Source organism: Patella vulgata, chromosome 5 (genome assembly GCF_932274485.2).
Source record: "Patella vulgata chromosome 5, xgPatVulg1.2, whole genome shotgun sequence".
Lineage (NCBI taxonomy): Eukaryota > Metazoa > Mollusca > Gastropoda > Patellidae > Patella > Patella vulgata.
Genome location: NC_065883.2, coordinates 21391826 through 21463914, shown reverse-complemented (window position 1 = coordinate 21463914; position 72089 = coordinate 21391826). Strand labels below are relative to the sequence as shown.

The 72089-nt window shown below is 34.0% G+C and overlaps 4 protein-coding genes across 5 annotated transcripts in view; 2 read left to right on the top strand and 2 right to left on the bottom strand.

Annotated features, from left to right (window-relative positions):
- Positions 1 to 4803, bottom strand: part of LOC126821494 (mucin-5B) — a 6897-nt gene extending 2094 nt beyond the window's left edge. The window contains exons 1-7 of the mRNA XM_050549936.1: positions 4698 to 4803; positions 3707 to 3988; positions 3101 to 3385; positions 2043 to 2327; positions 1562 to 1840; positions 1084 to 1371; positions 310 to 591 (exon numbers count right to left, since the gene is read on the bottom strand). Coding sequence (XP_050405893.1) covers positions 310 to 591; positions 1084 to 1371; positions 1562 to 1840; positions 2043 to 2327; positions 3101 to 3385; positions 3707 to 3988; positions 4698 to 4764 — 1768 coding nt within the window. The 5' untranslated portion in view covers positions 4765 to 4803. The remainder of the gene's footprint in view (positions 1 to 309; positions 592 to 1083; positions 1372 to 1561; positions 1841 to 2042; positions 2328 to 3100; positions 3386 to 3706; positions 3989 to 4697) is intronic.
- A 16806-nt stretch (positions 4804 to 21609) lies between these two features.
- On the bottom strand, positions 21610 to 35438 carry LOC126821550 (GTP-binding protein 2). Its single transcript, XM_056100948.1, has 11 exons — positions 35220 to 35438; positions 32609 to 32635; positions 31800 to 31984; positions 30854 to 30965; positions 30058 to 30255; positions 29476 to 29650; positions 28258 to 28474; positions 27903 to 28038; positions 27326 to 27384; positions 25255 to 25284; positions 21610 to 21616 (listed from the first exon to the last, which is right to left on the bottom strand). Exons 1-11 carry the CDS (start codon positions 35274 to 35276, stop codon positions 21610 to 21612), a joined length of 1203 nt encoding a protein of 400 aa, XP_055956923.1. The 5' UTR covers positions 35277 to 35438.
- An 8975-nt stretch (positions 35439 to 44413) lies between these two features.
- Positions 44414 to 47108, top strand: LOC126821286 (uncharacterized). 2 transcript variants are annotated; one of them, XM_050549691.2, is made up of 2 exons: positions 44414 to 44506; positions 45225 to 47108. In XM_050549691.2, exon 2 carries the CDS (start codon positions 45321 to 45323, stop codon positions 46818 to 46820), a length of 1500 nt encoding a protein of 499 aa, XP_050405648.1. In that variant the 5' UTR covers positions 44414 to 44506; positions 45225 to 45320; the 3' UTR covers positions 46821 to 47108. The 2 variants fall into 2 exon arrangements, with proteins under 2 accessions (XP_050405648.1, XP_050405647.1); XM_050549690.2 differs by having other exon boundaries at positions 44418 to 44550.
- Positions 47109 to 62943: 15835 nt separating this feature from the next.
- On the top strand, positions 62944 to 70915 carry LOC126821425 (mucin-5B). Its single transcript, XM_050549846.2, has 11 exons — positions 62944 to 63099; positions 63867 to 64148; positions 64470 to 64754; positions 65528 to 65812; positions 66015 to 66293; positions 66485 to 66772; positions 67245 to 67526; positions 68055 to 68333; positions 68580 to 68861; positions 69597 to 69703; positions 70198 to 70915. Exons 1-11 carry the CDS (start codon positions 63033 to 63035, stop codon positions 70522 to 70524), a joined length of 2763 nt encoding a protein of 920 aa, XP_050405803.1. The 5' UTR covers positions 62944 to 63032; the 3' UTR covers positions 70525 to 70915.
- The last annotated feature ends 1174 nt before the right edge of the window (positions 70916 to 72089 follow it).

The following is a 72089-nucleotide window of genomic DNA, read 5'->3' as shown; positions in this document are numbered from 1 at the left end:
AGTAATAAATCTAATGCTGGGCAAATGAAATCTTTACCAACTTCAAATTCTGTACTTATCCGATATTAATAAATACGAATATTTTGGAAATAACGTTACCATGATGGGTGATAAATCTAATGCTGAGACCAATCAAAATGTTTAATTTATATTTACACAATCAGTTTTAGTATTTAACTATTTTACAGTGTATTACTGAGAACTGGATTAGGTGCAGGTTTGAAAAATTTGGTTGTGTTTATATCTGCTTTGTGTTGATTCAACAATAGGGGAGATAACTCTTATAAATTACCAAAGTGTTCAACTCACCACCGAAGCAACAGAATCGCACTTTATAGTCGTTACATTTCTTATCTGGTTGATCCGAATTTTTGCAGATGAGACCAACTGTGGGTGAAATAGTTAGTATATCTCCACCATCTGTGTAGGGGGTACCATTAGTAAGCTGGGCATCGATGGCAGATGGTGAAGGACAAATTTTTCCTGGATTTTCCTTCTGTAGATCAGCCAAAGCTTCGTAGTCATAACCACCAGAAGGATCATCTCTATCAAACCAATCAGTCCATGCATTATCTGGACAAACAGGTTCCTCTGTTGGTGAAAAATAAATATTAAAACCATGTTTATTTCAAATCCATCGGTCAGACTCTTACATATGATATATATATATATATATATATATATATATATATATATATATATATATATATTATTTCATTGTTGTTATGTAATGAAACACATTAGCGAATACAAAAAATACCTTGTAAGGTCATGCAGATGAATTTTTGTTATTTTATTATTTGAGACACATAAAGATGGCGGAGTGAAATCAATAAATAACATTGAGAATTTTAAATGACCGTAACTCTTTTGCGTTTGATAGGGCACACTCTGTGACACTATATTTAACATTTATCCTGACAGTATGGGGTTTAACCGACTTTCGTTCACTGTCTAGCTTTGTGAAATTATCAAACGCATAGCTGAAGTCTTTGAAATAAAAAAAAATTTAATTTCGTTTTTGACAATACCCAACATAAGTTAGTTTTCAATTTGAAAACAAAATATTACGATTATACATACCAGGTTCACAACAAAATCTAACTTTGTAATCGTTGCATTTTCCATCCGGTTGGAGTTTATTAAAACACAACAACCCAATCGTAGCACCAACAGTAACAACATCACCGCCGGAAGTGTGAGGATCTCCATTAAGAAGTTGAGCTTCCACAGCCGATGGAACAGCACAGATCTTCCCTGGGTTCTCAACCTGTAAGTTAGATAGTGCTTCATAATCAGCTTGTCCACTAGGATTATCTCGATCAAACCATTGGGTCCAGTGTTCTTCTTTACATGCCGGAGGTTCTGATACTGAAATTAAGAGCATATTTGATGACTTTACTAAACAGCTTAGTAGCCGGAGGATCTGATACTGACGTAAAGAGGATATTTGAAGAACTTTACTACATAGCTTCAATGCTTCTTTATTAAATCCGTATTGGGCAATGATCTATTTAAACATTCACGAAAGAGTGTGACAAGGCTTAGTAATTAATTTTACCTTTTGAACAGCAGAATCGAACTTTGTAATCATTACAACGTTTGTCCTTTTGATCATCATTTTTACAGGTGAGTCCATGAGTAGGTCCAATAACTACATCGTCGCCTCCATCAGTATAGGGGTTGCCATTTATTAATTGAGCATCAACAGCCGTTGGGTTGCTGCAGACTCTACCAGGATTCTCCTGTTGAATGGATGCTAATCCTTCCCAGTCATAGTATCCACTTGGATTATCACGATCAAACCATGGTGTCCAATCTTCCTTACGGCATGTTGATTCTATGAAAAAAGAGCAATTATGTTATTTTGGCCCTGCCCTATATGTGGGATATTAAAATATAGTTTATAACGGACCTGTAATCGGGTAACCAATAAATATAAGTAAACCAGACTTATTAGTCTCTATTTCAAACATAACAATGTATAAAATTGTCGTCATTGTATTATCAATAGTGACAGAAGGGAAATAACTTAGACTTACCTCCGAAGCAGCAGAATCTCACTTTATAATCATTACATTTCTTATCTGATTGGCCAGAATTTAAACAAACGAGACCATTAGACGGAGAAATACTTAAAACGTCGCCGCCATTTGTGTATGAGTCACCATTTAGAAGTTGGGCATCAATGGCTGAAGGTGAAGGACAGATCTTTCCGGGATTCTCTTGTTGCAGAACAGACAGAACCTCGTGATCACCAGTTCCAGAAGGGTTATCTCTATCAAACCAGGCTGTCCAAGCGTTGTCGGGGCATTGAAATATTGGTTCTGTAAGAAAACGGTTGAATCATGTGTAAGATTGCGTTTATGTCCATAAACAGGTCTTGGCCACTTTTATTTCCAATGTTTCCCTAGATTTTATTTATTTTGGATGGCAACCCACTAAAATACCAGAACATACACGAATTACGAATTACATAGATCGCCAAGAAACCTGCCAGTATCATAACGTTTGACACGGAAACCCGGGTCCTCACGATTATTGATTAACAAATAGAAAAGACAATGATAAAAGTAAGCAATAACAACCACCTGTTCGTTATATAACAGGTGGATACGATATGTTATATGATTGGTTTTCTAATTAAAAAGATATAGTGATGAGAGAGGTTTGAATATTAAATCAGTTTTGTCCAAACAGGATACAAACTGTACAGACATCATCGTCAAGCATGGGCGTGGTGATCACTGCTTTTACATAATGAACAAGACAGAACAATTACATCGCCTATGGGAGCGGGGAAATGTTGGGCTATGTGGAATATGTTCTCAGGGGTTGCTGTAAAATTGACGGACAATGTATATCTATACTCGACAATTTTAGTTACGGGCCTGGTTCGCTTTGTAGCATATTCCATTGGTTCGAATCTATTAGTCGCGAATCTCATCTTTTACTAAAACAATACGTGTTTTGTTAGTATAGAAAATACTAACGAAATTGATGATTAAAAATATTCATTTCCAATTAAGTTCTCGTAGTTTAAGTGTAAATTTAATGTGACATGACAAAGTGTAAAAGAATAACTGAAACTAATGTTTACCTTTTGGGCAGCAGAATCGAACTTTGTAGTCTTCACATTTTTTATCACTTTGATCAGAATTTTTACAGATAAGACCAATAGACGGGCCTACTGATACAACGTCTCCTCCTACTGAATAATGATCACCATTTAAAAGACGAGCGTCAACACCGGTTGGCTTTGCACACACTTTTCCTGGATTTTCTTTCTGGATGTCCGAGAGACTTTCGTAGTCGTAACCACCAGATGGATTGTCTCGGTCGAAAAACGGTGTCCAATAACCATTATTGCATTCTGGTTCAACAACTATAAACAGAAAATGGAAAAAGGTACTTAGATTTTGTAAATGTTAAAACTAAATCTAATCGCTATAAAATTATATAGAAGCTTTAAACATGGGTCAAATCATAATTTTGTTTAAATCATTGTTGGGTTATGATGTTTATCATTTTTATTCAGATTCCTTCTAGCGTGTATTTAGTTTGGAGTAGTAAAATTGTATTGTTGGTTGTCTGATTTACACTTTTAAGCGTATTTGTTAAGTCGATGAATCAAATTTTACGTCCACAACATAATTCATTTTACCTAAATACGAATTTAAATAAGACAAAATAAAGAAATACTTACTTTCTTTTGGACAACAGAATCGAACTTTGTAATCTTCGCATTTCCGGTCTTCCTGGTCCTCATTTTTACATATAAGCCCAAGATTGGGATTAACGGAAACAATCTCCCCAGATGTAGAATAGTGATTCCCGTTCAGCAGACGAGCATCTACACCGATGGGAGAAGCACAAACTTTCCCAGGGTTTTCATTCTGTATGGCTGATAACGCTTCATAATCATAGTCCCCAGATGGATTGTCTCGATCAAAGAAAGGGGTCCAGTAGCCATTGTTGCAGCTCGGTTCTTCAAATAAAAAAAAAATAATACTAATAATCATATTGAGAACTTTATAAATTACGAAACGTATTTTACGACATATTAATGCCGCTGATAGAAATGAAATGTTGTTTAATGGCACGTCAGTTTCAACCGGGTTTTACTGTGCCGAATTAAACAAATTAAACAATTAATTATATTATATACATAGATAAAAACAAATATCACAAACTAGTTAATAAGTAAAAACAAATATCACAGACTAGTTAATAAAGTAATATTAAAAATATCACAGACTAATTAATAAAGTAAAAACAAGTATCACAGACTAGTTAATAAAATAAAAACAAGTATCATATTATATCCTTATGCTTATAAATATTTAAAAAATTTAACACAAAAACAAATACAAAATTGTTATACAAATTTGGATTTTTTAAACAATGCTCAACATACTGCAACTATTACAATAATAGATATAGGTCCTTTAAAACTAGAGAAAATTGTCAAAAAGAATTTAATTGATAATGCGCTGTATTGGTACTGAATTAACTTTGTTAAAACTCAATCAAATAAAAATTATGTCAATGATAAAATGTACAACAATTTATTACTATCTAAAAAAAACAAGAAAAAAAACAATGCTTATAAACAAACATAAGAAAAATATATAAAAATTGTGTCGCTGAAATAATTTTTTTAAAATAAAATAATCTTAATAAATATCATAACATACCCCGAATAGAAGCTGCAGAAGTAAGAGCGATTAGCGACGCTAGAAATGTTATAGTTTTTGCTAACATTTTGAAATGTTACCGAAACTAAACTGATGTCAATGGACAACTTCTTGACTTTTATACCTTATGTTTTGTATTGTGTTTGACCTGATTTTTTTATGAATATCTATTTATATCAACAACAAATACAAGAAAGGATGTTAACCTATATGTTTATTCATTTCGTTCATTGATACAAAACATGGATACGGTTGACAGGTCAACAGCATATCCGGGCAACTGTTAGCCAATCAAACTGGTTTGCTTTGTATATATCAACCAAACGATTACCATATCCTGCAGAATTAATGTGGCCAATCCTTCCCATACCTTTTGGTTTATTTTGTTTTCAATTTTATGTCTTATTTCTTTCACCGTTTAGATAAACTTTCAAAATGGAGGGAGGGGGGCAAGAAGATTGTTTTGAGAAGATCTTAAAAATGATAATATATTATGCAAAAAGCTAAATTCTTTTTATGTTTAATTTTAGAAAACTCCTAAGCAAATATAAGAATATTTTACAAAACAATCGCCGTCATCAAAATTAGGAATCGGCTTTTATACTTTTATACAAGAATTATACTTTTTAATAAGCTGGGGATCACGTGGCTAAGTGGGTAAGGCACTGGCTCGCTAGCCTGGAGGTCGGGTGTTCGATCCCTGCATTGGCCGAGAAAGTTCATCTCGATTTTCCGGCGTGATTTCCCCTTGTCAGTGATGCAGAACGGAGGGCCTGACAAGGACAGCTGCCTAGTCGTTCGGATGGGACGAAAAACCGAGGTCCCGTGTACACATTGGCGTGCACGTAAAAGATCCCTTGGCAGTTGGAATTCGATATAAGAGTAGGCCGTAGCGCCGCTGTCCGGGCAAAATTTCCCTCATAGCACACTGTATGGCGTATGCCCGTCTTCAATTAGCCCAGGTTAGGTGCAGAAGAGTAGGACGTTAAACCACATTTCATTTCATTTTTAATAAGCTAACTGGGCAATGCTACAGGGTCATGCGATTAAAACAAAAACATAAGTTAGATACGATTAGGGCATCGATGTTCGTTGTCGTCAACAACATGAATCACCTTTTCTGAAGATACCTGAGAGAATTATAATGTTTAATTAGCTATATTAAATTCTCGAAAAAATTGTTTTATTTTTATCTTGCAAATATGTTCACGTTAATTAAAACCAATGGCTTTCGTCAGGGCGTTTTTACCCTTAACAATTTTAGAAACAAATTTTAAAGAAACGCAATCAAAAGTGAAATGAAATGGGGTTTTAACGTCTGGCGTTTCTAAACCGACTGGGATACGCCATGAATTGTATTCCGGGGGAAATGTTGCCCGTAAAGCGGTGCTATAGCCTGTCTTAAATAGAATTTCAAATGTCAATGGTTATTTTATGTGTACGCCAACGTGTTCACATGACCTCCGTTCTTCGTCCTATCCGAACGACTATACTCCGTTTCTTTGCCCGGTCGTCCGTCCCGCATCATAGCCATCGGGAAACACGGTTGAAAATCTCGAGGAATTTGCTCAGTCAACATTTGGCGCGAACCCGAGGCTTCCTGTTTAGCGAGTTAGTGTTTTACTCTCTGGGCCACCGTGACTCCCAGATTTTAGAGGAACAACTGTTGTTCAGGCCCCTAACCAAAGGGGGGGGGGCAGGGCAAAAGATTTCGCCCCCTTCCCTCTGTGAAAAAATTGTTGACCATAAAAAAACAATAGATATACATTGTCCGTCAACTTTACAGCCCCCCCCCCCTTTGAACACTTCCCGTCCCCCTCGTTGCTCTGAGCTACTTACGACCCTGGTTGTTCTAAATTGGGTCTATAACTTTTGATACACTTAAAAAAAACCCACATCAGATTTGAAATCGGATTTGATTTAGTTTAAAGGTGTTGTATAGCTATCTTAAATTGATAATGCGACCTGATAAGACGATTAAAACAAACGACGCGGGTTTCATACCATTAGGGCATCGATGTTCGTTGACAGCAAAGAGTTATCATTCTGAAGTCAACAGACAGCTTCACAAAATTTATAGAATGTAATGTCAATGTTATGTGAATGTAATGACCCTCACGTTCATTAATTGTTAGTGAGTTTTATATCGATATACGTTTTGATAAAACAACAATATTGCGTGAAACTCTACCGATAGTTACTGTTATTCTTGAATCGTCATTATGATTTTTATAATGCATCTGTCTTTCGATAAATATTTCTGTACTGGTATTATCTCTTACTTTTATGTTCATCTTGTAAATATAATTATACAATGGTAAAAAAATGACAATAAACTAAATAGGTCAAAAAATATGTGCTCATCCCGCCGATGTACAAAACAGGGCTATATTATTTTGTCAAAAACCACCCCCATGCCAGACAAAACTACACTGATAATATCTATTTCAAATATTTATTTCTTAATAAACGTGATGAATCCGAGTATGCATTACTTTATACAATTTTTGTCAACTTTTATTATAGGCCGAACAGTGCTTGAATAATATTCATGTGTCTTTAACAGTTTGATACAAATATGCCAACATAAAGGTGTATGGCTCTATTCTATAGAAATGAAATGAAATGGGGTTTAACGTCTTACTGGTCTGCCCCGACTGGGCTAATAAAGACCGATCTTAAAATAGACGAAGATGGGTCCGAAAAGCACATTTTAATGTAATATGAATGTATAAAAAGTGTGTAAAATATCCCAACAGTCCATTTGTAGGCCAGATCTAAATGTTAAGGCCATCTGCAGATTTAGTCAAGTTAGCCAGATGTAAATAGAATTAGGGCACGTGATTTTTGACGAGATTGTGGGTTAGGGTTAGGGCTAGGTCTAGGGTTAGGATTCTCGACCTGACCTTAATATTTAGAACTAACCCCATTTGTGCCCAAATACTATTAGAAGATATTTGTCGAAACGTCGTGCTATTAGAAAAAAAGCAGTGATTGATATCCCATTAATATTGTGTACTGTTTAATATCTTCAGGTGTTTAATATGTTTTTATTTATTTATTTATTCATTTGTTATGGTGATCGGGCTAATACCTTTTTGTATAATTTGGCATATACAAATTTTACCGACATAAAGGTCATCAATGACTCGATATGATTGGAGAACGTAGCCTGACGAACTGGCCAATGAATATCAATGGTTATCCTGAACAAAAAAAAACGCCGTAGTATTGATACGCTTGAGATGTTGATAGTATTTGTATCAAAATTATTCTGATATTGATAAGTCAACCGTTAAGAACATAATTTTATATAAGTGGTGGAATATCCGGGTCAAATATAGCCAATCGGACGTTTAGTAAACAAGTGAAAGCATTGTAGCATAAAATCGATTGAACGAATAACACATGAATTAGACTTAAGGAATAAAGGGTTAATGTATTGCCATATTTGAGCCTGTGAAAAACGTCACTCTTGTGAGTAAACACAATATTTCATATAGGTCACAAATACCATCTCTTCAGTGGGCACATCACATACATGTTGGTCCTCCTATTATTATGAAAACTTTACGAAACTGGCGAATACGTCAACGTTGAATGGTACTAAATCCTATTTTCAGTGTTTATATTTTTTTATATTTTTTTTTTGGGGGGGGGGGGGGGGCGGGCAATTATTTTAATATTTGAAGTTCATAGATAACCGTTTGACTAATAAGCGACCGATAAATTTAAATTTAAATTCTTAGTTTACTCCGTACGTCATACAAATTCGAAAGACTGTAATAAAGTATCAACATTCTAACGTATAGAATTACAATTATTTGTTGGCGGTTAGAGGCACTAGTCATACCTCAGTCTACACAGAAACTGCTTTTATTCCACTTTCAGAAAGGAGAAATAGACAAATTAAAATATAAGGTCAATCGCCCGTAATATTAAAACTTTAATTCATCTTTAAACATTAAAGATGGGTTCCCAGAAAAGTATTTATCGGGTGGTTATTTCCAATAAAAGTATAGCAATATTGGTATATATGGAAAGTAGAGTTTCTGAGATAAAAATGACGGAAAAAGACGCGGGTAGTGGATAATCCGAGAATTTAATTAGGATTCGATATTTGTAATAAATAGTAAGCGATTAAAGACAACATCGTCTTATGTATACAATGAATTCTCCTCTGACTCCCAAGACGTGACGTAAACATGACCTGGTTTGATCGAATTTTAATAGCAGGGCATTCCTTCGCAATTAAAATGTTTGAGAAGGATTTGAAGCATAATTATGACAAATTAATTAGTTTGAATATGTTTTTAGTCCATATATACCATTAAATCACCCAGTTTGTACGCGGGAGTTAACCCATCTTTAAGTAGATAAAACATTGTGGTCTGAAACCTTGGGTAATTACTTCCCTTTTCATAAAACTATTGCACCACCCCATATAATGTACTATATTTGTAAGTATAAAACTGTATGTTATCGGGTGAGTCGTAGTTCTGTGGTAATGGCTACAGATATCAAGAGATATTAATTAGCCTTCCTATGAGACTGAAGCATTGGAATTATCTCGTTACTTGTCTCCTGGTTACCCCAGGTTACAGAATTAATTCGATACTCACCTTTTATTATTAATTGGCAATAGATCAATCAACAATTTTCATAAATTTGAAACTGTACAAGTTTAACATCTATAGTATGGTGTCTATTAAGATTTGTCATATACCTGAAACAATATCCTACTTTTTATTATAGGCATGTTGGAAGTAGATATTGCATTCCACAATACTACTTAGAGTGACATATACCTAAAAATATATCATATTCTTTAGTATAGACATATTGGTAGATATGGCATTACCTAATACTACTTAGATTGCAATATGCTTAAACAATTAGTATAGACATGTTGGTATATATGGCATTCCATAATTGGCCTACTGCTTAGATTGCCATATACCTGAAACAAAAGTACACTCTTTGGTATAGACATATTGGAAGATATTGCATTCCATAATACTTCTTTATCATAAGAGATAACTCATCATTTGTAATAAATGTAAACATGTTCCTTAAGAATAAAAGCCTTGTTTCATCCTAAACATCAAGTCGAGCAAGTCGATGTGAAACTTGTGGTCTAATTTTCTCCCTTTATAATAACAGCATTGCACCAACCCCATATAATGGGTGAGATTAGAACAAAAGTTAAGATAAGTGTTAGTGCTAATCTCAACCCATGAATCTGTTGTTCAAGTTAGGCAGTTTCATACACTTTGAAAACATCAATCTGATTAAAACACAGATCCTATTTCGTTTCGTTTTTATAGTTCAAAATTTCGTTTTACTTGTCTTTACTACACTACGATCTGGAAGAGTTGTTATATAATAGGCGTTCTTATTGATGTGAGGAATTAGCCAATGAAACGGTCTGTTATGGAGACTTCTTGAAGTTCTCTGCGCGGAACTGTGTGTAAACCCCAAGAAACGTCAACGCTGATTGATTAATCAATGTCTGACGCCACAGGGTCAATAGCTTCTCGCTTGACCCCTGACGTAAACTCCCACTATAACTTGTCAGATCTTCATGTAGTGTAGGCCATCGAAAGTATAAAACAAACGAAACGAAATATAGATCTGTATTTTAATCAGATTGTGATAACACTTGAGCAAACATTGAATTTTAGAAAATAAAAAAAGACTGTAAATAAATCTTTTGTGAGTGATAATAAATTATCTTTTTTCTGTTATAACATCATATTTCAATGTTTAAAAGCACATTAAACATGTCAAATTATCTGGTCGAATAAACTGTCAGCTAACACAATTTGTTTTGACCTCAATGAAATTTATGCTATTTAGTCAGTTTTCAGTTACACAAACCGGTTACTAGGGGAATGTACATGTATAAGCGCTCGTGTAGCTGACTCAATCTCAGCATTTCGAATTTCAACACTCATATAATGGGACAGTAACATTATCCACTAGAGATTAATAGATTATCGAGGTCAAAAGTAAAAAGGTGTTTAATCTCCACGTGACTATGTTTCAAGCAATTGTTCCTAGAAGAATAAACTTTGAGAGAATCTCTTCTTTCGGTACAGCAGAGCAAGTTGTAAATAAAATAAAACTTAACGAAGCTCAACTTAATGCTCTAACGCAATAGTATCATGCTTGGGGGAGAGGGATGGTTATATGACATCCTTAAAGAGAATGAAAACATTTTTTGTTGTATATGGCAGGAAGTGGTTACCATAGACAAGTGGTTTATTCTCAACGAATTTCTAAGTCTTCAGCTTATTCGACTTCCACAACATGTAAAATTTCATAGACTATCTGGTCAGATCACTGATGAGTATGGACAAAACAAAGGGGTGATTTTATATATTGACGGAGTTACAGCGACCAGATCCCGCTGCATGTGCAGAAGGTGGTTGCCATAGGCAAGTGGCTTATTCTCAAAGAATTTCAAAGTCTTGTGTGCCGAATTTTTTATGACCGTTGCTGCGGAGCATAATTCGACACCCACAACATGTAGAATTTCATAGACTATCTAGTCAGATCATTGATGAGTATAGACAAAACAAAAGGGTGATTCTTTATTCATATTCAGCGACCAGATCACACTGGTGGTCGTCGTGGAGTCCAGGATGAAACGCTTGTCTCTCAATGATATGTGTCTTTTAGAAAACAGGCAAATTACAAACGTATGTTTCCACTTTTTAATATCAAAACATTAATTCATCTTTAAACATTTAGTAGATAATAAACTTGTGGTCTGAATCCTTGTTTAGTTACTTCCCTTGTCATAAAAGTATTGCACCATCCCATATAATGTACTATATTAGTAGGTACAAAACTGTTTGTTATCGGGTGAGCCGTAGTTCTGTGGTAATGGCTACAGATATTAGCCTTCCTATGAGACAGAAGCATTGGAACTATCTCGTTACTTGTCGTCTGGTTACCCTAGGTTACGGGTGGCGGGAAACTACAGAATTAATTCGATACTCACCTTTTATTATTTATTTCATTTTTAACAGATTTATTTATTTTCAAGGCTATAATCTATTTATAACTTACTTGTCATACATTAGCAAACTGCTTTTCAAGATGGGTGGTCAATACGCTAATGTAATAAGTTCTAACACTTTACTTGCCGTATTCCTCATCTAACGTTTTGATTTTGAAGTGGGAAATCCACCAAGCTACATGTGTGAATTATATAAAAAAAAAGGTGGGGGGGGGGGAGATAATACGTAATTGATGTTACCAAATATTTACATGAGTAAAATGGCGATCGCAAAAAATAATGATATTTGACAATCTTCGGTCCTAAACACCCACTCCCCAGCTGGTGAATAACGGTGTTCTTTGATCGCGAGGTTTAACTGGTAGATGGGGTATCAAATTACGATATGCCATATCCTGACCTAACATCATGCTGTTGAGTATACACATTTTGGTATATATGGCATTCCATACAACTAAATAAATTAAAACTAGTTTTTGGAACAGGTATTGCATAGAACTATACCCAGGGAGATCCTATTTGTTCATATTATGTTTCTATTTTATTTTAGTACATGTTTTTGGTGGATGGGATATTTTACACGTGCATTTATATAATTAATTTTACACATGCAGTTATATAATTAATGATTCATATAATCACATGATTAACACCACAACTTGATTGATAGGGCCTTATTGTGGGATGCCTTATCCCGGACGGGCGCCCATAATGACATGATTGGTGGGGCGCCTTATAATGATAATATATGATTGTTGAGCCTCACATAATGGATAATAATGCCGAATTAGTTTGGTTGGGCGCCCACGACGTGATCAATTGGACGCCCAAAACGGCGTGATTGGTGGGGTGACTCATCCCGGAGGGGCGCCTATAATGCCGAGATTGGTGGGACGCCCACGACGAGATCATGGGCGCCCATAATATAATTGGCGGGCACCCATAATGCCAAGTGAGATTCCTTCCTTCAAATATTTAGGATGTTCATATCAAAATATCATAATACGCCAATATCGCGAAATTTTCCGTCATTTTCATAGGTGCAAAGCCTATTTTTCAAAATTTTCTGGGGGAGAACACCCTAGACCCTTCGCCGTTCGCAGTGGATTGTCAAGTGTAGATACATCGGCAGCTCAGAAGCCCTTGCCCCCCCCCCCCCCCACACACACACACACACACACACCCCAACATTTTTGGGCTAGCTACGGACCTGAGAAAGATGAATGTATTCCTTTGGAGTGCAAGAAAGTGGAGGTCTTGCAAAAAAGGAAGATTTACTTAAAAACGATTCTCGACTCTCGAATCCAGATGCGACTTAAGAAAAAACTCAAATTGAATAGTTGTGTGCTTAATTGAAATCGGTCCATCGCCATTTCCATTTTTTTTCATAAGCAATATCTGAACTTTAAACAGTGAATATAATAATGTTTACGTAACAAATTCAAACATGTCCATTAAGGATAAAAACTTTGTTTCATCTTAAAGATGGATTACCACAAAAGTATTAAAATTTATAGGATATTTATTTCCAATAAAATCATGGTATATTTGTTTTATATTGAAAATAGGGATATTTAATCTTACTAGAAAATACTAGATCCCCTGAAAAACACCCATGTTTTGAGATGGATTTGAAGCAAACTTTTGATAGACAGATTAGTTTGAATGTGTTTAGGGTCTAAATATATTAATATCATCAAATCGCGCAGTTTGCATGTAATACACTTGTGGTCTGAAACCTTGTGTAATTACTTCCCTTGTCATAAAACTATTGCACCATCCCATACAATGTAATATATTTGTAAGTATAAAACTGTATGTTATGGGGTGAGCCGTAGTTCTGTGGTAATAGCTACAGATATCAAGAGATATCTGCCTTCCTATGAGACTGAAGCATTGGAAATATCTCGTTACTTGTCGCCTGGTTACCCCAGGTTACAGGTGTCGGGAAACTGCATAATTAATTTGATACTCACCTTTTATTATTTATTGCCAATAGATTAATTAACAATTTTCATCAATTTGAACATGTACAACATTTAATAACTATAGTATGGCGTCTAAATTATTATCAATTATTAAGATTTTTCATATACCTCACATTAATTCATCTTTAAACATTTAACATACATTATGCAAGAGCTAAATCTGATTATTGCAAGTCTTTATTTAGGCTTCAGGTGTCATAGAAATTATAAATTAGATCTTTATTTACACAACAAGCATAAAATCAACTCTGTTGACCCACGGATGGCTTGGATTCAGCTTGGGTTTAAACGGGATTTCGTTGACTGATTTAATTTTAAATGGCGTCGTGAGCGGAGATTAACCGTTACGTTGACGTCATACTCCCGGATCGAGGCTAAATGATAGAGTGTACGAAGCGAGGCCTTAACAAATGACATCTAAATTATTTAAAGTGCATTAAACTAAACACAGATAATGACAAACTATACAATTCCTGGAGATCGTGTGATGACTAATACAGACGGACAGGTCTTCTGTCTTAATAATATCAATAAAAATATTTTTATTTCCCCAATAGGCACGACGCCACTGGTGTATACCTATAGATTTATCATAATATTCTGTCCTATATTCAATTGATTTAATGCATACCCCAAATACAAGTAAGAATGAAAATTTACCCTCTCACTCATTTTGTCCAATTGTTATAAAAATCCAAAAAGGTAAAACACAAATTCGGATATGATGACAGCAGACAAAAGACAGCAGAGATTATGTAGGTGGAGTTAACGCCTGTCAATCAAACAATCGGCCATACTAAGAATCGGTGAAGATGGAATTCAATCCCATTTCTAGTCAAAAATTACACTGGTGATAACTATGTTCAGAATAAAGTAATTTGACTGAAATTTTCAATATATTCCTCTTTCATCATCTATTTTTGAACTTATAAAAATCGCCCATAATGTATCTTTAGTAGATAATAAACCTGTGGTCTGAATCCTTGCGTAATTGCTTCCCTTGTCATAAAAATATTGCACCATCCCATATAACGTACTATATTTGTAAGTATAAAACTGTATGTAATCGGGTGAGCCGTAGTTCTGTGGTAATGGCGACAGATATCATGAGATATTAATTAGCCTTCCTGTGAGACTGAAGCATTGGAATTATCTCGTTACTTGTCTCCTGGTTACCCCAGGTTACGGGTGGCGGGAAACTACAGAATTAATTCGATACTCACCTTTTATTCTTTATTGTTGACAGTTTATTTATTTATTTTCATAGCTTTAATTTGATCTTGAACAAGGTTTTTAAAATAACTAGAGTATGGTGTCTAAATTTGATAAAGTATACTATATTTAAAATCAATTGTCTTGTATTTACAAACTGCTTTTCATATTAGTTCTATATTAGTAAACTGATTTTAAAGATGGCGTCCACCAGTATTACATAATTGTCAGAACTGGTTGAACACATTCAAAATATAATTTTGACACAAAGATCTTTTTTTACGTTTGATCCCTAGCAAAGATTTTTTTAAAAATCGGAAATGAAGCCATTTGAAGGATGTAGTTATCGTTACTGGCTGAAATAGAGAGCCATAACAGACAGACGATATTCAGCTTCCTGTGAACATGGTGGGTTCTTATTTGAGATTATAAAAGATATCAGTTCGCAACCAAACTATTCTTCAAACGAAAAATATATAGACAATGTCCGTGCATTAGCTAGTTTTCATTAATTTCCTACTTGGATTTTATGCGATAAAGAGTATCGCTCGTTTCCATTTTGTTGTAAGTAATATCTCATCACTAAACAGTGAATATATTATTATGTTTGTAACTAATGTAAATATGTTCGTAAAATAGGAGCTTGTTTCATCTTAAACATTAAAGCGATAATTTCATATTTTCTAAGAAAGTCAAAACATTATACGATTATAGGTATTATTCTCCCTCTTAAAAATCCTTTGACCCCTGAAATAATAACACAATTACCTCCCTTGTTGTTCTACAAGTGGAATATCTATCTTCAAACTTTTGAATTTAAAGTTGAAAATGATATTTTTGCCAATTTCTCAACTGGCAATAGTGAATTATAGGATTAATAGGATTATTCTTTAACAAGGTAGGACTGTTTATAGATACCGTCTATTTTAAGGCTTTATTTTAATAAATTTTAAAAATATAACCTAAAAATATGAAATTGCAGCTTTAAGTCGATAAGAAATTTATGGTCTAATTGTCTCCCTTTTTAAAAGTATTGCACCATCCCATATAATGTACTATATTAGTAGGTATAAAACAGTATGTTATCGGGTGAGCCGTAGTTCTGTGGTAATGGCTACAGATATTAGCCTTCCTGTGAGACTGAAGCATTGGAACTATCTCGTTACTTGTCACCTGGTTACCCCAGGTTACGGGTGGCGGGAAACTGCAGAATTAATTCGATACTCACCTTTTATTATTTTGTATTTGTTTGATCAAATTTTGTAATATTTCGTTACCAGATTTATTAAAAGGGTTGTTGATAAGGAAGGTCAGGGAAAGGTCTAGAAATATTCGTCTTCCCTGTGACAAGCTAAACAGTAATTACAATAACTTCTCGAAACCAGTCATGCATCTTTTAAATAAAATGGAATTCGGTATAAGAGTAGGCCGTAGTGCCGCTGCCCGGACAAAATTTCCCTCATTGCACACTGTATGGCGTATGCCCGTCTTCATTAGCCCAGTTTAGGAGCAGAACAGTAGGACATTAAACCCCATTTCATTTCATTTCATTTAAATACAATTCGTGATGTTTTTTGTTGCCTGATAGTTAAAAAGCAGCATAATTTGTGTTTTTGGGTGGTGGAGAGTAGGGGAGGGGGTGGGTGGGTGTGATTATTTTCGATCATTTTCAGCTTCTTTTCACAATACAAGAATGACTGCGCATTCACTTTCAGTGCAAATGAACTCATTTGACCTTTGACCCCGAATATCTCCTCGCCCCAACGGCGGACTGATTACCACTCGGCATCGGATTCTACACAAAATGTTACTCTAGAAAAGTTGGGTCTGGTTTGGTGCCCATTTGATGGAACACCCCACCCCCCCCCCCCCCCCGCCCCGCGCGCTGAACATCCGGTCTATTGGGAATTACCCGAGAAATTTATAAAAATCGGTAACTAGCTGAGACCATAATTCTGCTCATTTGGGTGCATACATGTATGGGACAAGAGTGTGATGAGGCCGCTTTCCGGGCAAACTTTCTTTCATTAGTTTATGCAGAATAATTTAGTTCCATTTCCGGCCCAATCACATTGAGTAATTATTCTTCCCTCTCCCACACATAGGAAAGACTGACAAGGGTCAGTGTCTAGTCGTCGGGATGACACGTACATCTAAAAAAAAGAAAAGCTCAACAGTTGGAATTCGGCGAAGGGCGGGCAGAAACGCTGATGTAAGAATGTCATTTGCCCGTTTTCATTGGTGCAGGAAAATAGAACGATAAGCCCTATTTGATTTTATTTCTCCCGCCATCAAACTAAATCTAGTTCTGGCTACTTACCAGTTGAAAACAAGTCATGACGAAATTTAGAACCAATACTACCATACACAATAACCAAAACTGGAAAATGTTGAGCTAAGAGAGAAAGGGGCGTGTGCATCTGGAAAGTGGAATGCTATAGGAGTTCTCGTACCACCTTTCTTCCATTGATAACCAGTTAAACAAACCTTTTGAGGTTTTTTTTTTAAAAAAAAGATAAAAGTGTCCACACATATCTAACAACATTGACTGTTGTTTTTTTAAAAAAAACATATTGATAGGTTTCAAATTATTAATTTTCAAAATATATACCTACACTTTGATTGATTATAATTTAATTATTTGTAACGACAAAACGTCTGGGAGTAAAAACAATAATTGGAATTTTCAGTCCATACGGACCATTGTCTATGGAGTTCAGATATCCACAGTTATGAAAATAACTAGTTCAGTGGTCATGGAACCCGTCTCTCGACTAGAATATCCCGCAACCCTACTTTCTTTTTTTCAGGGGTAACGCATGGGAAGTGGACTTGTTTCAGGGGTAACGCATGGACGAGAGAGAGAGAGAGAGAGACGGGGGGGGGGGGGTAACGTCCACCACTCAAAACAAACTAGGTCGTTTCGGCCCAACACAATAATGTTACAATTTTATTTCAATAATTTGCTAGTGTAAACCGTGGGGGGAGGGGGCAGGGGAAACCCCCCTTGTTTAGGCACACGACCCTACACCTCAAACAAACAGAAGTTGCTTGACAATACATACGATAGTGGAACAAAGTTCTGGTGACAGGGACTGGTCACTCGACGAACAATAAATGCTTGCTTTCAATTACAGGAGCTGAATCGCTAATATTTGGAACCAAGAAATTAACACAAATGGGCCGCAACGCATATAATAATGTAATATGAGTGTATAAAAACTGATTTACATTTAATCGTTTCTGTTTTTACTCTAATTTCTAATCAGTTATGTTCGGCGAAATACGCCAGAAGTCCCAATCGAATGGCGATATCGCGTCTAGTTATTCGAGTCTACAACGATACTATTTATTGCGCATGCTCTCCAGATAAGAATATGACGTCACCGATTGACAGAACTTATGGAATATGTCTAGCCTCGTTCTTCGAGTCCCTTGTTACAAATGGCGCTGAAATGCATTATGATACACGATTTTTCTTGTACCAATGGTAAAGTGTTTATTTTGTCTTAAATATTGGATATCAGAAGCCCATCTTTTCCCCGTAAGATCACAAAATCAATGTAGATTTAAATTGACAAATAATTCATGTTTTCAATGTCGAAGTCTTTGGATGATATTCAGTTAGAGACTTAGCTTCTTTAATACAACAAAGCACATGCATTTCACAAATAGATCAAATAATATTTGAGAATGTTATGCAAAAGGGTTGTAAACAAGGGCTTCCACTTCAAACCATCCTGACGTAATTCAAGGAACTCTTGATGTAAACCACTAGTAGACGATGTTTGGAGGGTCTGACCATACCTGTATTTAAATATCAACATAAATGATCAGGTCATCACAGATTTCTTGTTGTTTGCCAAGAGTGTTCATGGGCAGAAATGTTCGAAAATGTCAGTGGACTTTTTTAAAATCCGCCTGAATTTTCATTTCCCTATGGCAAATTTATAATGCAAAAAGAAAAGACAAGCAAGTATATAAAGTTGTTTTTTATTTTCAGTTTTAAAGCTTGTTACTTTATTAATTATCTGTATTACAAATTTTCTATATTAAATTTATTCTAATGGTCTTGAAATTAAGAATTTTATAAGTAAAAACATAAAGGATAATTTGTGACTAATGTAAATTCTGAACTAATTATACTTAATAAACTATTCATAAGTAAACAATACATATTTTTTTTCTTGATTACTATAAACATGGGGGAAATTTAATCAATGAACCAAAGTAGGAAATGCAATCTGTTTCACAGAGGTGATAGGAAAGCCTGACGTCACATCACACAGCGTCAATCACTGGCTCAATAAGCGTGTGCATTGTTTACAGAAGACATGGTAACGCAAACATTTACACTAAATAGGAAATAGTTTTTGTCCAGATAAACTTCAAACACCTTTATTTATTTTTCTAATAGTTCAAAAAAATGTTCTAGAATTTAATTTGCAGAAGGAAAAAAGTTAATATTATGTGAGCTAATTAACTTCACCAATGTCATTCCTCCCAGTCACTGTAGCCACTTAGTGAATATTCACTGCTGATCAGTTTGTTGCAAATGGTGATATAATGAATGTGATATGATTGGTAAAAATTATATTGTTTGAGTTTGGTTTAATTTGAATATGCAGTTACTTCGACCATGTTCAAATTAAAATGGTTGCACAAATTCAAACAAATCCACCAGACCATGGCTGACATACAACCACTGGCGAAAAATACTTGACTCACAGTAGGTCAGTTTTTGGATTTCTGAATGTCATTTTTGATAATTAGGTGAGTCGTAAAATTATTTTCAATATCGGGTCAAAGAAAAAATTGCCAAAGTCAATTTTGAAATAAATATGGTTTACATAATTAACTGTTCAAATAATAAAATTTCTTTATACATTATTTTGTCTTTTTTTTGTAATATGTTTTAAAAATGACTTAGGCTATTGTTTGTGATCAAAGCAATAATGCCACTTAAAAATGTAAGGGTGTAACTGAATATTATTAACAAAAGTAAAATGAAAAAATGATTTTACACATCAACAGACAATGTCAATATGATGATATGTCAATTGATTAATTCAAACCATAGAAATTAAAAATCTTAAACAAACACTCAAACAAAACTATAATTATAAGTACACACTTGAAGCTAGTGATCGTCATTTGAGGGATTTGTAATCTCTTACAAATTACAACACTGTGAAAGTTGAATCTCTAAAAGGAATATCAGTTGAATAATGTTATCTGTGATATTATCAACTGTTGATATTTTGGTTTTGTTTGGGGTTTTTTTAATGAAATGTTAAATAATCAAGCTGTGAAAAATGCAAATGACGATCAGTGGCTTTAACTAAACTAAAAATATATCTTTAACAAACCAATGAAAATCAATGAATGAAATGATAAGCTTTATTTTATGATTACTAAACTTTCTGTTAGATTTTAAACAATCCTCACTATAAACAGTCCTTAAAGCGAGAATTTCATATTTTCTAAGAAAGTCAAAACAATTATTTCTATGTCTTTTGCTCAATAGGTTGTCAACTCACTATCATACGATCATAGGTATCATTCTCACACTTAAAAATCATTCACCCCGGAAATAATAACACAATTACCTCCCTTGTTTTTCTATTCCCCCCCCCCCCTCCCATGGAATAGCTATCTTCAAACGTTTGAATTTGACGCTGAAAATGATATTTTTGCCAATTTCTCAACTGGCAATAGTGAATTATAGGATTAATAGGATTATTTTTTAACAAGGTAGGACTGTTTATAGATACCATCTTTTTTACGGCTTTATTTTAATACATTTTAAAAATATAACTTAAAAATATGAAATTATCGCTTTAATATAAACAGTCCTATATTTAAATCAAGTAATGTGTAGATTGTTAGCGATTTTTAAATACTTTAAATCTAAAACACAACAATCAATGAGAAATCCATGATGTAAAATATAAGGATATTGTTACTCTCAACAAGATTTTTTATTGGAGTTTAACAGACTTGTTACCATATTGAATTTTTACAGAATTGTTACCGTATTGGGGGTTTATAGAGTTGTTATTGGAGTTTTACAGACTTGTTTACAGGGTTGTTATAAGAGTTCAACAGACTTGTTATTGAAGTTTTACAGAGTTGTTATTGGGGTTTTATAGAGTTATTATTGTGGTTTTATAGAGTTGTTATTGGAGTTTTACAGACTTGTTTTTCGAGTTGACATACTTGTTATGAAAGTTTACAAAGAAATTCTGGATCAGCCAGACAAAAACAATCAATAATATTTTACAAACTAGAACAAAGTTCTGTTTATAAGGTGATGTGTGTTTGATGAATTATATTTACTTCATTTATGCTTTTTTCTTAATTATGCTTCAAATAATATAGAAAACAATAAATGGTGTAATATCATTTTTAGCTTTAAATATGACACCTATAGCAGATATTGTGTTTTGTTTAGTATTCAACATAAATTTAAGTATGCAATATAGTGTACAGTCCGCATGCAAAATCCTTTTTCATTAATATGTTAATCTATTTCATTAATGAAATCCTAATTATTTCAAATCAATCAAATCCTACTGCATTTCATCAAAATTTGAAATGATTGTAAAACCTGAAACTGTTGCATAATTGATTCTACTAAAACAGCTAAGAATTAAGCACAAAGATCTCAATAAATATATTTGCATTAAAAGCTGGACAATATACATATTTGCATACTAAAATACACATATTATACATTGCATTATACATTTATATACAAAATTCAAAATTTAAACTTAACTACATAGCAATATACAATTTAACATAATATACAAATTCACTACTGTACAGAATATCAAATTTGTCATGATCATTTTACTTTTTAAAAAAAAATAAAAAAAAACAGTTGAAGAGATGATGAAGACATTTCAAGTAGTATCCAAGGAAAATATCAACATCTGGGAGAAAAACGACAGCGCCTTATAGAGCAAGATCTGTTGCTTAATGAAGAATCAAGCCGAGTGCTACACCATGTCTTTAAATCAGACACTTTATGCTTTTATTCCAGTCTACCGAAATGGAAATGACTGCAGACTGGATAGTGTACGGTACAAATTATGTAGCTTTAAAAATCTATAGCAACAATATGAATATTACAGAGATATAATCACTTAATGAAGCAAGGAATACATGCCATGTGAAAGTATTCCTCAATATGAAAGTAAGCTGATGATAATTTAGCATAACTCTATTACATAATCTGTTCTATTTGTTAATAATCTTATAAATGGTTTCATTTGATTATTGAAATAACACAATATGAACATTTATAAGAATCTTATCGTAAGATGAATGGCAAACTAAAACACAGAGATAATAATGATATAACATTTAAAAATAAATGAATAATTTTTCTTTAATTTATAAATTTCAAGTTAATAAAACAATCATGATGTTGAGAAAACATGGAAGAATGGATGAATAAAAATATGTAAAATAATATCACACTGTATGATAAATAAAATTACCTATGGTTAAATAATTGATTAATCTCGTTCAAATACACATTTAAATTTCTTGTTCCAAGTTGTCACGATGTACTTAACTGAACACCACATATTTAAAAGACAATATAATATTTGGAGTAACATTTGTAATATATGTGTTGGAGAGACAGAGAGAGAGAGAGAGAGAGAGAGAGAGGGGGGTTGACGTCCACTCGACACAAACTAGATCATTTTGGGACTAACATATGGTCTTTTTTTATTTCAATATTTCGCTGGTGCGTGGGGGGTCTGTAGCAATAGGGGGAAACCGGAGGACCCAGAGAAAACCCAAGAGGTTGGACAGACGACCCTACTCCTTGTCACCCTACTCCTTGTCACGTACAACCGGGGAATCAAAGAAATGCCAGTTGACTCAATGACAGATTTTATGAAGCTTCACACACACACTAACCATTCGGCCATCCAACCCCCCTCCGATATAATAGAGATTGACAAATCCCCAGGCAAATTGACATGCGCCAAAGGAATTTTTCCATTATACCGTCAATGAAAGGTAGCCTTATGCTTGGACCTCAATATACTGGCTGTATTTTTCATATGAGACAGAACCAGACATTATGAGAAAGAAATAAAACTGTGTATTTGAATAAGATTAATAATTAACTAGGGATATTCACCGGTGTATATGTTCAAAGGGAAAGGTGTTTACTACTTCTCCCATACCTTTGGTTTTACCCTGTCGAAACAGCAGCCTGGATCCAACACGTATAAATTCTGGTTGTTTGATTAATCGGAAGATAACTCTAGCTTTCTGGTTTGTTTTTATATGATCCTGTAAACATATAAGGCATATATATATATATAGAGAGAGAGAGAAATGGGGTTTAATATTCACACTTGATACAAACTAGATCATTTCTGGACTGACTTATGGTTTAATTTCATTTCAATAATTCACTTGTGAATATGTGTCTTTAGTAGTGGGAGGAAACCAGATGACCCGGAGTACAGTCTACTCTACTCTTTGTCACATACAAGCATGGAGTCAAAATCAAGCCACTTGACTCAATATGCATGCCTTAAACCATTTGTCCCCCCCCCCCCAGAAGGTATATAGAATAAAATAACACATGTATTACTAATGCCATTTTAAGAGAATATGAGATGAAAGAACGGCAGCAATATGGTAGAATTATGTTATCATGTATTACTAGTGTCCTTTTAAAACAATATGAGATGAAAGAACGACGGCAATATGGTAGAATTATGTTATCTCAAAAATCAGAGATAATATCCCTCTAAAATACAATTATCAATGGCGATCAGACTAAACTGATTGTTACTTTGGTGGAATTTCTTATGCCCTTGCAAACCACAATAATGTGAAAGTTGAATCTCTAATTGGAATATCAAGCCAATGATCCAATCCCGTATTTACAAAGATATGAGGAATTGAAAATTTGTCAAGTGGGACCTGGGTTTCCAACAGTAATTTGTACCAAATGTTGCTTTGGTGTAAAAGTAATAATGGAACACGTTAAGATTTTTGCCTCCCCTCCCTCCACCACTAAATATTCAAATTGTCCACTGTTTTAAACAGTCATAAAACCTGTATGTTTATTCAATTTAAATTCTAACATCAATATACACAGCAACTATGTTTTTTGGAGTAAAACAATATGACATACCTGATTTATATAGGTAATAATAGCTGTTTGACAAACTGTACCTATATGTAATGTAGTTTGAAATCCTTTAGTTATCTGACTAGCATGATATAAAACATATATATCAGCTTCAAACTGTATACATGACATGGGCTGTAACTCGGGACTAACTAATACCATACCCTATAATAAATGAAAGTCTTGTTAGCATAGTTTAAATTGTTTCAATGACAATTAAACTGGAATAAAGATTAGAGAAGCCTAGTCGAAACATCACTCAGTAATAAGCAGTAATTGTATTCCATAGAATTGTGACCTGTATGATATAGCATAGTTTAAACAGTTAACAGTACATATAACCTATCAAAGTATGAATATTAATGTTAGATGGAGAAGAAGGACTTATCAAAGCAGTGACAGATTTAAATACAGAGAGGCCCTGCGATAGTCCACATATGAGGCCCCTCCAAATCTCCATCCTCAAAATTAGAGAAAGACCCCTCCCAATCCCCCCACCCTCAGGACTAGAGGATGATGGAAGGGTGTTTTAAACACAATTGAGCAAAGCTGAGAATGATGACATGTAATAAAGGCTTATATGACTGTGTCGAACATCTTATATGACAGTGTCAAATATTTTATGTTATAATCTTATACGCCTCGGCCGGAAGCCCTCTCTCTCTTGATCTCGCACTGTATCCAAGGCAGAAATATCTCAATAATATGGACTGCTTTATCTCTCGTTTATGTGCATAAAACTATTAAAAAAAGTAGTAATATCTTTTTAAATATTAGTTTCAAAACCACATGTCTTAGCCAAAGTAAATTTCACCATCAAGTCACACATATAAAAAGTTCTTGTCAGAAGCTTTTGCTGGTAAAAATGAAAATTGCAACGTTATACATATTTTATTTTTGTAAACATTTTTCCCGATTCCATTAAAGAAATATTTTACAGAATTAAAATCGAGACCGAAGAGTAGACCAACCTTCCTAAGCTCAACTCTATCTACATTGGTTAATGCTACAGTTGCTACTTGTCCTGCCTGTATATGTCGGCATGGTAACCTATTTCTATAAACAGTTTTAACTTCTACAGCCTTAAATTCTCCATCTTCTGAGGGTCCTAACATAACATTATCTTTCTCCTTAATAGAACCCCTGAAAATATAAAACATAACATTATCTTTCTCCTTGATAGAACCCCTGAAAATATAAAACATAACATTAGGCAACACAAATAAAATAAGTTGTTTCTCGGGCACCGCCCGCACGCAAAATTGGTTGCGCAAGCGGCCTATTTATTAGTCTTGATGAAAAAAAAAAATATGTAACGCCCGCCCGAACATCGATAAGCAAGTCATAAAAAAAATATGCCGCATGTATCTACATGCCCCATACGTGAATATCCATTCAAATGTATTAAACTGATTCAGATGTAAACGCTCATTTACGGGTCTTTTTTATTGATATCGAAAGAACCTCCATTTTTGTATCACATGATTTTAATTACCTCCCCTTGTGAACTAGAATTTGAATCGTGTTAAACACCGAAAGTCATTGACAACAATGCAATGTATTTCAATCATTCGATCTTAATCGGCTCATTATTGCCGGCTTCAGTCGGTCCATGTTTAAAAAAATCCTACTTATAAAACAATGAATCGTAGAACAGGTTAATTATTATAACTTGTGGCTACGAATACGATACGATGATAGTCACCATACCTTAGTCAGAATCTGGGTCATTAGCACATTTAACGGTAGTTTTGATAATCCGGAAAATAATAATTGGATTACACATTTGATGGTTTTACTGACGAGTTGTTAGTTAAATTTAAATAGTCATTCGATATAAACCCCAGATAGAACACCGAATATCCTGAGAAACACACCGAATAACCTGAGAAACAGTCATATCCCGATGACACGTGACATTGGTTGGAATTAGGTCAATCATTATAAACCAGCGATACTAGATTTAGATCGAAGTGTCGTTTACCGTGATGATGATGATACACATGCTGACAGAGGCTTACTCTTTAAAATATTGTCGTTATTATGGACGGCTATTAATAGTCGTACGGAATTTTATTTTAAACCAATTTCAATTATGGTTGTCACTATTACCATTAGTAAGCTACATTACGTGAATTAAATATGGAAAATTATTTTCCTTTCAGTCAGTGTTCAGTGTTTGAGTAGACTTGATTTTTGGGTTTATGTTCTAAGTATGTATAATATATAACTGAAAGCAAAACTGTAGACAAGTAATGACTTTCTTATTAAAAAAAAAAAAAAAATACAAGGCCGCCCTCCCGCCCCAACAATTTTCAACAATAGGCAAATTTTATTTTGCACCATCCTCTAGCCAGAAATGAGATAAAAAAAAAAATAAACTGCCCTCCCCCCCCCTACAGTTTCAGCTGTCAGTTGCCCGAGAAACAAGACATTTATTTTGTGTAGCCTTATCTTTCTTCTTGATAGAACCCTTGAAAATAAAGTTTGGGTGAGTGCAAAAAAAACAGAACCCTTGACAGAGTGAGAAACAAGACATTTATTTTGTGTAGCCTTATCTTTCTTCTTGATAGAACCCTTGAAAATAAAGTTTGGGTGAGTGCAAAAAAAACAGAACCCTTGACAGAGTGCACAGAAATGGCGCTGACTGGGCAAAATTCTCCTCCATAGCATTTCACACATGCACATACAAAAATAGCTGTATGTTAGAATCAAAATGACGGAAGTATTCTGCTGACACGAAATAACTTCCTTTCCTTTCATAACATTAACTTTCTCCTTCAAAGAAATGAAATTAAATAAAATGAGGTTTAACATCCTACTGGGCTTATGAAGATGGGCATATGCCATGCAGTGTTCTATGAGGGAAATTTTAGCAGGACAGCGGCGCTACAGCCTACACTTATTTCGAATTCCAACTGTCAAGGGTTCTTTTAAGTGCATGCCAATGTGTACAAAGGACTTCGGTTTTCCGTCTCATCCGAATGACTATACATTATTCCTTGCCAGGCCCTCCGTCCTACATCACTAGCAAGCGGGAATCATGCCGGAAAATCCAGATGACTTTCTAGACCAACACAGGGATCGAACACGAGACCTCAAGATTAGCGAGCCCACGTCTACCCACTGAGCCATCGTGGCTTGCTTCCTTCAAATAATCCCTTAAGAACTATTGACTTTGTAACTGGTGTATCTCTGTTAAATCACAAATGAGTATATAAATAATTACCTTTGTATAGTTCCTCCAACTACTGTTCCTACACCTGGTACAGTAAACAATTCATCTATCTGTAAATATTATATAATGATTGTTTTTTGGGGTTTTTTTTTTTGATTGGTTACCACAGAACAGAAACTCCTATTCCAAGATTTTCATTGGTTTATAGCATAGAATAGACATTGGCAAAAAATTCTTTATGATACAATGATTTAAATTGTCACACTAAATTTAAATTGTCACACTAAATTAATACAACACATCAAGAAGTTGCACTTTATCAAGCCTATTTGAATATCAATTTGGTTAACATGTGCACGTTAGATCATAAGGTCTGTCATTGAGTCAAGTCACAGGGTTTTGATTCCCAGCTTGTGCATGAGAAGGAGGAGGGTCAGCCATCCAACCTGGGGGGTTTTCTCTGGGTCCCCCAGTTTCCTCCCAACAGCGAATTGTTGAAATAAAATTAAACCATACGTTAATCCCAAAATGACCTTGTTTGTGTCGAGTGGACGTTAAACCTCATTTGCAGTAAATTACAAAGATTGATTTCTTGTTATCAAAAGAAAACCATTCAAATGTTCCTCACTTGAAATTCTGTGTGATCTTGGACAAGTTTTTCTCTGTCATGTCGACTCTTCAAGGGAGGTAATACATTAAGGAACTTGATCAAAAGAGGAAGATTTTGACCTGTGACACTTGAAACCAAGAATATTGGAGTCACCCTGGAAAACGAATCAAAAAAAAAAAAATAATACAGTTTGCACTACCAATTATTAGCCTTGTAGATTAGCTTTGAATTTCAAAACTCCCACCAATTTTGAAAAGCTGGCAATCTGACATCCAACTTTCTCTAAACTAATAGATAAATGATCGGAATGAAACTTCAGTTCTGTACTTATGACATTGATCATTAATGCTCAGATCGAAGCAATTAAACTTACTTTTGTGTATCAAAGCTAGTAGCTGCGGTGATTGCATCATCTTCATTTTCTATTCTCATCGGAATTTTTTTACATCCTGGTGATTTTAAGATGTGTTCTAGTTGCTTGACAGTTTTCTCAATCATAAATTTTCGACACATATCAACCTTAGTTACAACAACAAAAACCGGAACACCCAATGCTAAAGCAAAGCCTAAATGTTCTTTAGTTGTTCCAACTTAAAAAAGAAAATAAATCTGTCATTTATTTTTAGCAATATACATGTAGTTTATTATATAATCAAACCAAATGTGTCTTATTTCTCATTGGAAATTTGTACAAATGGATTTAAATTCTAAAAAGAAATGAAATGGTATTTAACATCCTACTTTTCTGCTCCGTCCTGGCAAATGAAGACAAGCATATACAATGTAGTGCACAGTTTGGGACATTACGCATGGATAGTGGTGCTACAGTCTTCTCTAATTTGGAATGTCAATAAAATGCACACCAGCATGCACACAGGGCCTCAATTTTTCTTTACCATCCGAAAAACTAGACACTATGCCTTGCCAGGCATATTATCATGCAGAAATATACTGTATTACAAAAATATAGCAGTACTATAAAACATTAATATTATACTGTAAAATAATAATTATAAAGCAATACATGCAGATTGAAATTAATATTTCTGGGGTAATGGTCTACTTTATTTCCATCAGTAACAGAAAACAAATATATATTGATGTGACCTGAGCTTGTTTCATTTAAGACTTTATTTCTAGATTTCACAGTAGTTGAAATTGACATAATTTACAAAGAAAACAAAACTGCATTTGCTCGATTGACTGACATATAGCTTAGATTAAATTCCCCCTTAACACCTACAAAATAAACCTTATGTAATTTATGGCAAGGTGTACTAAACTTCCTTAATAACTTTCAACATACGTGTAGATTTATGAGTGAACATATTAATTTAATTACGTTTGATTGACTGATAAAGACTGATGTAGCCCAAGGCGATTTCCAAATTTATGACAGTAGTAAGTTTATAGTAAAGATACAATTATATATGTATATACTGTGAAAATTGGGGATATTTCATTACATCGCCAATTTGGAAAGTTAGTTTTAGCTTGATCTCTGTTTAATATTATACATTGGCATAAGTGATCTTAATTAAGATACATGTAGTATACCTATATGTGTACTAAAATAATGTTTTAAACTTACCCATTCCTTTATTAGCACTAACAACCAGCATGGCAAAATCGGGCGAATTTCCAGTTAATCCAAATATTGTTGTCTTCAAATATTTATGATGTCCTGCTAAATCTATAAATGTTATTAATTTAGTAGAATTCTCACAAATTTCTTCAATATTTCTAGATCCACTGTAATTCACAACCTGAAAGTTTAAAGAAACATAAACACCATATAAATAATTTCTAGTTTTTAATTAGTTTCTTCATGTATTGGCTACCTACAAATGTAGATAACAACAGTTGAATACTTCAAATGTTCTCAACATCAAATTGGTATAAGTGAAAGTAATTTTGCAATTTTTTTTTTTTTTTTTGATTAATTTTTTACTTTTAACATATAGTACTGGTTACCTGCACTTGCAGGATATTCCGCTACACCAACTCACCAAATAACTGAGAAGTGATATCAGATGTTCTAGAAAAAAGTAAGCTTACCCTACTTAGTACATGACACTGGTCACTGTCATTAGCTGAATGTAATTATTTATAGTTATAGAAGTTTCAATGTGCCTTATCGTTTTTAATATGATTTTGAAAAGTTAACCCTTACCTCTCCTTTGCCATCAAAGCCCAGTATTTCATGACTAATACTAGATGTTCTTCCAGATTGTATTTCATGAAGATGTCGAAACAGATTTAACCTGGCACGTCCCCGCCCATTATCCTGTTCACCCTGTGTTAAAACACCCAGTAAGGTACTTTTTCCAGTATCAACATTTCCAAGCACAGCCAGTCGTAAGTCTAAAAACTATAATAAAAATACAAAACAATAAAAATACATACATTTTGCATTACTATATTAGCTTGATAAAAGTTGGGAGAATATAATTTGAAACTTGTCCAAATATATTAGTAGCGTTTTCCATACTAGTAAGTACAGTATGTGTAATATTTTATTATCCTATAATTATTTCCAAACTTAAACATACATTATGCAAGAGCTAAATCTGTCTATTGCAGGTCTTTCTTTAGGGCTGAAACGTTATCTAAATTATTAATTAGACATCAATTAACTGATCCAGACCATAATCAACTCTTGATGGCATCGCTAGCCTGCGATTTTAAGTGGATTGTGATCCGATTTACTGTATAACTTTCCTTCTTGATTAAACGATTAAATGGATAATCGAGACTATGCTGTTTAACGTACTGACTTTAGTAATGATGACCGAGGCTAGGCAGAAATTTCATTCGCTTAGTTCTCGGTTCATAGTGGATCAATTTGAATGAAATTTTCAGCAAATTGCCTTTACGTTATCTAGTTTTTAATTATTATAGTGAGAACTGCCAACTCGTTATCGAATCTCCCATAATGTATCTTTAATCAATTGGTTAACATCAGTTACCTCTTGATCATCTGGGACTTTTCTAATCAGTAATTCCATGGCACGTCTACGACCTGTTGATTTTTCATCTTCAATACTTCTTTCTCTTAAAACAGTTAAACTGGCACCAAGTCTGAAAATGTGGAGAAAAGGTTAACAAAATATTTTAATGACAAACTGCACCAACCAGGCTAATGATAACAGGCATACTCCATGTAGTAGCTTTACTGCCTAGTTTTCATTGAATTTCAACATTCAACAGTTGGAATGGCCTAGTGGTGTTTTGAGCTCTAGCTGACCTGTCACCTCTGGGGCCTGTTTCACAAAATTTTAACTAAGATAAAATCCTAATTTTAGTAATTTAATTGGATAATATTAGATTGATTTAAGTGCTTAGTCAATCAAAATTTGGATTTGATCTTTAGTTAAGATTTCGAGATACAGGGCCCAGGATTGTGGTCATGGTTTTGATCCTTGGTGAGAGTGTATGTGGGTTGGAAATAGAAGTGTATTCTCAATCTTGTAGTACTATGTTTTCTTCCCACAGGAAATACCCCCTCCGCCTGCTCTAAGCATAATAAAATAAGACAACTTCTCTGTAATATCACTATTGGTGAAAGCGGACATCTAACACTAATTGATGAAGAAGTTCTTTTATGTGCATGCCAATGAGTACACCTCAGCTTTTTGTCTCAATCATATTTTAAAGCCTTAGTGGACTGGTTTTTCAAAATGTTTAACACACTGACTGTATTTGATATTATGGCAAGAATCATGGCCTAAAACATTAACTGTGTTATGCTGGTTAATTTAATACCACATATGTGGGGGAGCATCGCAGTGATGGAGCGTGATTGGCAAACAAACATACACACAAACATATTTGATTTTTTTTTTTATATAGAGATTTCTGTACGTGATTTTAAGAATTAAGATTGTTTATTCTGCTGTGTGGAATAATGTATACCTTGACGACATGGTTTCCAGGGTTTCAAGAGAAGCATCAAGATCTGAATCAGTTAATCCAGCCAATATTCCATTATCTTCAACGCCTATTTCATATATTGCTTCACCATGTCCTTCCTCTAATCTCCATTTCATCTGTGTGACTAAATGTTCAAGTCTTGTAACAGAGGGGCGTACCAATGTTCTCTGCAAAAGATTTATTTTGTCAAAAACTTATTACAAATGCATATACAACACACTTATATAACTGAATTCCTGAAGATATATTAATTGGCATGACTTGAATTAATAACACATGCTTTAAAAGTTTAACCATAAACATCTATGTAACAAAATAAGCCAGGGTCAATGTATATGTATGTTTTATGCCTGGTAAATTAAATACTAAATTAAATTAAATACTAATTGGTTTATTGCTTTAGGCTGTAACGCCATGCTCCTTCCCTATTTAAGACGTCTATGTTGGGTTTTAACCTGTTAAGTGTGACGTTTTTAAAACGTTAACTACCCCCTATTGTGTAATTAATTTGACGAAGTGACGAAGAACTATGTACTATGTTCTAAGAATAGATTGGGGAAAATACCTCCAAGGCGTTATATTACGCGCTACACACAGTGAGTGGCAGTTGTCCAGGACGTTATATAACGACCTACGCACTTAACAGGTTAAGTATTTGAAGTTTTGACAAGGTAGTCTCTGACAACATAGCCTACACTGAATAAAGAACTTACATTGAAGCTAAATAGAAGACCTGCAATAGGCAGATTTAGCTCTTGCATTATGCATCTTTAAACTTTAATCAATCTTACCTTGTATTCAACGTTGCCAAGTTCTTCCTGAAATAATCAGAAAAAATCAAATTGAAATTGACACAATGACAGACTAGAACTACCAGTAGGTGTTAAATCATCGTTGTTATCTCAATGTCCATCAAATAATAACATTTATGTAAATGGCGTTCCGTGTCCTGATGTATATGTGTGAAATATTAAATCATAAATAAATGTTAATATTTCATGGCTACAGAGATAACAACTGAACGCAAATTTCAAACGCATAATTCTCAATACCTAAATATTTCAGATTCGTCGGTTCCTTAGAAAAGTGACGAAATGCTATCTGATGAAACTCAGATATTTTTTAATTGTTTTTTTCGCTTTATATTTTACATTTCCACACCACATTGTGTTGAAAATCAAATAAAGAAATAATTTGAATTGGATTGTGATAAAACTAAACATCAGCTAATTATGAGTCAAACCTAGCTGGGTGGTTTAGACGCTGGCTCGCTAGCTCGGAGGTCGGGTGTTCGATCCCGACATTGGCCGAGAAAGTTCATCCTGATTTTTCGAAGTGGTTTCCCCTTGTCAGTGGTTCAGAACGGAGGGCCTGACAAGGACAGCTGTCTAGTCCTTCGGATGATACAAAAAACCGAGGTCCCGTGTATACATTAGAATGCACGTAAAAGATCCCTTGGCAGTTGGAATTCGATATAAGAGTAGGCGATAGTGCCGCTGCCCGGGCAAAATTTCCCTCATAGCACACTGTATGGCGTATGCCCATCTTCATTAGCCCAGTACAGGAGCAGAACAGTAGGACGTTAAACCCCATTTCATTTCATTTCATTTCATTATACAATTAGTGCTCCTACGATTAGGACTTTTCTTTTACTTGAATAACCATAGCTATTAACCAGTTGGTAATTGTTTAACAATTTGGCATCAATTTTCAACATAAAACAGACCTCAGGAGGTGCGAGTAAGTACTCGCAGGCATGGTATACTCGCCTAAAAGGCATCACTCATGCAAAAATGTCTGGAAACTTTTCATAGAAATGTACAATTCTTTAACGAAAATTCATTTGAACCATTTTTAATTCAATATTTTACGATAAAATACAAGACAATACTCTGTTTCTATGTGACATACATGTATGGCGATAATATTTTGATTACACAATGTTGCTAAGTATAAAATAAATTGGAAGGCGTCTATTGATTAGACAATAAAGAAATAATTTTGGGCTTACAAGTAGAATTTTTTCCATGGTTAATTTAACTAAAAACTAAGGTAGAATTCTTGCTAGAAATTACGAGATATGAAATGTGTAGAATGTCGTAACGAATCTACTATAATGTCATTTTCTAGCCGTTATAATTATATTTTGAATGAAGGTTACATTTTAAATAACTAGTTAACAAGGTAGAATATAGTTAGAAATGCCAAGAAGTATTTGGATTGGATTAACATTAGCAAATGTCAGAACCAGGTCTGTTGACTTTACCGTACCACTAAGAGTGCTATTAATATTAACAGTATTATTTCTTAGCAGTCAACATTGTGGGGCAATCTGATTAAAATGCAGATCCTATTTCGTTTCTTTTATTATAGTTCAAAATTTCATTTTACTTGTCTTTACTACACTAGGATCTGGAAGAGTTGTTATATAACCCGCTTCTGGTTGATATGAGGGATTAGCCAATGAAATGGTCTGTTGCAGAGAGTTATTGGAACTGTGGGTATTCCACTAGAAACATCAACGCTGATTGGTTAATCAAATGTCTGATGACATAGGGTCAAAAGATGCTCGTATGACCCCTGATTCGATCTCCCACCACAACTGGTAAGAACTTCATGTAGTAGAGGCTATCGTGGGGTGGCAGTAACATTCTAAGATTTTCAAACGTCAAATACAAAAGAAGGACAGAGATACTTCTGAAACCTTTTTATCTTGGCCCACGAGAATAACGGAAAATTTTTGTTATAAAGAGGAATATAATGCGACACGTGTATGTTTCATTTCAACAGATTTTGTACTACTGAAAATGTATATTGACCTATCTATATATTATGCTATTTTTTGTATTGTTCTCAGGAAGTTTATTGATACATGTAGGCCTACTTTTAAACTAATAAATAAATGGATGTCAGAATAAATGTGTTGCAATTATGTAGCATGACATTGTGTTATACATGTATATATACAGCTACCTCCCTGGCATAAAGAATATCAGTAGAAAATGATACCTTTGACTAAAAATAAAGCTTCCCAATATCACAGCCAAAAACCTAACCATTACAATAAGCTTTAAAGATAGCATTTTCACTACTACTGACAGTAATGATGACATGCACATAACCTACTTGTAGGTGTACTATTACAATTACTATTTGCCTTAATAAAACATCTGTCAAAATTCGATCCCACATGATACACATTCACATATGCCATGTCAACGTTTATTTATATAAAGATTTCACAAATCAACCGAGATGTCCGACTTTAATAGGTCAAACCGAGTAAAATGATGTAGTACAAAGCGTACCGTCAAAGCAAACATTCGACGTTGCAACAATTGACAGTTTCTATTTTATTTATAGCATAATTTATTACCATACGCCTATACGGTACATACTTACTTCTGGGGGAAGAGTTTCGGGTAAAATACTGTTATTTATTTTCTCCATCGCCTCCATTCTGATGTTTTGTGTTTCTTGATTGACTTAGTTATTAGTTCCGACCTTCATTCTGTGTCTATTTATTGTTGTTTGTCCGCAAGCTGCCAAAAATACCACTCAGCTGTTATTATTACAATCGCCGACCGCCATATTACATCAGCAGGTCGCAATCGTCCAGCCACTTCCATAGATATGTATTGATGTATTGTGCAATTTAGGACTAGGTAATCGGGGATATGACCTGGATGTGAACGTAAACAAAAACAAGAGGTTATTTGTAGCTTTGAATATCCGGTACGTCAAATCTATCCAACTACTTTTGGACTTGATCAGTTACGCTCCAGTGAATATGGAAGAGATTAATATGAGTGGTGTAATTATTTCAACACTTAACGACAAATTACATCAGATGAATAGATTTCGGTATTTAATTATCATAGCTAGGCCTATAAAGTATAATATGAGGCCTGACTGAGGCTGAAAACTTTTTTTTTTCTTTTTTTTTTTAAATATACACGTACAGCTAGATATATTATATATTCGTGGGGTCGTTATAAAATTTTACCGCACATTTGTGAAGCTTTATCATAGAAATTTAATATTTCTTGGGGTCGTTATTAGGGTTTCACACTGCGTAGCCACACTACTGTTTTTGTTCGGATTATTAGGGTTTCACACTGCGTAGCCAGTGTGAAACACTATTGTTTTTGTTAAGATTATTATTAGGGTTTCACACTGCGTAGCTTGTGTGAAACACTATTGTTTTTGTTAAAATTATTAAGCTTTCATATTACATATGAAAGCTTATTGTTTCTGTTAAGATTATTATTGTTATTTTTTTTTTTGTGTTTTGTCCACAAATCGGATTTCTCAGAATCTAACCATAGGATCGTTCTGAAACTTTTACCTATCCCCCCAAAAATGGGTGGTGGCTGTTGATTAAATATATTTTCAAAACGTTTTACGAATCCGAAATCACCGAATTTTACGAAGGAATGCATTTGACCTACAATGCTGTAACTTTGTGACTATTTGACCTATTTTACTAATTCTTTTTTCTTTGAGTATCTTGAAACATTTACTTCAAATATGCAATTTCGGATTTTGGCATTTCGAAAATTCGTCGCTGTCATTTCGAACCGGAAGTTATTACCAATTTGACAACTTCTTTAATAGTTGTGCGATTTTCGTGAAATTTAGAATGTTAGTAGATCTTGCCAATGCGACTTCAATGATGTCTTTGGAAATTTTCTAAATTATCTCCCCTTGGTGAAATTAAGGATCAAAGTTTTCAAAAAAATCGTCGAAATATAGGTCAGAATGACCTAAAAAAAAAATTCGATACTAGACAAGTAATTACTGATTCGTTCACAAAATATGGAGTTTGTCGATCGAACCGGAAGTGCCACCATCTTTAAACGTGAAAAATCAAAAAGGCTTTTTTGCTATTTTACTTACAGACTCGGGCGTCATATTTTCGGAATCCTGGAAGGAATGCCTAAAAATCTATCGGATCAGAATTTTGATTTCGGTCACGTGATGGTCACCATTTTGAATTGAAAATGAAAAATAGAAGCAATTTGAAGGGCCGGGACTTTGGAACACAAGAACTCTCCTTCTAATTAAGCTAGAATGTTCAAACTTGGTGTAGGCGTTCACTAGGTCAATGTCATGATTGAGTTCAAAGATGAGCATTTTTTGCCTAGGGTAAGCAGAGATAAGCAAGCTGATTTGTTGATTCTTTAGGGCACGATGACATTGGTTATAATGAATGGAGGGCGATGAAACTCTTGTCAATCGAGAGGCTAATAGCTGGCCTGTTGTGTGAAATCATTGTATCATTTTTTGAAAATGTCCGGGGTAGCCGAAAAAAGGAGATCGAAATCCAAAAAGTCGTATTTTTACGATTTGGGGCATTTTTAGAGGTCGTGTAAAGTAAAATAAAGCATGCATATACATATATTATTGATATTAAATATATCATATAAAAAACTAAACAATGAATCAGCTGTCATTGACAGATTTTATATTATAAGCATGGTCAGTGGAAGGTCAGCGTATTGTCTAACTTGAACTCACTGACTCCGTAACATTATTGTGGGTATGGTATAAGCTGAATTTGATGAGATGCACATATCTCGTATGACTATTTGGTACTTACAGTGTTAGACTTTGTCGTAACGTTACGGTCTCCATTCATCAAATCGTCGTTGGGGCTATAATACGATTTTGAATCAAGTTATTTATCACTGAGGGACTCAAAATTAGGTTTGATGTAGCTCTGCTCATTTACAGTGACGAATTTAACGGGCTCATGGGTTCCAGCTCCCTCCTCTAGAAATTTCACAGCACCCGCATGGATTGTGGCTAATTTTGTGGCAGAGGTATTTCTAAATGGCTCCGACACAAGTGCCTGAAATGACATGAAATCACGTTTTCGGCCTCCAATTAAAATTTCTTAGCGGGAGAACCCCCTGACCCGACCCCCTTGCGGGGCTTCACGGTCGGTATCAGCCCCCCTCCCCACCACCATGGTTAATCCGGCGTTGATGTTCCCTCTTGTGCAGCTGCAAGCGATAATTTCTGAGCAAACATCCAACAACCAACCCTAACAGGCCCTTGAGATCCAACAAACAAAATAATTATTGGGCTTGTTTGCCCACACCTGGTCTTATGATTCATACAAGACCTGATAATCTATCAATTACAGGCATTTGACAGAAAGGGAGATAATTCTTTTTTACCGTTAATGGATTTCCACAATTCTTTATTCACCCATGACATTTGTGTTTTGAGCATTTTTATTTACATCAAAATCTGTCCAATAAACTGTTCATTGCCAAGGATGAAGGCATGAGGTGTTTTACCAACTATTTAATTTTATGTCAACTTCAGAATTGTTAGTACACAAATAGCATTTATTTGACAATTTTGACGAATTTCATCTGGCCCTAAATCAATAAATTGCAAACATTTTGCTTGGAACTCCCAGATTTTGTCTTCCTGGCACCATAAGCTTTCCAAAAATGTATAGTTTTTCTTTTATGGAAGACCGTGTAGCGGAGTTGTGTTTCTAAGCTAGCTAGAAATTTTGGCTGCAGGCCTACACCTCCCAAGCTAAATTTCCCTCATGTCATCCTGTATAGCAAAGGCATATGCCTGTCTTAATTAACCCAGTACTAAACACAATTTACTTGTTTAATTTTTCCAGCATTTTTCAGGATAGCTGATGGGATGCGGGTCAAGTTATGCCACTTGTCTATTTAATTATTTACCAGTGAAAAATCGAATTAACTTCACCAAATTTTTACTCATTATAATGATTTTTTTTTTCTGTTCATATTATTTCTATGACATGTGACAGTGACTGTGAATATGAAAGCTTTAATATCTGCTTAGCAGATCTAGTTCTTATTATTATTCTTCTTATTATTATTATTTTTTTTTTTCCAATTTGATTGTATCTCAGAAACTACTTGTCGGATTGATTCGATGTCTTCGGTTTTACTGGAAAAGTGGATATGACTTAGAGATTAAAGCTATTTCGAACGTTCTGCGACAATGCGAAATGTCCGAAATCGTCGAATTTGTCGATTTTTGAAATATTGCCGTAATATTAACAATAATCGTCGGATTTTAACATTGGATACATTTTGACATAGCCAGAGACAAGGCACATAGCCATGGTTCTTTAGATTTTTGATTTTCAACGAATCGTCGGAGATATTAGGCGCCAAATTTTGAAAATTTAAATTTTTACAAAAAACTTTTTTATTCATGAATATTTTAATGTGGTATTTTACCCAGGGTTAAAGAGTCATCTGATTTGACCAAAAATGGCACCATTTTTTTGTCATCGTAAATTTCCTTGACCCCCATTGGCTAATTCAGTTTTTCAGTCCTGGATTAATTATTTATTGCTCGATTTGTATAAAACAAAGTTCATATGCTCCGTAATCCAAAATGTCATTTTTTTTGTTACCGGTAAAGTTACCTTTCGGCAACGGAAGTGACGTAAATTTAGCAAAAACTACAATTTTGACAGTTCGGTACCACTTTTTGAAAGCAAATACTATTTTTTTCAAATCTGGTATGACTGAAAGTGTGTGCCCTGTAAAGGCGCAGAAAACATCGGGCTCAGTTTTTTTAATTTCGATTTCGTTTTCGGGTCATTTTGATTTAAAGGTGAAAAAAGGTGAAAAAATGAGCTATTTACAACCCATTCAGGCTTTTCATATTTTAAAATATTTCTTCGCAACTTTCATAAACTTGTAGCATTAATCCATACGAAGAGAATCTATCTCAAAATTAGTTTGTAATATGAGCAGTTGCCGAGAAATGGTCAATTTTGCATGAGTCACTCTTTACGCTATTGTGTCTGTAAAAGAGTCAATTATTATTGGATTTTCATAAAAGTGACACCATTTGATGCGTAATGTCAATTGTGACTAGTTCAACTCAATTTAACATTTTCCATGTCACCGGAAATGACGAAATTTGGGTAAAAACTGTATTTATAGCCTTAGAAACAAATAATTTATTGAAATGAGTCGTATTTGTTGTTTGTTTAATATTTTGATATTTGATTCTAATCAACTAATAGAATGAACCCATACGATCATATAGGTATCACAAAATGGTTTCTAACTTGTTCAGTTGTAGAGAAATAGGTAATTTTCAACAGGTCACTTTTCAAGGTTTTTTGTCCATAAAAGTGTCAATTATTATTCGATTTTCATGAAATTTTCACTATGTGATACCTAATGCCATTTACGATTTCATACAAGTAATTTAAGATTTTCATTATCACCGGAAGTAACGTCATTTTGGCAAAAACTGTATTTTTAGCTTTCAAAACAGATATTTTATTCAAATGAGTCTGAGTTGTTATGTTTTTAAAATTATGATATTTGATTCCAATCAACAAATAGAATAAACCCATACGATCATACAGATTCCAGAAAATGGTTTCTAACTTGTATGGTTGCAGAGCAATTGACGGTTTTCTACAAGTCACTTTTTAAGGTTTTTGGTCTATAAAAGTGGCAATTATTATTCGATTTACATAAAATTTTCACCATGTGATGCCTTATGCCATTTCTGATTTCATAAAACTAATTGAATATTTTCATTATCACCGGAAGTACTATACACTTACATGTAACAAATATATAAAATGAATTGATATTGCTGGATTTGGTTGATTCGGCGTCCATGTTATTTGATGTGTGCAATGATGAGGTGGAAACCTGTTTAATGGTTTCATTGGTACCGGAAGTGACATATGTTTAGGGTAACGTGGCACCGGTGAAACCCGTCATTACTGCATCGCAGTTCTAGTTCTTCTTATTATTATTTTTTTTTTCCACTTAGCATATCTCAGAAACTATTTGTCGGATCAACTCGATGTCTTCGGTTTTACTGGGAAAGTGGGTGTGACTTAGAGATTAAAGCTATTTCGAACTTTTTGTGACAATGCGAAATGTCCGAAATCACCGAAGTTGTCGTTTTTTGAAATATTGCCGTAATATTAACAATAATTGTCGGATTTTAACATTTGAGACATTTTGACATAGCCTGAGACACGGCAAATAGCTACGATTGTTTAGATCTTTGATTTTCGATTAATCTTCGAAGATATTAGGCGCCAAATTTTGAAAATTTAAATTTTGACAAAAAACTTTTTTATTTATTAATATTTTTTTATGGTGCTCTACCTATAATTAAAGGGTCATGTAATTTGAGCAAAAATATGAAAAAATTTTGTATCGATAATTCACCTTGGCCGCTATTGGCTAATTCAGTTTATGGGTTCTAGGTTAATTATTTATTGCTCGATTTGTATAAAACAAAGTTCATATGCTCAATGGTGCAAAGTCTCAACTTTTTTATTACCAATAAAGCTTTCTGTCAGCAGCGGAAATGACGTAATTTTGACCAAAACTACAATTTTGGCGGTTAGGTACGTCTTTTCGAAAGCAAATATTATTTTTTTAAAATAAGTAAAAAGAAAGAAGTTGCGCCATGTAAAGGGGCAAAAAAAGTCGGAAGCCGTTTTTTTAATTTCGATTTCATTTTTGCGCCATTTCGGTTTAAAGGTGAAAAACGGTGTAAAATTGAGCTATTTACAACCCATTCAGGCGTTTCATATTTTTAAATATTTCTTTTTGACTTTCATAAACTTGTAGCATTAATTCATACGAAGAGAATCTATCTCAAAATTAGTTTGTAATATGAGCAGTTGCCGAGAAATGGTCAATTTTGCAAGTGTCACTTTTTACGCTATTTTGCCTGTAAAAGAGTGAATTATTATTGGATTATCATAAAAGTGATACCATTTGATGCGTAATGTCAATTGTGACTAGTTCAACTCAATTTAACATTTTCAATATCATCGGAAATGACGTAATTTGGGCAAAATCTATATTTATAGCTTTCGAAACAAATAATTTATTCAGGTGAGTCGTATTTGTTATTTATTTAAAATTTGGATATTTGATTCCAATCAACTAATAGAATGAACCCATGGGATCATATAGATATAATAAAATGGTTTCTAACTTGTTCAGTTGCGGAGAAATAGGCGATTTTCAACAGGTCACTTTTCAAGGTTTTTGGTCCATAAAAGTGTCAATTATTATTCGATTTTCACAAAATCTTCACTGTGTGATACCTAATGCCATTTACGATTTCATACAAGTAATTTAATATTTTCATTATCACCGGAAGTAACGTCATTTTGGCGAAAACTGTATTTTTAGCCTCCAAAGCATATATTTTATTCAAATGCGTCTGATTTGTAAAGTATTTAAAATTATGATATTTGATTCCAGTCAACGCATAGATTGAACCCAAACGATCATACAGATACCAAAATATGGTTTCTAACTTGTACGGTTGCAAAGAAATATACGATTTTCTACAAGTCACTTTTAAAGGTTTTTGGTCTATAAAAGTGGCAATTATTATTCGATTTAGATAAAATTTTCACCATGTGATGCCTTATGCCATTTCTGATTTCATAAAACTAATTGAACTTTTTCATTATCACCGGAAGTAATGTAATTTTGTCAGGATCACTTACATGTAACACATGTATAAAATGAATTGACATTGCTGGATTTGGTTGATTCTGCTTCCATTTTATTTGATGCGTGCAAAGTTTGTGCATATCTATTTATCGGTTCCATTGGTACTGGAAGCGATGAGTTCAAGGGTAACATGGCACCAAAAGTGACATAAGTTCAATGGTAACGTGGCACCAGTGAAACCCGTCATTACTGCTTCGCAGTTCTAGTTATTCTTCTTCTTATTATTATTATTATTTTTCCATTTGAGCATATCTCAGAAACTACTTGTCGGATCGATTCGATGTCTTCGGTTTTACTGGGAAAATGGGTTTGACTTAAATTTTAAAGCTATTTCCAACGTTCTGCGACAATGCGAAATGTCCGAAATCACCGAAGTTGTTGTTTTTCGATATTTTGCCGTAATGTTATCAATAATTGTCGGATTGTAATATTTGATACATTTTGACATAGCCAGAGACAAGGCACATAGCTAACGTTCTTTGGATTTTTTTATTTTGACGAATCTTCGGAGATATTAGGCGCCAAATTTTGAAAATTTAACTTTTTACAAAAAACTTTTTTATTAATGAATATTTTTATGTGGTAGTTTACCAAGGGTTAAAGGGTCATCTGATTTGACAAAAAATGTCAACATTCTTTGTCACCGTATTTTTCCTTGGCCCCCATTGGCTAATTCAGTTTTTCAGTCCTGGATTAATTATTTATTGTTCGATTTGTATAAAACAAAGTTCATATGTTCCGCGGTTCAAAATGTCATTTTTTTTTTGTTACCGGTACATTTTCCTTTAGGCAACGGAAGTAACATAAATTTAGCAAAAACTGCAATTTTGAGAGTTCGGTACCACTTTTTGAAAGCAAATATTATTTTTTTCAAATCTGGTATGACTGAAAGGGTTTGCCCTGTTAATGCGCAGAAATCATCGCGCTCAGTTTTTTTAATTTTTATTTCGTTTTCGGATCATTTCGATTTAAAGGTGAAAAGAGGTGAAAAAATGAGCTATTCACAACCCATTCAGGCTTTTCATATTTTAAAATATTTCTTCGCAACTTTCATAAACTAGTAGCAATAATCCATACGAAGAGAATGTATGTGAAAATTAATTTGTAATATGAACAGTTGCCGAGAAATGGGCAATTTTGTATGAGTCACTTTTTACGCTAGTTTGCCTGTATAAGAGTCAATAATTATTCGATTTTAATAAAAGTGTCACCATTTGATGCCATTTGATGCGTAATGTCAATTTGAACAAGGTCAAACCAATTTAACATTTTCAATGTCACCGGAAATGACGTAATTTGGGCAAAAATTGTATTTATAACCTTCAAAACAAATAATTTATTCAAATGAGTCGTATTTGTTGTTTGTTTAAGATTTTGATATTTGATTCCAATCAACTAATAGAATGAACCCAAACGATCATATAGATATCATAAAATGGTTTCTAACTTGTTCATAAAATTCCCCGTGTGTGATACCTAATGCCATTTACGATTTCATACAAGTAATTTAACACTTTTACTGTTACCGGAAATAACGTCATTGTGGCAAAAACTGTATTTTTAGCCTTCAAAACAGATATTTTATTCAAATGAGTCTGATTTGTATTGTTTTTAAAATTATGATATTTGATTCCAATCAACAAATAGAATGAACCCACGCGATCATACAAATACCAAAAAATGGTTTCTAACTTGTACGGTTGCAGAGAAATAGACGATTTTCTACAAGTCACTTTTCAAGGATTTTGGTCTATAAAAGTAGCAAATATTATTCGATTTACATAAAATTTTCACCATGTGATGCCTATGCTATTTCTGATTTCATGAAACTATAAAAATACATATACAGCTAGATATATCTTGGGGTCGTTATAAAATTTTACTTCACATTTATGAAGCTTTATGATATATCATAGAAATAATTTAACAGTTCTGTGGTTTTATTCGGAGAAATGGGTCACTGTGGTGTAAAAATTTCGGTATACTTTAGTTAGAGGGAGGCAACTCTACTTCAGTTGAAAAAAGCCTTGATAAACGCGACTATAAAGAGAGTTATTACCCATTGACCGCTAAATTTATTTTTAAAGTCCAGAAATTACTATCTTCTGATATAATCGTTCGTTCGTTTCTGGTGTTTTACGTCCACTTCCACCTAAGGTGATATCGTAGACAAGTCTCTTCTGATATAATGGTGCACTAAGGTTTATATATTTTGCTCCCCGCCTTTCAGTGAAAGCAGGGAACTATTAAACGGGTGTGCCGGACTGTTGTCCTTCTCACGCTTTGGGACACAGCTAGAGAACAACTTAACTATAGTACTAAGATAGATATAATAATATTACTAATAATACTAATGATACTATTATTTAAATATTTGTCATTTTTATTAATACTCTATAGGCTTATGGCTATACATTCTTACATGACACATCCATCCAGTAAGACTAAAAACTATTTCGTTTTGGAATATCAGTATTATATAATGCAGGGCCTACCACTTTTCTCGACTCCAGTGTTTGGACAAGAGGTTGGAAGTGAAATAGGTTTTTTTAAGGTCCTTTTTTCGGCACTGCCCGAGATAATGAAGATGGGCTTATGTAGACCTACGCCATGCTGTGTGCTCTGCCCGCTCCATTGCACATATAACCATTGAAATAAAACATACCCTAAGTTAGTCTCAAGATGACCAATGTATTATGCGAACAAGACTTTAAACCCTATTGGTGCATTGATATCTATATAATAGTCGAACTAGAACTCTAGAAGGAAAAAAAAAAACAGCAATAATTCAAGTTGGATGAAAGATTGATTGATATTACAGAATAATGTCTTAGTTGTTACATTGTAAATCTAACACTTTTCTATATTATTTCAGATTTGTAAAACTTTTAAACTGGTGATTGAATTATCCTTGTTTTCTGCTTACCAAGATTTTATTTTCTGCTTACCAAGATTTTATTTTAACCACATTATGGAAACACAAGGATATCTTGGCATGGTGATGTTTGCTATTCTATCACTTTTAAATGTGGCAGTAGGCAGACACACAAATGTAGCTGTGATAGGCGGTGGTGTAGCTGGACTAGCTGCCGCTCGTGTATTATCTAATGACAGACTGAATCGCTTCTTAGTCCAGGTTTACGAGGCTAAAAGAGAGCGCTATGGTGGCCGAGTCTGGACTAAAAGAAATCTGTCTGCAAACTCCAAAGAGATTGAAGCAGATTTAGGAGCAATGTTTCTCAATTCTAAAATTAAAGATAACCCACTGATAGAATTGGTTAAAAGGTTTGAAATTGAAAAAGATTCCATTGGATCTCTTGAATTTTATACATCAGGCAACAGCAAGACGCATCAAGGTCCTGATCTAATGGAAGCAATGAGAAAAGCTAAAGAACTAATGCTAGGAGCGATAGAGAAAGCGAAACGAAAAGGGAAAGATATTTCTGTGCGTGATGCAGTTAACCAGGAAATTGTTGAACAAGGTTTAGAGGAGAACAGTTTAGCTTCTTTAATAATAAAGGCCCTACCTTCATACAATATCAATGATTATTCAGCTCTTCTTTATGCTCCAGATCAGTTAGATTTTGGTTTTGATACAATTGTAAAATTTGGGCTGGCAGAGCTTGTTGATAGAATAGTAGGTGGATTTGAAGCTGAAGCACCTCTTGATATAAATCTTCGACACATTGTGCGACAAATTAAAGTGGACGACAAGCGTAAGCAAATTCTTGTCAGGTTTCGTGACGGACGTCAGATATCTGTTGATGCTGTTATAATGGCCGTTCCATTGACAGTTTTACAGAATGACTCGTTACTTTTTGAGCCGCCTCTTCCTAAAGCATTTTATAAGACTTTTCATCAATTAAAATTTAGGCAGTCCGAAAGAATTGTTATTGAATTTGACGAGATGTTTTGGCCCCAAGATAAAGGAATGTTTGTTATGACCCCAGAGCATAGTTCGGATGCAGGAGTTTTAACAACTTGGATCAATTTGAACAAAGTGAACAATAAAGCGTATTTAGCTGGGTTAATAGGTCACCATGCTGTGGACAAATTTTATTCGATGACTGACGAAACTCTTACAGACATCGCACTAAATCGGTTAAAAAAATTATTTGGAGACGATGTAGTTCACCAGCGTAATGTTACAAACTTTTTGCGGTCTGATTGGTTAAAGTCATTACACATAGGTGGCTCTGGTGTCTATCCTTCTGTGGGAAATACAAGAGAATTATGGGATGTGTTTGATCTGCCTGTATGTCCAGGTATTTATTTTGCAGGCGAGTATACAACACTTGATGGAGTAGGAGCGTTGCATGGAGCTTATAATTCTGGTGTTAAAGCAGCAGAAGCATTAATGTCGGGTTATTGTGAACAGAAAGCTAGAGAAGAACAAGAATTAAAAGAAAAGAATCTAAATGCGTCTGAGAGATCAAATAAAACAGTTGACTCTAAAAAAGATGAATTGTAATTTGTAGATAATACATGCAATGTATGTAAGAATTGAAACTGGTGCAATTGTGTTTTCTTTAAAAAAAAAATTCATATAACACCAGTTTACTTGTAACATTTTTACTGTTTGATAGTGTTACTAACAATAACTAGAATCACAAATTAAAACTGTTATTAAATAATTTGTAATTACCAGTAGGATTATATTAAAGTAAATTGTTACCAGTAAGTAATTTGTAACCAGTAAATCCAGAACTTTTAGTGATTAATTTCAATTTGTTATTACCAGTAAATCTGTTACCAGTTAGACTGTTATTGAATAATTTGTTTTATTACCAGTAAATCTATTATTAAATAATTTGTTTACAAGTACAATGTAAATCTATTATTAAATAATTTGTTTACCAGTAAATATATATAATTAAGTAATTTTTTACCAGTATGTCTATTATTGAATAATAGTCTAGATCGTTTAGTAAATAATTTCAATTTGTTATTAGGCCTACCAGTAAGTCTTTTATCAAATAATTTGTAATTAACAGTAAGTTTATTATTAAATAATTTGTAATTTACTAATTACCTATAAGTTTATTATTAAATAATTTGTAATACCAGTAAGTTTATTATTAAATAATTTGTAATACCAGTAAGTTTATTATTAAATAATTTGTAATGCCAGTAAGTTTATTATTAAATAATTTGTAATTACCTGTAACTGTAAGTCTCTGTTCAACACAGGTCTTCACAGTTTATATGTGTCTAGGTTGTATTATTCATTTTATTTGATTCACATTTCATCAGATGATATAACTTATAAATAATGCCATAGACAACACAAAACATTACATTCCTTTTGAACTAGTTTTATTAAAATTCAATGTCAGTTGAGTTTTAGTTATTTTTATATGTTACTTGTACCAGATTAACATCTGACATAATTTGTTTGAAGTGAGCATTTCGATCATATTAACTTTATTAAGAAAATTAGATTTTTTTATAACAAAATATGCTATTTTAACTGCATAAAATCTTTAAAAAGCAGTTTTTTAAAAGTTACATTATGAGTTATCACACTGTGCTTATTAATATTGTAGTGAATTACCATATGGGAAAGCATGTGGAGATGAATCTGAGTGGTTTCAGGGTAGGGGGGTTGGATGGCGGAATGGTTAGCATGTGCATGCTGTATCATAAGGTCTGTCATTGAGCCAATTGGCGTGGTTTCGATTCCCCGGTTGTATGTGACAAGGAGTAGGGTCGCCTGTCCAACTTTGTGGGTTTTCTGCGGGTCCTCTGGTTTCCTCCCACTGTTAAAGACCCCTACGCACAAGCGAATTATTGAAATAAAATTGAATGATATGTTAGTCCCGAAATGACGTAGTTTGTGTCAAGTTGATATTAAATCCCATTTCTCTCTCTCAGGTTTCAGGGTTATAAATGAATGAAATTCATAGCGATTCAATATGGGGTTCCGACATTTTTTATACTAGTGAACACATATTTGCAAATTATTGAGGGGTCTTAAGCGACGACCATGGGTTATAGCCATTTTGAAGATCATTAATTGGTATGCGTTGGTTAAGTGGGGCTTATGCCGACTTTGCAACATTCTTGTTGCAAGTGTGCTTATGTCATCAAATCAGCAACCGAGGACATCTGAATTCGGAGCGCCAGTGTTAACTTGAAACTGATGGCAATTACACTAAACACATGACTGTTGATTTATTTAAATGGTAAATACCTTAGAAGAAGCCCCTCAAAGGCATGGTCTGTCTTGCCACAATTCTATTACTACATAATTGTTGACATTTGAAAAGTGGATGCCTTCGTTCGCTTTGCCTGTTTATAAAGTCACATGACACATGTCTCTTATCATGTGATGTTATTTCCAGACATGTAAGAGCGCTCATGTCAATGGCAACTAGTTGTTGTGGATATCAGAAAGTTAAACTGGAACTAGTTGCTTTGAGTTGGAAGAGGCACTCAGATCAGTTGCTGGAACACCATTTGCTCACTAGATTACATTCTAGTGAAATAGATAAGGAAAACTTATTGTATTAAGACTGGTTCTAAATGTAATCATAATATATCATGCCTTTTCATACATCCACATTGAAATGTGGTCGTATATTGTCGTTGCGACCTTTGGTCCATCCGATAATTACATCCAGAGTTATGGATCTTGATCACTCTAAAAAAAACTCTACCGGTTAAAGTTAATATCCGATTGACTTTAAATTTATACACATTGTTTAAGATCATGAGACAAAAAAGCCTATTGATTTTCAACATTTTCTGTTAATTACTGCCAGAGCTATGGTCCTTGATCAATCTTGTGGACGTTCTAGAGGCTAAAGTTAAACATACATTATGCAAGAGCTAAAACTGTCTATTGAAGGTGTTTCTTTAGGCCTGAAATGTTACCTAAATTATTAATTAGACATTAATTAATTTATCCAGACCATAATCAACTCTAGATGGCATCGCTAGCCTGCGATCTTAAGTGGATTGTGATCCGATTTACTGCCTAACTTTCCTTCTCGATTAAACGATTAAATGGATAATCAAGACTATGCTGTTTAACGTACTGACTTTAGTAATGATGACCGAGGCTGGGCAGAAATTTTATTCGCTTAGTTCTCGGTTCATAGTGGATCAATTTGAATGAAATTTTCCGCAAATTGCCTTTACGTTATCTAGTTTTTATACGCCCACATTGAAATGTGGTCGTATATTGTCTCTGTACGTCGGTCCGTCGGTCCGACGTCCACAATTGCTTGTTGACGCTCTAGAGGCTAAAGTTAATATCTGATTGTTTTTAAATTTATACACAGTGTTTAAGGTCATGAGACGAAGAAGCCTAGTGATTTTCTTTAAATTGACTTTAAATTTATACACAGTGTTTAAGGTCATAAGACAAAGAAGAATCCTATTGATTTTCAACAATTTCTGATAATTACTACCAGAGTTATGCCCTTTGATCACTTTGAAATACCTTGTGGACACTCTAGATGCTAAAATTAATATCTGATTGACGTTAAATTTATACACAACACAGTGTTTTTTTAGCGTTTGTTTCGTTGCTTGGCAACCTATCTTTCACATTACAAATATATTGTATCATGAATATTCATATTATATATGTCTTATTTTCTTTTTTTCATTTTCATTTTCATATATCAATTCAAATGTATGCTTTACTTGCCATATCACGTCATATCATTAATTGTAATGTAGTCCAATGCTGATTTGAATATTCTGATCTCCTAAAATGATCAATATTTCAAATTATATTTTGGTTTAACTGTTTTGTATTTTATTTAATATTGATTTCATTGAATTAATAGTGGTAAATTCTTCACAGAATATTCAAAACATACCAAATTCCATTGAATTAATAGTGGTAAATTTTTCACAAAATATTCATCAAAGTTCAAACCATATCAAATTCCATTTTTTTAACTGACAAGCATCAATTAAAAAGCTATTGGATTTCGAATATTTGTGTGAACATTATAGTTTGCTGCCATGATGCTTCTATGTACTATTGTTGAATGTTATATTTTTCGTTTTTTTAAATGCTTTTACCAAGTTTTATAACATTCCAAATCAGTATTTAATTGTGAAATGTGTTATTTTGGGTTGTATTTTGTATGATTTATTATTAAAACTTTTTATATATATTATTCTAAACTAAGACAGATGGAAAAATTTAAAGAAAACTCATTTGAAACTAGCTTAAATGGTGCCAAGTGTCATACAATTGAATAAAGTGCAAAAGTTAGTTATAGGCTTTCTCTCCCCCCCCCCCTCTTTTGCATGGCAATTTTGATGACCTTTTGGTTTCGAATAAAAAAAAGGGTTTGAATATACATTTTCGGCCATGTTTTGGTGAATATTCGTGATTTGGTTGGATTATGGTTACAAACAAGGGATAAAGTCTTTCGGAAGTTCATATAATAACAAGCCAAAGTTCATACTATATTTGACCATATCAACCAGTTTGTGGAGAGACGTACACCGGACTTTCTCAGAACAGAACACCAGCCTGGGGACTTGGTCACTGGAGTGAACAGGCCTCCGAGTCTGTTCACAGGAACTTTAAGGCAATCTGACAGACCAGGGGCTACAAACAAGACACAAAGCCCCCAGAGTACACAGCGAAAAAAATACTAGCATGTACAAAAATAATTGTTTACTGTAACTTTTTCGTACCCTGCCAGCAACTCACCGGAGTTGTGACCCCAAACACCACAAGCTACATGTTTACCTTGAAGCATTAGCTTTGCTTGTATTATCTGCGAATACAGCAGATTCTGTTAGTAGAGTTTAAACACCTCCACCACCATACAGGTTTCAACCACTGTTGCAACAGGCAACCGCCATTATTAAATGTATCGTGCATATTCGCATCGTAACCCCTTTCAACAAAACTGGTTCATTCCATAGTATTTCTTGGGCTTTACTGTATATATGGACCTGTCGGCAATGAAGAGCATATGACCCTGTTTTAACGAATCGGCAATAAGTCGGATCATAGGGTGTAGATCGTTGGTAATTCAGTTGAGATAGAGTCGATATAAGAAGTGGTGGTGGGGGGGGGGGTATTTAACTGTTCGGGACAAAGAAAGCGTTTCTAAGGAGTGGCCCTGCCCCCCTCCTTAGAGGTCCTGGCCTAAAAAATTAAAAGCTCAGTATATTACATATACGTTGCTATCTGAATATTATTCGCGCCTATGGCGCTCGATTCCATTATGTCATCGATTCCATTATGTTGCCTTTTACTATCTGATCACTATCATATTCACTGTTACGTTGAATTACCCTGTTAGTAGTATACCACTTAGTGCGAGGGCTGTTGGGCGACAGACCGTACAAATGTTATGCGCCCTAGATTCTGCCCCACCCCCCGCCCCGCTATGCGCAGCTTTTAAATCCGCTACTGGACAAAGCTGCATTTAATGGTTTAATTAACCTTTTGATCGAACATATTAGTATCTTAGTTCTAGCATTACCAGAATCTCTTCCTTTTGATCAAAATTTTAAATTTGAGACCTTTTTATTGAATGAAATCAGTCATGGCACATCTTACAATTTGATCAGCAGATCTGGTAATGTGCGCGTTGATTGCCTTTAAAGTCACACTTTGATTTTGTGTTTGTAATTAAAACAAATTTATTAGTTCAATGTTCACGATTAGCCAAGATATAGAAGTGTGTCGCTGTGACCTTATAAAGGTACAACACAGTGATACACATCTATAGACCTTCATGACTGAAAACCCTTATTATGTAAACACCACACGTGTCTTGGAAAGTGTTATTACTGTTATCGACGTATTATGTGATGTCACAATTAAGGTCCGTTCATACTACATCCGTATCCGTATCTGTAAATACGTGCGTGAATACGTACTGGTATACTTTAGTTACTTTTAGAGAAAGGGTTCTCCCCAAACAGAAACTCAATCCATTCCAAGAAAAGCCTGGCCTTGTGTGTTGTGGATTTGTGTTGTCTTGTGAAGAACACAACATGGACAAGACAGAGGAAATATTGTCTGAATTTGTCCGGATGAAAATACAATTCTTGCGCCAGGTTGTGGTATTCTCCATATTTCTTTCTTCTTTGTAACAGTTCATGGACCTCTACTCTCTTTTTTCTCTTTCGTCTTTGGGTCCACAAATACAAAAGAAAGACTTCCTCTGTGTCACTGTCAGACTCCATGATTGCAAATGACAATATGTTATCTCTGACAGACAATTCAGCCTTGGAAACCGGACGTTTTCGCGTTTTCTATTTGAACGGCAAAACGCGGATACGGATGCGGATACGTTTATGGATACGGATGTAGTATGAACCGAGCTTAATACCTCTACCATAGTTTTGTAAATAGGAGGTCGATCGTCAAATGAATATAAATTTTACGATATTAAGTTTCTCTTAAATGAATATATTGTTAACCCGCTTTAAAATATCCGGATGCAATAGACTTGGTGTAGAAAATTATAGGTACAAACTGTTTATTACCTATAGATGTTTTAATGACAATAAGTCATATACTTTATTCAGCTCGATGTAAGACTTAAAATGAATAGATACAGTTGGTTTAACTTGAATGTAGATATTTATTATCTATGTTGCATATATAAACTCTTTCGGTTGAATCATAAAAAAATATCTTTATTTCTTACACATTAATTGTCAACATCAATGTGAACTTGTTCTATTGTTCCATTTAGTCTATTCAGGTTTTTTTATATATGAATTTTCTTGTTTCACTTGACTAAACAAAACATTTTGTAAAAATGTAGGCTTTTATAGATTGAACAAAAAGCAGATATTTATTAGATTTTTTCAGTATTTTTTTTTATACATAAGTACATACAATACACATATATTACAATTTACAAAAACCGCCAAAAAATAATTGTAATTCTATACGTTAGAATGTTGATACTTTATTACAATCTTTCGAATTTGTATGACGTACGGAGCAAAACTAAGAATTTAAAATTAAATTTAACATTTCATTTTTAAAAAGAATGTCCCAATGGTGTAAAAAAATCTAACCCAAGCTAAAATTAAACTTTCAAGGCTCAATACCACTCTTGTTGTAACTGAATAATATGTCCCAATCTTTATTCTGGTCAACAAATTGTACTATTTTGGAATATTTCAATTAATTGATGATACAAATTTCATCTTAACACACCTTATTTAAAAATTTTGAAAAATTCAACATATATATATATATATATATAAATGTAAATACTGAAAATACGATTTAGTACCACTGAACGTTGACGTATTCGCCAGTTTTTAATCTTTAGGTCGAATATTGCTTTAATCAAACTAAGTTTAGTAAAGTTTTCATAATAATAGGAGGACCAACATGTATGTGATGTACACTCTAAGGAGATGGTATTTGTGACCTATATGAAATGTGTTTACTCACAAGAGTGACGTTTTTCACAGGCTCAAATGTGGCGATACATTAACACCCTTTATTCCTTTTAAAAGTCTAATTCATGTGTTATTCGTTCTTCAATCGATTTTATGCTACAATGCTTTCACTTGTTTACTAAATGTACCAGGACTTGGGATTGGTTATATTTGACCCGGATATTTCACCCCGTATATAATATTATGTTCTTAAAGGCCCGGTCCCAGTGGCCGATGGATACAAAACGTATGCAAAAAGGACAAAGCGGACGAGCAAACTTTCGAAGGTGGCTCCGTCCGTTTTCATCCGCTCCAGAAATGGACAAAATTGACGAAAATTTGCGAAAACAGAACGGAAAAGAACGAACGTGGGAAGTATGTAACGGGGATGTTAAATGGATGTTCATCGGAAGCCTATCGGATGAAAGCGGATGGAAGTGGATGACAGCTCCGAAGGGGTTAGGCAAACTCCAGACATCCTTCAATATACCAGATACATCCCAGATACAAACGCTTTGTCCGTTTTGAAAACTTTATATACGAGATGCATACGCTTACATCCTTTCTATTTCCGAACTACTAACGATGTATAGACGTTCCATGTACCTTATCTTTCCTCCCTCTTTCCGTTTTCAGCTGGAGCGGATGTGAGTTGCGAGGATGACTAGAGGATGCAGAGAGGATACAGTGGACGTTTATTAAGAAATAAATATTTGAAATAGATATTATCAGTGTAGTTTTGTCTGGCATGAGAGTGTTTTTTGACAAAATTATATAGATTTGGTTTGTACATCGGCGGGATGAGCACATATTTTTTGACCTATTTAGTTTATTGTCATTTTTTTACCATTGTATAATTATATTTACAAGATGAACATAAAAGTAAGAAATGATACAAGTACAGAAGTATTTATCGAAAGACAGATGCCTTAAAAAAAATTATAATGACAATTCAAGAATAACGGTCGAGTTTCACGCAATACTAAATACAAATGATGGTTTACCAAAACGTATAACGATATAAAAATGATTAAAATTAACGAATGTGAGGGTCATTGCATTCACATTACATTGTCATTATACGTTCTATAAATTTTGTGAAGCTGTCTGTTGACGTCAGAATGATAACTCTTTGTTGTCAAAGAACATCGATGCCCTAATGGTATCGTATTTGCGTCGTTTGTTTTAATCGTCTTATCAGGTCGCATTATCCATTTAAGATAGCTATACAACACCTTTAAAGGGACAATAACACTCTTGCTGGCTTGACAGCTCCAGAAAATAAAAAAATAGCCTTATTCTAAGTAATGATGTGTTAGTGTCCTACCTCTTGTGTAAATTATCCATTAAATCCTATTTTACTTGTTCAGAGGGTTCAAAAATATTTTTAAATCCAAGTCACATTTGAAAAGCTTTTCGTCAGGCTTTTCAAATCATTTAGGTGAATTTTTCCAATTTTTTAAATTAGGTGTGTTAAGATGAAATTTGTATCATCAATTAATTGGAATATTGTAAAATAGCGCAATTTGTTGACCAGAATAAAGATTGGGACATATTATTCAGTTACAACAAGAGTGGTATTGAGCCTTTAAACTAAATCAAATCCGATTTCAAATCTGATGTGGGTTATTTTAAGTTATAAACTCATTCTAGAACACCCAGGGTCGTAAGTAGCTCCGACCCACTTAATAAACAAATACAAACACGTCGCATAGGTATTGTTTACAATTGGCCTAGAAAATAATATTTTACATAATTTTAGAATGAATTTTGAAAATGCCGCATTATCTTTGTGTGATTGAGGGTTGTAGAAGTTCAAGCAAAGGAAAGGGAAATAACGCGCCTTCTTTTCCGATACACAGCAATGTCTGGCCAACTTTTATTCATATCACGGTTCAGTTAGCACTTGACTTAGTCATCTATTTATGAAATAATAAACGTGGCGCCCGCTTGTCAATAATGCAGGACAGCTGTCTACAATGTATACATTGACGTGCACGTAAAAGATCCCTTGACAGTTGGAATTCGATATAAGGGTAGACCGCTGCACGGGCAAAATTTCCCTCATAGCACACTGTATGACGTATGCCCGTCTCCATTAGCAGAACAGTAGGACGTTAAACCTCATTTCATTTGTACATGACAGGTTAATCATGTGCTAAACCTCTGTTCCTGGTCAACCAGACGCCCCCATTGATAAATACCCATATGCACAAGTTATTTGTTAAAATAAAGATACATCATGTGCTAATTCCAAAATGACTTAATTTGTATTGCGTTTACGTTAAACTACCTCTCAGATATGGCAGTGATGCATTCTTATGTAAGTTCACACAAACCGCCAATCCTTCGACAGACAAAAACATCTTACGTGTAACGAAATGAAGTGAAATGGCGTTTAATATCCTAGTGTTCTGCTCCGACTGAGCTAATGAAGACGGGCACGTGTAACGAGGAACCCGATGAGCGTGACAACTACGCTTCTACGTTTGTCCAGACAACTGTATCGGCCAGTTCGACAACTTGTCGCCATTCACAAAAAGGACCGTTTGTGTTTTTTCTATGCAGGAGAAGGATAAATGTTTTAAGAGTCTTACAGCGAAGCGGATGTAAAATAAAGCTATTTCACACACAAATACAAAGAATTTTGTTGACTACATGTTTTATTATCCAAATGTATGTAAACCGGATTTGTGCACAAGTGTTTTGCTGACTGTGCTGTTTGGTTGTGGTATTGTGGTACTTACCAAGAATTTTATTCACCTACGCATTATCTTTACATTTGAAGTACTTAAGAGTTTATAAAAGAAAAAAAAAACTTAGATAAATTTTATTGCATAAAAACGCCCCGGGAAGCAGCATACTATTATAAAAATCACATTATGATAACATTGTACCATACACCGTGGTATATAAAAAGAAATATACCCATACATTCGTTATCTTAGCAATTTTCCCAAAGATTGTATCAAAAGAAAATCGCCTACGGACGCATTGATCACTCACTCAAATGACATCTGGGTCGAGGGTGCTTGTATAACATGTGCTTACTGCGTCTTGTTAAATTAGACTGCTTTGCTACCTAAAAAATGAAATTTTGAATTATAAAAAACAAAACGAAATATTATGATCTGTGTTTTAATCAGATTGACGACAACCTGGTCATCTGACGTGCAATGAGATCCGTTAGAAACCATTATACCGGAATTAAGTGATAGTCCAGTTGGGATTGATATAATAATACATAGCTTTAATACACAGGCACTTGAACGGATTAAAATAAAGTTTGATTTGTAATTAATAACTCTGTAAAATGACCAATTTAATTACATTGGAAGATGTATAATGATCAAATAAAGTTTCGTTGGCAATAAAAACGACGGGACGTGTTAGAACTAGTGAGGATTGTGAGATGATAGCAGACGTAATGTCGCCATCAAGTCAAAACAAAATGTCAGCTGATACACCTTCTTATTACTGTAATATATAAGTCAAAGAGTAGTAAGAAGTTTTATTTTAATCCCTTCTAGTGCCTGTGCTTTAAAACCACCCCACGGCCGACATATTATTCAGTTACAACAAGAGTGGTATTGAGCCTTTAAACTAAATCAAATCCGATTTCAAATCTGATGTGGGTTATTTTAAGTTATAAACTCATTCTAGAACACCCAGGGTCGTAAGTAGCTCCGACCCACTTAATAAACAAATACAAACACGTCGCATAGGTATTGTTTACAATTGGCCTAGAAAATAATATTTTACATAATTTTAGAACTAGTGAGGATTGTGAGATGATAGCAGACGTAATGTCGCCATCAAGTCAAAACAAAATGTCAGCTGATACACCTTCTTATTACTGTAATATATAAGTCAAAGAGTAGTAAGAAGTTTTATTTTAATCCCTTCTAGTGCCTGTGCTTTAAAACCACCCCACGGCCGAATTATTATTACGTGGCACATTGGGCAGTGAGAGGTGGCGCATTGCATCCGTGGGATAAAAATAAAGTAAGCCAGTAACCCTTACTCAAGCAAAGTCTTTCATTCTCTCAACCCCACTCCGCTAAGACTAGCCAGCGTGGCTAGGCTTCTGAAAACACTGTGTCATGGCCTTCTCAGAATCACAATGGAATCTGATTTGCTAAGCCAAATTTTACTCTTTAATATTCCCTGAATTCTGGGATGAGCGATTTATTAATTATTGGATGAGTTAATTACACCCAATGACATAAGAATTAGCTAAATATGGAAATGTACGTCTGGTGTCAGATCTGGTAAATTTCCACTAAAGTTTGATTACTACATCATTTAGAAAACATGTTGTTATGGGTCATTTATAAATAGATCATATTTATAAATATAAATAGATCATCTATTTCCGTAGGATTAAGTGACGTATATCTAATAAACCTGTTTATGAATTTGCAAATAAATTAATTTCTTCTAAATAAACACATAGCTCATATTCACCTAACGTTTTTATTCACACAGCATAAATCATCACTTATATTATAATAATAAAGATCCATGCCCGTAGTGAGAATGGAGATCTGAGTCAGTTATAAAAAATAAAGATTCATGTCAATGGTGGAAAATGAAGATTCAGGTAAGGTAGGGAAAGAAGATCTATTTCAGCGGCAGAGAATCAAGATCCATGTCAGTCGTAGATAATAAAGATTCACGTAAGGAATAGCGAATAAAGAATCGTCAAAGGCAGGGCAGTGTGACGTTTTTCGTTTCCCGATATTGGCGAATAATGAAAAACAAGTCGCTCGCTTTTCGATATTTGTGAATAACGAAAATGAAGTTGCTCATTTTTCGATATTAAAATATGAATATAAAAAAAACATATTTCACGGATGGATAGAGAATAAATGAGAAACACCTTTCATTAAATTAAGTAATAAAACTAATAGACAAAATCACGAACGAAGATGTCTATGCAGTGGATTTAAGAATTAAATAACTTTTCTAAAACGAACTAAAGAAATCATTAACGAGGATGTCCGAGAAGTGGATTCACATAAAAACTGCACCTTCTCTTTGTTTTTCTATATTCAGGTTTGAATCTCAAGAAAGCAGATTTCAAGGATGTGTAAATATAGAGTGTATCTAAACACATTTCATTAAATCAGTTTTCTAAAACGAACTCATTAATTCATATATATCAGGATGCCTGCCCGAGCGTGGATTCATATAAAATTGCCCTTTCTGTTTGTTTTTCAATATTGGCGCATTTATTGTCATGACCTTACTATTATCCGAGTTTGCTTTAATACGAGTATAATATATAGTAAAATCAAAATTTAAAAAATGTGTTTACGCCTACACATAATATTATGAAAATGTTCAAATTCCTCGCAAGCATAGAGCGCATCTTTCACAAACGTGTTTATATGTCGCTTCACATGTCAAATATTCACATTTATAAGGTACATAAACGTACACAAATCAAAATCAAAGAAGAAAAGGAAAACCACACAAAAAAAAATAGTATAAAGATTAAGATAACCAAAGAATAAAAAAATGAAATATCATTTTTAAAAACTTGTTTTGAAACGAGATACACTATCAATTTGTCTACTGAAACATAAGACCTTTTAAAAAAAAAAACGAACTTTAAAAGAAACGTGTTTACGGTATCGTTTGGGTCGTGCTCTTTGGTTGACGAAGCAGTACATGTTAGTTTTCTAGACGGGTTATAACGTTGTAAAAGGTCATATTATAGAAGATTAGATAAAGAGCTGGCAGTTTTCACTATAATAGTTAAAAATAGATAATGAAAGCGGAATATGCTGAAAATTTCAGAGAAATTGCTCAATTCTGAACCGAGTTATTAGTGTTTGAATTTTAGGCCTAGCCTCGATCATCATTACTAAAGTCGATACGATAAAAAAAAAACATAGTCTCAATTACCCATTTTTGGATTTAATCATCAATGAGCGTTGAGCAGCAGATTGGATTTAAATCCAGTGAAAATCCGACACATAGATGGCATCGAGAGTTGATTAAGGTCTTTTCATGTTAATAAAAGTATAATTAATAGTTTATATAACATTTCAGGTCTAAAAAAAGACCTGCAATAGGCAGGTTTAGCTCTTGCAAAATGTATGTTAAATTAATAAGACAATATCATTTTAAAATCAATCGTAAAAATAACATGCAGTCGGCGAAGAATGGGGTTTATATACTGTTTTTTTTTCATCACTGAGCTTACTAATTTACGATTATTCTGCATTTTATTTCGTCTAAATACTGTTCATGTACTGATTTTCAAACATTAAAGTCACAGGTAGCGAATTCACAAATATAATATATAACTAGAACTGCGATGCAGTAATGACGGGTTTCACCGGTGCCCCGTTACCCTTGAACATATGTCACTTCCGGTACCGATGAAACCATTAAACAGGTTTCCACATAAGCATTGCACACATCAAATAAAATGGACGCCGAATCAACAAAATCCAGCAATATCAATTCATTTTATATATTTGTTACATGTAAGTGTACAGTACTTCCGGTGATAATGAAAATATTCAATTAGTTTTATGAAATCAGAAATGGCATAAGGCGTCACATGGTGAAAATTTTATGTAAATCGAATAATAATTGCCACTTTTATAGACCAAAAACCTTAAAAAGTGACTTGTAGAAAACCGTCAATTCCTCTGCAACCATACAAGTTAGAAACCATTTTCTGGAATCTGTATGATCGTATGGGTTTATTCTATTTGTTGATTGGAATCAAATATCATAATTTTAAAAACATAACAACTCAGACTCATTTGAATAAAATATCTGTTTTGAAAGCTAAAAATACAGTTTTTGCCAAAATGACGTTACTTCCGGTGATAATGAAAATCTTAAATTACTTGTATGAAATCGTAAATGGCATTAGGTATCACATAGTGAAAATTTCATGAAAATCGAATAATAATTGACACTTTTATGGACAAAAAACCTTGAAAAGTGACCTGTTGAAAATTACCTATTTCTCTACAACTGAACAAGTTAGAAACCATTTTGTGATACCTATATGATCGTATGGGTTCATTCTATTAGTTGATTAGAATCAAATATCAAAATATTAAACAAACAACAAATACGACTCATTTCAATAAATTATTTGTTTCTAAGGCTATAAATACAGTTTTTACCCAAATTTCGTCATTTCCGGTGACATGGAAAATGTTAAATTGAGTTGAACTAGTCACAATTGACATTATGCATCAAATGGTGTCACTTTTATGAAAATCCAATAATAATTGACTCTTTTACAGACACAATAGCGTAAAGAGTGACTCATGCAAAATTGACCATTTCTCGGCAACTGCTCATATTACAAACTAATTTTGAGATAGATTCTCTTCGTATGGATTAATGCTACAAGTTTATGAAAGTTGCGAAGAAATATTTTAAAATATGAAAAGCCTGAATGGGTTGTAAATAGCTCATTTTTTCACCTTTTTTCACCTTTAAATCAAAATGACCCGAAAACGAAATCAAAATTAAAAAAACTGAGCCCGATGTTTTCTGTGCCTTTACAGGGCACACACTTTCAGTCATACCAGATTTGAAAAAAATAATATTTGCTTTCAAAAAGTGGTACCGAACTGTCAAAATTGTAGTTTTTGCTAAATTTACGTCACTTCCGTTGCCGAAAGGTAACTTTACCGGTAACAAAAAAAATGACATTTTGGATTACGGAGCATATGAACTTTGTTTTATACAAATCGAGCAATAAATAATAATTCCAGGACTGAAAAACTGAATTAGCCAGTGGGGGTCAAGGAAATTTACGATGACAAAAAATGGTGCCATTTTTGGTCAAATCAGATGACTCTTTAACCCTGGGTAAAATACCACATTAAAATATTCATGAATAAAAAAGTTTTTTGTAAAAATTTAAATTTTCAAAATTTGGCGCCTAATATCTCCGACGATGTTAAAATCCGACGATTATTGTTAATATTACGGCAATATTTCAAAAATCGACAAATTCGACGATTTCGGACATTTCGCATTGTCGCAGAACGTTCGAAATAGCTTTAATCTCTAAGTCACACCCACTTTTCTAGTAAAACCGAATACATCGAATCAATCCGACAAGTAGTTTCTGAGATACAATCAAATTGGAAAAAAAAAAAATAATAATAATAAGAATAATAATAAGAATAATTTTAACAAAAACAATAGTGTTTCACACAAGCTACGCAGTGTGAAACCCTAATAAGAAGAAGAAGAATAATAATCTTAACAAAAACAATAGTGTTTCACACAAGCTACGCAGTGTGAAACCCTAATAATAATCTTAACAAAAACAATAGTGTTTCACACAAGCTACGCAGTGTGAAACCCTAATAATCCGAACAAAAACAATAGTGTTTCACACGCAGTGTGAACCCCTAATTATGTGTCATCAACATATAACTAAAGTAATAAACTATGTTTTGACGTGATATTGCCTAATGGAGACATCTCTAAACTTAACACAATATGCGATAACGAGGAGCCTTGCGGTACCCCAAATCTGATAATTATTTCCCCCGAGGATCAGTCACCAATGACAATACACGGTTTTCGTTCCTTTGGGTATGAATTTATACCCTGTATGCCAGTTATTCGTTTAATCAATTTAATACGAGAAGTTTACTTATTAACTAATAAACGATTTTTTGTGATTAGGTACATTCCACCTCTTATCTAAATTGCTGTAGCGATACTTAACAGTTGACCTCACGTTTATTCAATGAAGGTTAAAATGCGGTTGGTGTTGCCTGACGACTAGTGTTTTGTTACATAAAGACGCAAAAGACGCAGTAATCTATTCATATATAAAATAAGTGACGTGAACATATTTGCTTATGTTATCCTAAAATATTAAATATAAAAGAATTTAACTTTATGAATAATATGATTCTTTATGGTTTTATCAGAACAATCTATTCCCTCCCTTCATTTTGTAATTTAAAAAGGGCGAAGTTTATAAAGACTTAAAATTAAAGTATCTAAATAAGTATGAGAAGGGTGAGCGAACTTAATGCTGACGACATTAATTCCAGGTTCGGGTAATCGATTGGTTGATATTATAAACTAGTTTGATTGGCTAACAGTTGCATGATATGATCTAGTATTTTTTATATTATTCATGTTTTATGTTTATTGTGTTGATATCAATAGATATAAATAAAATAGCTGAAGATCAAGCAAAAAAAACCCCACAATACATAGGGTATAAAAGCCAGGGTGCTTTCCACTGACATCAGTTAAGTTTTAGTAACATTTCATAATGTTGCCAAAAACTATAACATTTCTAGCATCGCTAATCGCTCTTACTTCTGCAGCATCTGTTCGAGGTATGTTATGATATTTATTAAGATTATTTTATTTTAAAAAATTTATTTCAGAGACACAATTTTTATATATTTTTCTAATGTTTGTGTATTATAAGATAGTACCATTGAAATAGATGATTGTATCCGTATCATTTTATAAATATTATTACCGTTTCTTTTTATTTGATTGAATTGTATAAAATTAATTCAGTACCAATACAGCGCATTATAAATTAAATTCTTTTTGACAATTTTCTCTAGTTTTCAAGGACCCTATATCTGTTTTTGTAATAATTACAATATGTTGAGTATCGTTTAATTTGTTTTAAACGCTGTCAAGACAAAACATGTATGTTAAAGCGCTAAATTTCTTTTAAAAAAATCCAAATTTGTATAACAATTTTGTATTTGTTTTTGTTTTAAATTTTTAAATATTTATAGGCATAAGGATATGTGATACTTGTTTTTATCTTATTAACTAGTCTGTGATACTTATTTTTACTTTATTAACCAGTCTGTGATATTTTTAATATTACTTTTTTAACTAGTCTGTGATTTTTGTTTTTACTAAATAACCAGTCTGTGATATTTGTTTTTATCTATGTATATAAATATATTAATTGTTTAATTTGTTTAATTTGGCACGGTAAAACCCGGTTGAAGCTGACGTGCCATTAAACAACATTTTATTTCTATCAGCGGCATCAATTATGTCGTAAAATACGTTACGTAATTTATAAAGTTCTCAATATGATTATTATTATTTATGTATTTTGTTTCATTTGAAGAACCGAGCTGCAACAATGGCTACTGGACCCCTTTCTTTGATCGAGACAATCCATCTGGGGACTATGATTATGAAGCGTTATCAGCCATACAGAATGAAAACCCTGGGAAAGTTTGTGCTTCTCCCATCGGTGTAGATGCTCGTCTGCTGAACGGGAATCACTATTCAACATCTGGGGAGATTGTTTCCGTTAATCCCAATCTTGGGCTTATATGTAAAAATGAGGACCAGGAAGACCGGAAATGCGAAGATTACAAAGTTCGATTCTGTTGTCCAAAAGAAAGTAAGTATTTCTTTATTTTGTCTTATTTAAATTCGTAATTAGGTAAAATGAATTATGTTGTGGACGTAAAATTTGATTCATCGACTTAACAAATACGCTTAAAAGTGTAAATCAGACAACCAACAATACAATTTTAATTCTCCAAACTAAATACACGCTAGAAGGAATCTGAATAAAAATGATAAGCATCATAACCCAACAATGATTTAAACAAAATTATGATTTGACCCATGTTTAAAGCTTCTATATAACTTTATAGCGATTAGATTTAGTTTTAACATTTACAAAATCTAAGTACCTTTTTCCATTTTCTGTTTATAGTTGTTGAACCAGAATGCAATAATGGTTATTGGACACCGTTTTTCGACCGAGACAATCCATCTGGTGGTTACGACTACGAAAGTCTCTCGGACATCCAGAAAGAAAATCCAGGAAAAGTGTGTGCAAAGCCAACCGGTGTTGACGCTCGTCTTTTAAATGGTGATCATTATTCAGTAGGAGGAGACGTTGTATCAGTAGGCCCGTCTATTGGTCTTATCTGTAAAAATTCTGATCAAAGTGATAAAAAATGTGAAGACTACAAAGTTCGATTCTGCTGCCCAAAAGGTAAACATTAGTTTCAGTTATTCTTTTACACTTTGTCATGTCACATTAAATTTACACTTAAACTACGAGAACTTAATTGGAAATGAGAATTTTTAATCATCAATTTCGTTAGTATTTTCTATACTAACAAAACACGTATTGTTTTAGTAAAAGATGAGATTCGCGACTAATAGATTCGAACCAATGGAATATGCTACAAAGCGAACCAGGCCCGTAACTAAAATTGTCGAGTATAGATATACATTGTCCGTCAATTTTACAGCAACCCCTGAGAACATATTCCACATAGCCCAACATTTCCCCGCTCCCATAGGCGATGTAATTGTTCTGTCTTGTTCATTATGTAAAAGCAGTGATCACCACGCCCATGCTTGACGATGATGTCTGTACAGTTTGTATCCTGTTTGGACAAAACTGATTTAATATTCAAACCTCTCTCATCACTATATCTTTTTAATTAGAAAACCAATCATATAACATATCGTATCCACCTGTTATATAACGAACAGGTGGTTGTTATTGCTTACTTTTATCATTGTATTTTCTATTTGTTAATCAATAATCGTGAGGACCCGGGTTTCCGTGCCAAACGTTATGATACTGGCAGGTTTCTTGGCGATCTATGTAATTCGTAATTCGTGTATGTTCTGGTATTTTAGTGGGTTGCCATCCAAAATAAATAAAATCTAGGGAAACATTGGAAATAAAAGTGGCCAAGACCTGTTTATGGACATAGACGCAATCTTACACATGATTCATCCGTTTTCTTACAGAACCAATATTTCAATGCCCCTACAACGCTTGGACAGCCTGGTTTGATAGAGATAACCCTTCTGGAACTGGTGATCACGAGGTTCTGTCTGTTCTGCAACAAGAGAATCCCGGAAAGATCTGTCCTTCACCTTCAGCCATTGATGCCCAACTTCTAAATGGTGACTCATACACAAATGGCGGCGACGTTTTAAGTATTTCTCCGTCTAATGGTCTCGTTTGTTTAAATTCTGGCCAATCAGATAAGAAATGTAATGATTATAAAGTGAGATTCTGCTGCTTCGGAGGTAAGTCTAAGTTATTTCCCTTCTGTCACTATTGATAATACAATGACGACAATTTTATACATTGTTATGTTTGAAATAGAGACTAATAAGTCTGGTTTACTTATATTTATTGGTTACCCGATTACAGGTCCGTTATAAACTATATTTTAATATCCCACATATAGGGCAGGGCCAAAATAACATAATTGCTCTTTTTTCATAGAATCAACATGCCGTAAGGAAGATTGGACACCATGGTTTGATCGTGATAATCCAAGTGGATACTATGACTGGGAAGGATTAGCATCCATTCAACAGGAGAATCCTGGTAGAGTCTGCAGCAACCCAACGGCTGTTGATGCTCAATTAATAAATGGCAACCCCTATACTGATGGAGGCGACGATGTAGTTATTGGACCTACTCATGGACTCACCTGTAAAAATGATGATCAAAAGGACAAACGTTGTAATGATTACAAAGTTCGATTCTGCTGTTCAAAAGGTAAAATTAATTACTAAGCCTTGTCACACTCTTTCGTGAATGTTTAAATAGATCATTGCCCAATACGGATTTAATAAAGAAGCATTGAAGCTATGTAGTAAAGTTCTTCAAATATCCTCTTTACGTCAGTATCAGATCCTCCGGCTACTAAGCTGTTTAGTAAAGTCCATCAAATATGCTCTTAATTTCAGTATCAGAACCTCCGGCATGTAAAGAAGAACACTGGACCCAATGGTTTGATCGAGATAATCCTAGTGGACAAGCTGATTATGAAGCACTATCTAACTTACAGGTTGAGAACCCAGGAAAGATCTGTGCTGTTCCATCGGCTGTGGAAGCTCAACTTCTTAATGGAGATCCTCACACTTCCGGCGGTGATGTTGTTACTGTTGGTGCTACGATTGGGTTGTTGTGTTTTAATAAACTCCAACCGGATGGAAAATGCAACGATTACAAAGTTAGATTTTGTTGTGAACCTGGTATGTATAATCGTAATATTTTGTTTTCAAATTGAAAACTAACTTATGTTGGGTATTGTCAAAAACGAAATTAATTTTTTTTTTATTTCAAAGACTTCAGCTATGCGTTTGATAATTTCACAAAGCTAGACAGTGAACGAAAGTCGGTTAAACCCCATACTGTCAGGATAAATGTTAAATATAGTGTCACAGAGTGTGCCCTATCAAACGCAAAAGAGTTACGGTCATTTAAAATTCTCAATGTTATTTATTGATTTCACTCCGCCATCTTTATGTGTCTCAAATAATAAAATAACAAAAATTCATCTGCATGACCTTACAAGGTATTTTTTGTATTCGCTAATGTGTTTCATTACATAACAACAATGAAATAATATATATATATATATATATATATACATATATCATATGTAAGAGTCTGACCTATGGATTTGAAATAAACATGGTTTTAATATTTATTTTTCACCAAAAGAGGAACCTGTTTGTCCAGATAATGCATGGACTGATTGGTTTGATAGAGATGATCCTTCTGGTGGTTATGACTACGAAGCTTTGGCTGATCTACAGAAGGAAAATCCAGGAAAAATTTGTCCTTCACCATCTGCCATCGATGCCCAGCTTACTAATGGTACCCCCTACACAGATGGTGGAGATATACTAACTATTTCACCCACAGTTGGTCTCATCTGCAAAAATTCGGATCAACCAGATAAGAAATGTAACGACTATAAAGTGCGATTCTGTTGCTTCGGTGGTGAGTTGAACACTTTGGTAATTTATAAGAGTTATCTCCCCTATTGTTGAATCAACACAAAGCAGATATAAACACAACCAAATTTTTCAAACCTGCACCTAATCCAGTTCTCAGTAATACACTGTAAAATAGTTAAATACTAAAACTGATTGTGTAAATATAAATTAAACATTTTGATTGGTCTCAGCATTAGATTTATCACCCATCATGGTAACGTTATTTCCAAAATATCCGTATTTATTAATATCGGATAAGTACAGAATTTGAAGTTGGTAAAGATTTCATTTGCCCAGCATTAGATTTATTACTCATTATGGTAACGTTATTTCAAAAATATTCTTATTTATTAATATCGGATAAGTGCAGAATTTGAGCGATGTTTCGACGAGGCTAGTTTTTATCAAGTAATGAGACAAATATACAAAATGAACATTCCAGTTCTATTACAAAACTCTATTGAAATAATATAACAAATTATAATCTAGCTTATGAATAATATTATTGGTTCATTATTTTCACTCCCTTCAGAATCAACATGTCCTAAAGAACATTGGACACCATGGTTTGATCGTGATAATCCAGGTGGATACTATGATTGGGAAGGATTAGCAGCAATTCAACAAGATAATCCTGGCAAAGTCTGCAGCAATCCTACTGCTGTGGACGCCCAATTAACAAGTGGAGCTCCCTATACTGATGGCAATGACGATGTAGTTATCGGACCTACTCATGGACTCACCTGTAAAAATGATGATCAAGATGACAAACGTTGTAATGATTATCAAGTTCGATTCTGCTGCTCTGAAGGTATGGGTATTTAGGATCTATATCAACGTTTTAAGTTATTTCATTTATAAATGAAGAATCCAAAGCTTCTACTTCTGCTAAAACATTTTCTTCATATTACAACAATGTTCACATTAGTTTCAGACTGACATATTAGATTAGACAGTCCTCTTATTTCAATATTTAACAATAACAATAGATAACGATGACAACTATGCTAGATCACCCCATTTATAATATTAATATTATACATTATCGATTTTATAGAGACACCAAGCTGTCCTAACAATGCCTGGACACAGTGGTTTGATCGGGACAATCCATCTGGTAAATACGATTATGAAGCATTGTTCGTACTGCAACAAGAAAACCCTGGCAAGATTTGTTCTTCACCTTCTGCTGTTCATGCCCAGTTGACAACTGGTGCCCCCTACACAGATGGAGGAGATAATGTGATTTTATCAGCACAGGGTGGTCTAATCTGTGAAAATGCTGCTCAAGATGATAAAGAATGTGAGGACTATAAAGTCAGATTCTGCTGTGCTGGAGGTTCGTATGCATTTCATTCACTTTAAGTATAACTATATCTCATTTATTTATCTGATACGAAGGAAAATTATGACATAACCCTTGTGTTGAATCTCTAAGTATCTGTTTGTTTAAAGATACGTTCCCAGAAAAGTATTTATCGGATGTTTATTTCCAATAAAAGTATGTCAATTTTGGTATATATGGAAAGTAGAAATATCCAATCTTACTAGAAAAATGCTGGATTCCCTGAAAAACACTCATGGAGCGGACACGGGACAAAATGTACGGGTTTCCCTAATCGATAGCTCGACGATTAGGAGTGTCTGCACGCGTGAGGTCGAAGGTTGCACGCGGAGATTGAGCGCTTGATGTACATGTTGATAAACTTTATGAAGAGTTAGACGTACAACACTTTCTGAGATAAAAATCACGGAAAAAGACGCGGACAGTGGATAATCCGAGAATTTAATTAAGCTTCGATATTTGTAATAAATGGTCAGCGATAAAGGCAACATCATCTTTTGTATGCAATGAATTCTCCTCCGACTTCGCACCCGTTGTGTCACGTGACACAAACATGGCCTCTTTTGATCGATTTTTTATAGCCGGGTATTCCCTGATATTGCAATGTTTTGAGTCCAAATATATCATTAAATCACCCAGTTTGTACCCGGGAATGTATCTTTAACACTTTCAACACCACGGCTATTTTCATATAATTACTTTATTGATTTGAACCATTTTTTATTTAAGATAACCAACCTGTGTGCAGAAAGGAAGACTGGACTCCATGGTTTGACAGTGATTCTCCTACTAGATCTAATGGTCTTTCAGACAAAGAAACACTATATGCCCTGAGAGTAAGTATTTTCAACATCGTTTACGAACTTCTAAATGGTATTGGGTAGGTAACCATTTAGCCATCCTCTTTGGACTCCCTTTCTCTTTAGGCATCCACAAAGCTCGGTGTAAATTTTAATATTGTATTCCGAATTCATATTTTATTTGTAATTCATTTTGGACAGATTAATTGTAAGAGTTAAACCGTAGCAGGTGTGGGAATTTTGACATAGTATTATGTAAGATGTAATGTGTTATACAAACATTTATACTCGGCGTGCCTTTAGACAAATTATATGCTATAAGATTTAAGTCTAAAACTTATTGTCTGGAGTTAAGACGTGTGACTCTTAATATAAGAGTTATGTATTGTATCACATCTGCTCCTCTACATGAAATTTTCTGCGAAAGATTTACATCACAGTATAACCTTATAATCTATAAGAATTGAAATCACAATGCGTGAATCAATGAGTGAAGATATAGATATTTACGTAAGAATTTTTTTTCTCAGAAACTATATCCAGAAGAAATTTGTTCCAATCCTTCAGCTTTTGATGCCCAGACAGTTGCGGGAGTACCATACACAAATGCCGGAGATGCCTTATCTGTAGGCCCTACATTAGGTTTAATATGTACAGGAAGTCATCAATCCGATCGAGCATGCAATGACTACAAGGTTCGATTTTGTTGCGAAGGAGAAGAAACTGGCGGCGTTAATGACGAGCAAGTTGCTGAAGACTTGGCAGCTGAAGGACTTGGCCTCATAGATACCATTAAAGACGATGTACTCCCGCCCAAACAAGAGTCTTCAGTCGTAATTGAAGATCATTTAATATGAGAAACTTGCCTATTAAAACTTGTTTTACATTGTCTCATAATTGAATATTTTATAGATACTTCATTACAAATGAATATAAAACATATTTTTTGTCTTTGTACACAAAATAGGGTATATACAGAGCTGTATCGCATGTATATACATGCATGTTACGCGTTATAAATCGTTAACATAACAGGAAAATGTTGATAATGTTTCTATTGAATCTAATACTATTTAAAATCTGTAGAATAATTTGAAATTAGTCTGATTGGATTAAATAAAAGTTATTTTAAGTCAGAAACATCTTAAATTAATTGTATGTGATACTTGATGATGTATGCTCCTGCATATTTTATGGTGAATTATTTGTAAAGTGTATTCATTATAGCAATAAATGATTTGAATCGTTCAGATATTGTTATTTACTTTGGTCCAAAAATATCAATTTATTATCACTTTGGAGAACTTCATTGGGCGATTGAATGTGTTTCAAATTCTACATTTCAGCACCAACCGACCATATAAAGATGGGCAAACGTCAGGACAACGGCATTTCCTCCATTTCTTTATCCGATTCAAAATCGGTCAATTCTTGTAGTGTTGTCGATTGACGTTGACGTCGACGAATACGTCTCCCGATCAAATTAAATTTAACACACTAAAGCAAAGATACGCTAAACAGTTAATCTTATGCAAGAACCGATAGAAAAGCAAACATGGATAGAATGAACCAGCAAGCGGCAGTTTTCATCAACCCTTCCTTGAAGTGTCAAATTTGACAATGAACCCCTCCCACGTGTATGGCGCTATACCGTGTCGCACATGCAGCTCAGTGGTTCTGTTGGGGCGATAAGTTCTTCATCTGTGAACATACTCTCACAACATGTCAAGTGTCCATGACTATTTATCATATCACAACCTGTATAGGTATTTGCATTTCAATATCCCCTACTTTTTATTTGAAGAGTATAGAATACCATATTTCTGATATAACTTAATTAAACAAATAGTTATTCAATTTGTTTGCTGTCACATCTGGATTCAAGAGTAGACTATCATTGAGAGACGATGCTTTATCCAGATCTTTACTTTCAAAGAATACGCACCGCTTCCTTCCTATAAAAAAGCTCATGCATACTCAATACCTTATTATTTTCTAATGTAAAGGAACGTGTGATATATATCATCCATTGGAAACTTGCGCCAGACGAGATTAGGTACATAATGATTAATGTACGTTAAGGAAGATGTAGGTGGCCTAGACTTCAGCATTACACAATATCTTGTCAAAGAGCTAGTCAAACCTTATGGGTTTTCTCGGAGCCCCCCCCCCCCTCCCACCCCGCCCTTGCTCAAGATCCTTAAGCGCAAGCGAACTATTCAACCAAATGTTAGTTTTGAAATAACCTAGTCTGTATCGAGTGGATATTAAACTCCATTTGTCTCTCTCTCGCAAGAAGCAGTTTTAGTTTATTTATGGAACGCCGTATCTTACAAAATGTGTAGACTAAAACAGAATGATATTTTGTCAGGTACATGGTATATCGTAATAATTGATAAAACCACCGTCTACCACCACTATC

Coding starts and splice junctions, on each gene's coding strand:
- LOC126821286 (XM_050549691.2), top strand. CDS start 45,321: ATGGAAACACAAGGATATCTTGGCATGGTGATGTTTGCTATTCTATCA.
- LOC126821550 (XM_056100948.1), bottom strand. CDS start 35,276: ATGGAGGCGATGGAGAAAATAAATAACAGTATTTTACCCGAAACTCTT. Junction 31,985..32,608: donor TTGGCAACGTTGAATACAAG/GTAAGATTGATT, acceptor AATCTTTTGCAG/AGAACATTGGTACGCCCCTC. Junction 25,285..27,325: donor GTTGGAGGAACTATACAAAG/GTAATTATTTAT, acceptor TTATATTTTCAG/GGGTTCTATCAAGGAGAAAG.
- LOC126821425 (XM_050549846.2), top strand. CDS start 63,033: ATGTTGCCAAAAACTATAACATTTCTAGCATCGCTAATCGCTCTTACT. Junction 65,813..66,014: donor GAGATTCTGCTGCTTCGGAG/GTAAGTCTAAGT, acceptor CTTTTTTCATAG/AATCAACATGCCGTAAGGAA. Junction 66,294..66,484: donor TCGATTCTGCTGTTCAAAAG/GTAAAATTAATT, acceptor TCTTAATTTCAG/TATCAGAACCTCCGGCATGT.